This window comes from Bufo gargarizans, chromosome 6 (genome assembly GCF_014858855.1).
Source record: "Bufo gargarizans isolate SCDJY-AF-19 chromosome 6, ASM1485885v1, whole genome shotgun sequence".
Lineage (NCBI taxonomy): Eukaryota > Metazoa > Chordata > Amphibia > Anura > Bufonidae > Bufo > Bufo gargarizans.
In genome coordinates, this window is record NC_058085.1 from 144,016,973 (window position 1) to 144,089,061 (window position 72,089).

The window sequence follows — 72,089 nt, forward strand, 5'->3', positions numbered from 1 at the left end:
CCACTTCAACACTTTGGCCGGGGGCTTGGCGGAGCTGATTTCATAATAAGGATTTGGAGAAGGGGCAGAGGGATAGCACAGCAGGGAGAGGCTGGTGCTGCTACTCGGGGGGTCATACCATGGGGGAGTAATAAAGCCCACCATAATGCCCCCCTAGTAGAAATAATTCTCCTTATAATGTGACAGTGCAAAAAATGCCCCCTTGTAATGCCCCCAGGTGAGCTAATGTCCCCATAGTGCCCCCATAATGTGCCAGTATAAAATACCCCTATATAGTGCCCCCAGTAAATGCCCCCATAATGCTCCACACCCTCCTTCCTCCTAGTGCCCCCCATAATGTACTAGTATAAAATGCTCCAGTAGATGCCCTCAGTGTCCCCCAAAATACCCCTCCTTAGTGCCCCCGTAGATGACCCCACAATACTCCTCTCCCCCCCTTCCCCATAGTACCCACCATAATGTGTCCCAGTATAAAATTGTACTCTACAGAGTGCCCCATATAAAATACCCCTTCTTTGGTGCCTCAGTAGATGAACCTATAGTGCCCCCAATAATGTGCCAGTAATAACAGCCCCCCCATGTGCCAGTAATAACAGCCCCCCCATGTGCTAGTAATAACAGCCCCCCCATGTGCCAGTAATAACAGCCCCCCCATGTGCCAGTAATAACAGCCCCCCCATGTGCCAGTAATAACAGCCCCCCATGTGCCAGTAATAACAGCCCCCCATGTGCCAGTAATAACAGCCCCCCATGTGCCAGTAATAACAGCCCCCCATGTGCCAGTAATAACAGCCCCCCATGTGCCAGTAATAACAGCCCCCCATGTGCCAGTAATAACAGCCCCCCATGTGCCAGTATTAATAACAACCCCCTCCCACCTGCCTGTATTAATAACAGCCCCCCATGTGCCAGTAATAACAGCCCCCATGTGCCAGCAATAACAGCCCCCATGTGCCAACAATAACAGCCCTCCATGTGTAAAGTATTGTATATATTTAAAAAAAGTAAAAAAAAAAACACTTATACTTACCTCAATGTCAGCAATGTGATGCAGTGTCCCGCTCTATATGGCTTAGAGGAAGAAAAAGGGACACGCCTCTCCCTCCCCTGCCTCAGCACAGCCATCTGTATCGCTGTCCTGAGGACGGCAATACAGATGACTATGGAGATGAGGGCTTCCACAATGGAAGCGCTCATCTCCCTGTGCCCCGCCGCCAGATCAGGGGGGGGGGAGGCAATTGCCCCATTGCCCACCCCCCCTAGATCCGCCACTGGTTGTGCTATTTTGTCCAGTAAAATAACAAACACCTTGTCAGAAACCCAATTGACACCATTGCCATAGAACAAGAACAAGCTTTCCTATTGGTCTGTCCAATAGGCATGTGTGGCTAACACTAAAAAGACCCCAAACAAACTGTGCTCACACAGTGTCCCAGATCACTGCTGGAACCTAGCATTATAACGGCAGGGATTGGAAATAATAAAGTTTAAGAAAGTTTATTATAAAAAAAAATAAGTCAAATTTTTCCATAAAACACGATTTTTATTTTGTAAAAGCGGAAACACTGAATACCAAAAGCGAAGGTTCACATACTTTTTCCACTCACAGACATTTTTTTTATTTATTTGTTTGCTTTGGTTATTTTTATCTACTTTCAGGTGTGAAAATCTGATGTCATTTTAGGTCAAATGTATACAGAAATATACAAAATTCAAAAGGTTTCAAAAATTTTCAAGTACCATTTTATTTGGTATCACTGTAATTGTACTGGCCCATGGAACAAAAGTATCATTCTAGCCATGCCTCACGATAAATGTCGCAAATTTGAACAGCTTTTTTTTGCCATTACCACCTGAAGAAAAGTTAACAAAATATAATCAATAAGCTATGGTATCACTATAAAATACAATTTGTGAAACAAAAAACAAGCCCTCATATGGCTACATCGATAGAAAAATAAAGATATTTATGGCCTGAAAAATAAAGAGTAACACTTATTGGCTAATACAGTCCTGATCAAAAGTTTAAGACCACTTGAAAAATGGCAAAAAAATCATATTTTACATTGTTGGATCTTATCAAGGTTTCAAGTAGAGCTTCAACGTGCAACAAGAAGAAATGAGAGTGAGACAAAACATTTTTTGAGCATTCAATTAATTGAAAATAACGATTAAACTGAAACAGGCTGTTTTTCAGCTGGTCCAAATTTTAGGACCACATGCCTTTAAAAGCCCAAATCTGTGCAAAGATGTTGATTCATTGTCATTTTCTGCCAGGTGGTCACACATTGTGATGGCAAAGGCAAAAAACCTATCCCTTTTTTAACGTGGTCGGGTTGTTAAACTGCATAAGCAGGGTCTCTCACAGCACGCCATCGCTGCTGAGATGGGACGCAGTAAGAATGAGGGTTATGGAACAAAAAAGTCAAGTGGAAGACCCCAAAAAAATTCATCAGCACTGAGCTGGAGGATACAATTGGCTGTCCGTCAAGACACTGGACGATCCTCGAACCAAATTAAGGCCCTTACTGATGCTGACTGCAGCCCCATAACCATCAGACGGCATCTGAGACTGAAGGGCTTCAAAAACAAAAAACGTCTTCAAAGACCTCGTCTCCTTGAACGCCACAGAACTGCTCGTTTGGACTTTGTAAGAGAGCACCAAACATGGGACATTCAAAGGTGGAAGAAAGTTTTATTCTCTGAGAAAAAATGTAATCTTGATGGTCCTGATGGTTTCCAACTTTACTTGCGTGACAAGCAGACCCCACCTGAGATGTTTTCTACGCTCCACAGTGGAGGGGGAGCCATAATGGTCTGGGGTGCTTTTTCCTTCAGTGGAACAATGGAGCTTCAGGAAATGCAGGGGCATCAAACGGCCGCTGGCTATGTCCAGATGTTGCAGAGAGCGTTCCTCATGACTGAGGGCCCTCCTCTGTGTGGTAACGACTGGGTTTTTCAACAAGACAATGCTACAGTACACAATGCCCACAGGACAAGGGACTTCTTCCAGGAGAATAACATCACTCTTTTGGCCCATCCTGCGTGTTCCCCTGATCTAAATCCAATTGAGAACCTTTGGGGATGGATGGCAAGGGAAGTTTACAAAAATGGACAACAGTTCCAGACAGTAGATGGCCTTCGTGCGGCCGTCTTCACCACTTGGAGAAATGTTCCCACTCACCTCATGAAAATGCTTGCATCAAGCATGCCGAAACGAATTTTGGAAGTGATAAACAATAATGGCGGAGCTACTCATTACTGAGTTCATGTTTGGAAGTTGGAGTGTTTAGTTTTTTTTTTTTGGAGGTGTGGTCCTAAACTTTTGATCAGCTGAAAAACAGCCTGTTTCAGTTTATTCGTTGTTTTCATTAAATTGAATGCTCAAATTTTTTTTGGTCTCACTCCCATTTCTTCTTGTTGCATGTTGAAGCTCTACTTGGAACTTTGTTAAGATTCAGCCATGCTAAATATGATTTTTTTTGCCATTTTTTCAAGTGGTCTTAAACTTTTGATCAGAACTGTAATACTCCTCAATAATAGTGTTGAGCGGCATGTCCCATATTCGAATTCGCGAAATTTTGCGAATATTCGAAAGAATATTCGTAAAATATTCGCGAATATTCAAATTCGTTATTTCGCATATGCGATAATTCGAATTTTCGCATCGCATAATACATATTATGAGATGCAAAATTCGCATGTGCGCTAATGAAATCGCCTTACGAAGATTCGCAACTCAATTCAATCACTAATGTAAGAATGCAAAGCCCTTTGCCTCTGTTCTGGGACAAGTGCCGATATTCGCCTGTGCGCTAATAAAATTGCCTTACAAAGATTCGCGCCTCAATCACTTTCTAGGCAATGTGAGTAAGATCTGAGCTTTTGGACTTTTGGGAATTAATCGAGAAACAGTGGGGGGTGATGACAGTAGTTGACAGAGTACAAATCAATGTAATCTGTAAGGTGGAAACTAAAATAAAAAATACGAATATTCGTAAATCGAATTTTACGAAGTTCTACGTATTCGCGAATATGGTGCTATACTATATGAATGCACAGGCCTTTGCCTCTCTGTTCTGGGGACAAGTGTAGATATTCGCATTTGCGTTAATAAAATCGCCTCACGAAGATTCGCAGCTCAATTCAATCACTAATGTAAGAATGCAAAGCCCTTTGCCTCTGTTCTGGGACAAGTGTAGATATTCGCATGTGCGCTAATAAAATCGCCTTACGAATATTCGCGCCTCAATCACTTTCTAGGCACTGTGAGTAAGATCTGAGCTTTTGGACTTTTGGGAATCAATCGAGATACAGTGGGGGGTGATGACAGTAGTTGACAGAGTACAGATCAATGTCATCTGTAAGGTGGAAAGTAAAATAAAAAATACGAATATTCGTAAATCGAATTTTACGAAGTTCTACGTATTCGCGAATATGGTGCTATACTATATGAATGCACAGGCCTTTGCCTCTCTGTTCTGGGGACAAGTGTAGATATTCGCATTTGCGTTAATAAAATCGCCTCACGAAGATTCGCAGCTCAATTCAATCACTGATGTAAGAATGCAAAGCCCTTTGCCTCTGTTCTGGGACAAGTGTAGATATTCGCATGTGCGCTAATAAAATCGCCTTACGAAGATTCGCAACTCAATTCACTAATGTATGAATGCAAAGCCCTTTGCCTCTGTTCTGGGACGTGCCGATATTCGCATGTGCGCTAATAAAATCGCCTTACAAAGATTCGCGCCTCAATCACTTTCTAGGCAATGTGAGTAAGATCTGAGCTGTTGGACCTTTGGGAAACAATCAATTATATGTGTACTGTAATTTTGTAAAAAAAAAAAAAAACGAATATTCGTTTTTACGAATATATAGCACTATATTCGAAATATTCGCGAAATTGCGATATTCGCGAAAAAAATTCGCTTTTCGAATATTCGCGCTCAACACTACTCAATAATGCAAAGCAGAGTATTTTTACTCTGCTGGGGGAAAAATATGCAACCTTTGTACTAAAGCATCCCTGGAAATATTTTGAGAAACGTTTACAATCATGTGCATAAGTGTGTTTCATCATCATGTGGGTCAGATAACATTACAACCTTCTCTATATGTTCATGCAAATTTAAGAAAAATCTGTGTTTTACTGCTGAGTTCAACATATTGTCTCCCAAGACTTTACTGCAGAGTCTTGACACCGTCTCCTAGCATGTTTGTTACTAAAGATGAGTGAATTTTTAAAAAATTTGATTTGCCAGGTCACCAAATTTTGGGGGAAAAATTCTATTTGACCCGAATATATTTGCAGTGAATTACATTAAAAAAAAGTCTATTTCCTGGCTGCTGAGAGCCTTTATAGTGATGTAAAACACTGTGCCTTGCAGTAACATGCATAGGGAGTCTGCTTTGGTAGTGAAATAATACTGTCCGTATGACATGCAGATGACAGGCATCTCTCTTAGAATCACTGCACACTTCACTTATTTGGGCAGTCACGGGGCCAAAACTGACCAAATAACTTAAGTATGAACTCAGTCTTACAGGTTGATGTTAGCACCAAGAAGAAGTTCACTCCTTTTATACCGTCGCCAGATGATTCCACATCAATGTTAACAGAACCTGTTCTATTAACTGTGTATACAAATTTTTGCATGTCTTCTTTGTTTTGTACCCCCTCCTGCTTTTGGCTACCAAATCATAAGCCAATTCTGATGGGACCATACAGGCCTTACAGCTGCTACACAGACAGGATCCATTGTGCATCTCATTTTTCATTCCTTCTGACAGATCAGAAGAAAAGTCAAATAAATGATGTCAGCCAGGCCAAAAGCCAAAATAGTGGACCAGTCATGAAGTGGGGAAGGTGGGAACTGCATGAAACGTCCACAGAGTGGACCTATGACATAGTAGTGAGGTGGAAGAAGTATGAGGAGGCCATCGAGTGGCACAATTACAGAGTCTGCAGTTGGAAGCAGTTTGACGAGGCCACTGAGTGGCACAATGACAGAGTCTGGAGTTGGCAGCAGTATGAGGAGGCCACCGAGTGGCACAATAACAGAGTCTGGAGGTGGCGGCAGCATCAGGAGGTTATCATTTTTTTGTGTACTTTTTGTATATTTGTTGTTTCATAATATATATTTTCCTCACACTTTCAGATGCAGGCGACCTCACACGGCATAATTCGGTCCATACAGCAAAGAAGTTTTTCAGTCACCCATGAATATTACCGAAAAAAGTAGATTCCAGCAGTATGATGAGGCGACTGAGTGGCAAGGTGACATAGTTTGGGGGTGGTGGCAGCATCCGGAGACCACAGAGTGGTAAGGTGATATAGTGTGGATATAGCGGCAGCATCTGGAGACCACAGAGTGGCAACGTGACATAGTGTGGAGATGGCAGCAGCATGAAGAGACCACAGAGTGGTAAGGTGACAGTTTGGAGATAGCGGCAGCATCAGGAAGCCAAAGAGTGGCAAGGTGAAATAGTGTGGACATGGCGGCAGCAGCAGCAGGAGACCACAGAGTGGCAAGGTGACATAGTGTGGAGTTGGCAGCAGCATCCGGAGACCACAGAGTTGCAAGGTGAAAGTGTGGAGATTGCATCAGCATGAGGAGACCACAGAGTGGTAAGGCGACATAGTTTGGAGGTGGCAGCAGCATTAGGTAGCCAAAAAGTGGCAAGGAGATATATGTGGTATCCTGCTGCTGCTAGCATATCCACACAAGTGGCAAGGTGACATAGTGTGGATATGACAGCAGCATCATGAGTAGACCACAGATTGGCAAGGTGACATAGTTTGGAGGTGGCGGCAGCATCCAAAGACCACAGAGTAGCAAGGTGACATAGTGTGGAGATGGCAGCAGCATGAGGAGACCACAAAGTGGCAATGTGACATGGTTTGGAGGTGGCGGCAGCATCCGGAGACCACAGAGTGGCAAGGTGACATAGTTTGGATATGGCATCAGCAGCAGGATACCACAGAGTGGCAAGGTGACAGTGTGGATATGGCGTCAGCAGCAGGAGACCACAGAGTGGCAAGGTGACATAGAATAGTATTTCTAGCTTGTATGTCACACTAATAAATGCAGCATAAACTACAGATGTAGGATATTGCCCAATTAATATTTTTTTAAGCCCAGAATATTATTGCAGTATTTCAAGCTTGTATCTCACACTGACAGATGCAGCCAAGGCCACAAATTTAGTATTTGGCCCAAAATTGGTGTTTTTTTTAATATTAGAATAGAACACCAGTATCTAACGCGTGTATTTCACACTGACAGAAGCAGCTTAGACCGCAAATTTTGTATTTTGCCCAAAACGAATGTTTTTTTTAAACTCAGAATATTATTGCAGTATTTCTAGCTTGTATGTCACACTGACAATTGCTGCAAAGACCCCAGATGTAGGATATTTACAAAAATGGGTGTTTTTAAATTATTGAAGTATTTCAAGCTTGTCCTTCACACAAGAAATGGGTGCAAACACACTTGCAAAAAATGGGTGATTTTTTTAAACCCAGATTATTATTGCAGAATTTCAAGGTTGTATTTGAATTTCACAAATGCACATATACTGTGCTGGTGCACTGAGCTTGCAAAAAATTTTGCTGCCGCCGCCCACCTAACAGGCAGATATTTACGCTTTCACCAGAATTAACTGCAGAAACGCACTGAATATATTTTTCTTTTTTTACTGTAATACGCCCCTATAAGCTTTCACCAGAAATAACTGCAGAAGTGACCTGAGTATATATATTTCTTGTTGGAATGAAATACGGTAGGCCACTTTACGCTTTAACAAGAAAAAAATTAAATAATGAAGTGTGTATATATTTCTCTGGTAGTACTGACATACACCGCTATACGATTTCACCAGAAATAACTGCAGAAGTGAAATACGCAAATATTTTTCTTGTAGTACTGAATAAGATACTAAGACATAAGCCTCTAAAGGCTTTTCAACATAAGACTTGCAGCCCAATAACAAAAATCTTGAATGACAGAGCTGCCTAATGGCTATTTGGATCCCCAAATAATTGTTCCCAGCACTTGTAAATCTCTTTTCTATCAATGCCCCTAGCGCCTTCTAACGTCTCTCCCTGCACTAAGATGCTGTGAAATGATTCCTCCCTACTAGGGTTGAGCAAACCTGAACTGTAAAGTTCGCATTTGTACCAAACTTTAGGATTTTTGGACCCCGGACCCGAACTTTTCAGTAAAAGTTTGGGTTTGAGATCAGTGTTCGCTGATTTAATGGCGATTTTTAAAAGGATGTGGATCAGCCAATCAACAAGCGTTTTGCTCTTGTGACCTTAGAGGCCATCACAGCCATGCCTACTAATGGCATGGCTGTGATTGGCCAGTGCAGCATGTGACCCAGCCTCTATATAAGCTGGAGTCACGTAGCGCTGCATGTCACTCTGCTCTGATTAGTGTAGGGATAGGATGCTGCTGCTGTGATGGAGAGAATAGGAAAGAATCTCTAATCTGAAGTGCTTGTTAACACAGCGATCTACATAGATTTGGTTTTGTGGGTGCAGTGCACAATCTTTTTACCCTGTCCTGAGCCCAGTGACACAGAAAAATAATTTTTATCTGCCTGTTAGGTGGGCGGCGGCAGCAAAATTTTTTGCAAGCTCAGTGCACCAGCACAGTATATGTGCATTTGTGAAATTCAAATACAACCTTGAAATTCTGCAATAATAATCTGGGTTTAAAAAAATCACCCATTTTTTGCAAGTGTGTTTGCACCCATTTCTTGTGTGAAGGACAAGCTTGAAATACTTCAATAATTTAAAAACACCCATTTTTGTAAATATCCTACATCTGGGGTCTTTGCAGCAATTGTCAGTGTGACATACAAGCTAGAAATACTGCAATAATATTCTGAGTTTAAAAAAAACATTCGTTTTGGGCAAAATACAAAATTTGCGGTCTAAGCTGCTTCTGTCAGTGTGAAATACACGCGTTAGATACTGGTGTTCTATTCTAATATTAAAAAAAAACACCAATTTTGGGCCAAATACTAAATTTGTGGCCTTGGCTGCATCTGTCAGTGTGAGATACAAGCTTGAAATACTGCAATAATATTCTGGGCTTAAAAAAATATTAATTGGGCAATATCCTACATCTGTAGTTTATGCTGCATTTATTAGTGTGACATACAAGCTAGAAATACTATTCTGGGTTTAAAATAACACCCATTTTGGGTAAAATACTAAATTTGCGGCCTTGGCTGCATCTGTCAGTGTGAAATACACGAGTTAGATACTAGTGTTCTATTCTGTTATTAAAACACCCATTTTGGGAAAGATCCCAAATTTGAGGAGAATGAGGAGAGCGTTGAATAAGGAACGTGGCCTTGGTCGTGGTGCTGCTTGTGGAGCTTCTGTTGCAGGGAGAGGATGTGGTCGATCTGTGCCAGCTACACGCACAAGTGAAATACCTTCCTCAGGTGGGAGAAGGCGACAGAACCTTCAGCGTTATTTGGCCGGGCCTAATGCGGTCAGAACAAGTACAGGCGATAGTAGATTGGGTTGCTGACAGTGTCTGCAGTTCCTTCACATTGTCCCCCACCCAGTCTCCTGCCGAAAGATTAAAGTTAGCACCTGCAGCCGATGTCAATCAGTCTTTCACCTCACCCCCTTGCAAATCAGCCAAGCAGTCTGAGCACCAAGTCATGCAGCAGTCTCTTCTGCTATTTGATGACTCTGCTTGCAGGGTTTCCCAGGGCCATCCGCCTAGCCCTGCCCCAGAAGTAGTAGAGATTGAGCGCACTGATGTCCAACCACTTATGTTTCAAGATGAGTACATGGGAGGACCACCGCTGCACGACTCGGATGATGACGAAACACAGGTGCCAACTTCTGTGGCTTTCAAAAGTGTGCAGACCGACAAGGAGGGCAGGGGTGAAGATTGGGTGAAAAATGATGTGGAGGACGATGAGGTCCTCGACCCCACATTGAATCAAAGTCATGCGAGTGACCTGTGTAGTACAGACAATACAATCCCAAATGAACGCAGAGCGAAACCAACGCCCGGTGTTATCGCTGTCCTAAAACAATTACATTTACCAAACCAAAGCTAGACTCAGAACAGCGTAGTTTAAACAAGTACAAAAGCCTTTATTGGACATACATTTGTTAAAACATACATATCCATATATATGAATAAGCAGCACAAAGCTACACAGGATAACACTTACGGATCTGTTTGTAAGAAAAATAACGATGTATAATCCCAGACTGTGCAGAGTGTATTCCAACACAGCCCTCAATCAATACAATACAAAGTGCATAGTGCTAATTGTAAACAATGATCAAGGGAAAATACATAAATAAATACAGACCAAGTCCTCCCGGATCCCTACACGTGTTTCACGTTTTGCTTCCTCAGGGGATGTGTGGTACAGAGGAAGAGGTGGTGGTCGCACAGAGCCACCAACACAGCAGTAGAGGGAGCAGGGTGCAAAAGTGGAGCGGCCATCCCCTAGACAGTACGCCTGCTACTGCCCAACGCAGTAAGAAACTGAGCACACCAAAGCCAGCTCCAAGGGGTTCCCTGGCGTGGCAGTTCTTTAGACAATGTGCTGACGCAATGTGCTGACGACAAGACACGAGTGGTTTGCACGCTGTGCAATCAGAGCCTGAAGCGAGGCATAAAGGTTCTCAACCTGAGCACAACCTGCATGACCAGGCATCTAAGTGGAAAGCACGAGCTGCAGTGGAGTAGACACCTCAAAAACAAAGAAAGGTCTCTGGTTCCTCCTGCTTTCTCTTCTGCTGCAGTCTCGGCCTCTTCAGCCACCTCTGGAGTGTCAGTGCCACCTGCCACCCTGCAAACAGAGGATCTGCCAGCAACACCACCACCTGGGTCACCAAGCATCTCCACAATGTCCCACAGAAGCGTTCAGTTCTCCATCTCCCAAATACTGGAGCGGAAAAGGAAGTACCCACCTGCGATCCCTGGCCCTTAATGCCAGTATTTCAAAATTACTGTCCTTTGAAATGCTGTCATTCAGTCTGGTGAAGACGAAGAGTTTTAAAAGCCTTATGGCGGTGGCTGTCCCACAGTACGTCATGCCCAGCCGCCACTACTTTTCCAGGCGTGCCATCCCTTCCCTGCACAACCAAGTGGGGGACAAAATCAGGTGTGCACTGCGCAACGCCATCTGTGGCAAGGTCCATCTAACTATGGATACGTGGACCAGTAAGCACGGTCAGGGATGTTATATCTCCATAACAGCACACTGGGTAAATGCAGTGGCGGCTAAGCCTGAGGCGGACAGCAGTTTGGCGCATGTCCTTCCACCACCGAGGATTGCAGGGTGCTTCTCTTTGCCTCCAGTCAGCATAACACCTTCACCACCAACTTCAGCACAGCCAGGGGTAAACGACAGCAGGCAGTTTTAAAACTTATCTGTTTGGGGGACAAACCCCACACTGCGCAGGAGCTGTGGACAGGCCTTGAACAACAGACCGATGAGTGGTTGGTGCCAGTGAGCCTCAAGCCCGGCCTGGTGGTGTGCGATAATGTGCAAAATCTCGTAGCAGCTCTGGGACTAGCCGGTTTGACGCACATCCCTTGCCTGGTGCATGTGCTGAATTTTGTGGTTCAGAGGTTCCTTAAAAATACCCCAATATGTCAGAGCTGCTGCAGAAAGTGCGGGCCGTCTGGGCGCGCTTTCGCTGTTCTCACTCTGCTCGCCTGTCAGCACTGCAGCGTAACTTCGGCCTTCCCGCTCACCGCCTCATATGCGATGTGCCTACAAGGTGGAACTCCACCTTGCACATGCTGGCCAGACTGTGCAAGCAGCAGCAGCCGATAGTTCCTTCATGCAAGACCAGTGTTCCTTGTTGCGCTGTGTTGAGTACTCTACCAACATGGCCAGTGCCGATAACGTTGTTCTGCGCGTTACTATCACACTACTATGCCTCCTTGAAAAAACGTTTCTGGCGATAATGGAAGAGGATGTAGCACAAGAGAAGGAGGAAGAGGGATCATTTCATAGGGTTTCCGGCCAATCATTAACAAGTAGCTCCGAGGGTGGGTTGCTGCACCCACAAACGTACACAATTGTCCAGCCAGACCACAGTTCTCGAGAATGACGAGGTGGAGGATGAGGAGATGGAGGAGGCGGAACAGTGTTCACAGCAGGGTGGCACCCAAACCAGCTCATGGCCATCACTGGTGCATGGCTAGGGGGATACAGAGGACACAGACCATACACCTCCCACAGAGGACAGCTTGTTGTTGTCTCTGGGCAGCCTGGCACACATGAGCGATTACATACTGCAGTGTCTCCGCAACGACCGCCGAGTTGCCCACATTCTAACTTGTGCTGATTACTGGGTGGCTACGCTGCTGGATCCCCGTTACAAGGACAACGTACTGTCCTTAATTCTGTCCCTGGAGCGTGATTGTAAGATGCGCGAGTACAAGCGCACGCTGGTAGATGCGCTGCTGGTGGCATACCCACTTGACAGCGGGGGCACAGTGGTAGCACAAGGCGAAGGTAGAGGAGAAGGAAAAGGTGGCCAACGCAGCTCGGGCACCACCAGCACCTCAGAAGGCAGGGTTAGCATGGCCGAAATGTGGAAAAGCTTTGTCAGCACGCCACATCAACAAGCACCTCCAGCTGATATGGAACGTCTTAGCAGGAGACAGCATTTCAGCAATATGGTGGAGCAGGATGTGTGCACACGCCTACACGTACTGAATGACGGGTCTGCCCCCTTCAACTTCTGGGTCTCCAAATTGGGTACATGGCCTGAGCTTGCCCTTTACACCTTGGAGGTGCTGGCCTGCCCTACAGCCAGTGTATTGTCTGAATGTTTGTTTAACATGACTGGAGGGGGTTATCACAGGTTATATTTCCCAATGTTTTGGGGTGTACCCTAATAAAAAAAAAAAAATTTTAAACAAAAAAGTGTAGGCTACCTCCTCCGCTTCCACCTACACTGCCACATCCACTGCCTCCTTAACCTCCTACTCCATATGGACCTCGTCCTCCTAGATCAAGAGTATTATTTTTAATTTTTATGTATTTTATGTTATTTAAAGTCATTTCCCTATGCCATGCTCATAACCACATTTTGCTGCTATTTGCAGCCCTCTAGCTCTTTCCTTGCATTTTTAGAGCCATTTTAGTGCTCTAAAGTTCGGGCCCCCCATTTACTTCAATGGGGTTTGGGGTCAAGTTCGGGTCCCGAACTCAAACTTTTTTGTGAAGGTTAGCCGAACCCGTCGCACCCGAACATCCAGGTGTCCGCTCAACTCTACTCCCTTTCCTTTCCCTGCACTTATACATCGTTTTATCTGCCTTTTTTTCCACAATAGTTTTTCCAATAGCTGTCCCTAGCATCTTCACACGTCTGTCCTTGCACTCTTAACGCTGGAAAATGTCTGACAGTAAGATGGCCGACGTATTTATAGGGCTGTGACATCACAGGGCTGGCTGGCTACTGATTGGCTGCTAGTGTTGAGCGCGAATATTCCAAAAGCTAATTTGTTCGCAATAATCAGCACTTTGAGAATTCGTGAATATTTAGAATATAGTGCTATATATCCGTAATGATGAATATTCTTTTTTTTTTTTTTTTTTTCCTTTTTTCATCACAGTACATATCAGATGATCATCCCTCCCTTCTTCTAGCTTGTGGGCCAATGAGAAGACTTTGTCACAGCTTAGCAATATCCCTAGCAACCAATATAAATGTTGCCTACCCCATGCCGGTATTTCGCGCGCATTACGCGAATAATACAATGTTGATTTTCACAATCAAGAATATAATCTCAAATTCTCAAATTCACGAATACATGATGAATATTCTACAAAATATAGCAAATTTGAATATTGCCCCTGCTGCTCATCACTATTGGCTGCATGCAGGCATGTCAAACTAGATGATTCCGCATTCCCAGAGTTCCTTGCCCCAGCGCAAGGAAATTCGCATTCGTTGCCAATCAAATCTTTCCTGAAATTCTAAACGAATTCCACTTGGCAGCTTCGATTTGCTCATCTCTATTTGTTACTTATTTTTGTTCTGTACAAATGATTCTTGTTCCTTTGCTCATCACTCTTGAGGCCAAAGAGAAGCTCAAGCTATAAACCAGCTTAGAGATCTTCAGCTTACTGGTCCAAATCTCTCATATCATATTCTTTCCCTCAGGAAACCACAAAACAAACCAGCAGCAGCCAGCTGGAGGAAATGAATGGAGATGTCTCAAAGCTGTGTCTGCTTATAATTTTATAGTGGGTAATTTTGCTTTCACAGTGTTAGTTTTTATGGCTTTATACCATATATGATGGGCAAACAAAATATCAATTTCACTTAAGGTGGTTTATTTAAAGGGAACCTTTATGCGGCCCATACTAACAGCAGAATAAAGTAGACAGGTGAGTTGATTTCAGCGGTCTGTCAATTCTAAGTTAAAAGTAAGTGATTGCTGATAAAGAAGAGCAAATTTTTAAAAAATTCGATTCGCCGGTTCACCAAATTTTTCGGGGAAAATTTGGTTTGATCCGAATATATTGGCAGTGAATTACATTAAAAAATGGCTATTTCCTGGGTGCTGAGAGCCTTGCAGTAACACGCATAGGGAGTCCATATGACATGCAGATGACAGGCGTCACTCTTAGAATCACTGCACACTTCACTTATTTGGGCAGTCACGGGGCCAAAACTGACCAAATAAGTCAAGTATGAACACAGCCTTACAGAAAGCCAAGAAGAAGCGCACTCCTTTTACACTGTCATCAGCTGATTCCACATAGATGTAAACAGATCCTATTCTATTAAACACTTAAACAAGTAAAGCCCCACTGACAGAGTGGAGAGGGTGTCAGCAGTAAGTTTGCGTTGACGTCACTGATTATTTTGCCCTTCCTCTGATCCGTCAGAACAATAACCCCCCCCCAAAAAACGGATCCTGTCTGTTGCATTGCATTGTAGCATTTTCCTTCACTCAGTCCACATTTGGTCAGTAATCCATCAGTATTGCTAATGCCAAAAACAAACAGGAGTGGATCCAAAACAGAGATGACACGTGAACGGAATATTTGCATGTCTTCTGTGTTTTGTACCCACTCCTGCTTTTGGCTACCAAATCACAAGCCAATTCTGATGGGACCATGCAGGCCTTACAGCTGCTACACAGACAGGATCGTCTAACTTTTCCTTCCTTATGACAGATCAAGGGTCAAATAAAAGATGATGTCAGCCAAGCCAAAAAGGCAAAATAGTGGCCCAATCATGAAGTGGGGAGTTTGGGAACAGCATGAGAATTCCACAGAGTGGCCTTATGACAAAGTGCTGAGGTGGAAGCAGCATGAGGAGACCACAGAGTGGCACAATGACCAAGTGTGGAGGAGGTGGCACCATGAGGAGGCCACAGAGTGGCACAATGACCAAGTGTGGAGGCGGCAGCACCATGAGGAAGCACAAAATGGCATGATGATGAGAGATTGCAGAGGTGGCAGCAGCATGAGGAGGCTACAGAGTGGCACAATGAAAGAGTCTGGAGGTGGCAGTAGCATGAGGAGGTCACAGAGTGGCACGATTACAGAGTGTGGAGGTGGCAGAAGCAGCAGCATCAGGAGGAGGCCACAGGGTGGCACAATGACAGAGTCTGGAGGTGGCAGTAGCATGAGGAGGTCACAGAGTGGCACGATTACAGAGTGTGGAGGTGGCAGAAGCAGCAGCATCAGGAGGAGGCCACAGGGTGGCACAATGACAGAGTCTGGAGGTGGCGGCAGCATCAGGAGGCCACAGAAAGTCACAATGACAGAGTGCAGTGGTGCGGAAGCATCATCATCAAGAGGCCACAGAGTGTCATAATGACAGAGTCTGGAGATGGCAGCAGCATGAGGAGGCCACAGAGTGGAACGAAAACAGAGTGTGGAGGTGGCGGCAGCAGCAGCATCATCAAGAGGCCACACAGTGGCGCAATGACAGAGTCTGGAGATGGCAGCAGCATGAGGAGGCCACAGAGTGGAACGAAAACAGAGTGTGGAGGTGGCGGCAGCAGCAGCATCATCAAGAGGCCACACAGTGGCGCAATGACAGAGTCTGGAGGTGGCAGTAGCATGAGGAGGCCACAGAGTGGCATGATTACAGAGTGTGGAGGTGGTGGAAGCAGCAGCATCAGGAGGAGGCCACAGGGTGGCACAATGACAGAGTGTGGAGGTGGCAGCAGCATCAGGCGGCCACAGAGTGGTACGATTACAAAGTGTGGAGGTGGTGGAAGCAGCATTATCAGGAGGCTACAGACTGGCACAATTACAGAGTCTGGAGGTGGTGGCAGCATAAGGAGGCCACAGGGTGGCATGACGACAGATTGTGGAGGTGACAGCAGCATGAGAAGGCCACAGAGTGGCAAGACAACAGAGTGTGAAGCTGGCGGCAGCAGCAGCATCAAGAGGAGGCCACAGGGTGGCACAATCACATAGTGTGGAGGTGGCAGCAGCATCATCAGGCAGTCACAGGGTGGCACAATCAGAGTGTGGAGGTGGCAGCAGATTTGGGAGGAGGCCACAGAGTGGCATGAAGACAGCGTGTGGAGGTGGGTGGAAATAACAGTACCCACTGACGATGGTGGGTGTAAGAAAGAGCACTTGGCATCACCTTTATGCTGCCCACACTAACTTAAAGTTTTGTAGGAAGAGAAACCATTGGGTGACCCGGGCATTTCTGTCCTTGGCCTGGCTCATCCACTTGAGAAGGGAGTGGTCAGTCACCAGGCAGAATTTTCTCCCCAATAAACAATAGCGGAGAGATTCTAGTGCCCGCTTGTAGAGAGAGAGTGCCAGATTCTAGTGCACTCTCTCTCTACTATACTATAGTCTCGGCTGGGGTTAGCTTACGGCTGAGGAAGACAAGGGGACTTCCTGAGACAGTACAGCACCAAGGCCTACTTCAGAGGCATCGGTCTGTACTATAAACTCCCTTTTGAGGTCGGGCATCACCAAAATTGGGGACCCGCACAGGGCCGACTATAAAGCGGAGAAAGCCTATTCCGCCTGATCATCCTATCACAAATTTTCATCCCTGTCAAGGGCCCTGTCAAGGGCGTGGCTAGAGTAGCAAAGTGGGGTACAAACCTCATGTAATAGCCCACCATTCCCAGGAATTACTTTATTTGCCTAGTGCTGACAGGTCGGGGCCAATTCTTTATCGCCTCTATTTTGTTCACTTGGGGTTTAATGACTCTGCGCCCAATGACATACCCCAGGTACTTAGTCTCTTCTAACCCTATTGCACATTTTTTTGGGTTAGCGGTTAGGCCAGCTTTCCGAAGGGAGTACGATACTGCCTACACTTTGGGTAGGTGACTTTCCCAGTTGGTACTGTGGATGACCATATCGTCCAGGTAAGCCGAAGCGTACCGGCGATGTGGATAAAGCACAATGTCCATTAGTCGCTGAAAAGTGGCGGGGGCACCATGGAGACCAAGGGGTAAGGCCTTATATTGATACAGCCCATCAGGCGTGATGAAGGCATTCTCTTTGGCAACCTCCGTTGAGGGCACCTGCCAGTATCCTTTCATGAGGTCCAAAACAGATAAATACCGGACTTGTCCTAACCTCTCCATGAGCTCATAAGCATCAATTTTGGAAATCTTGTTATGTTTTTTTTTTAAAGTCGTTACAAAACAAAATGTCCCGTCCAGCTTGGGTATCAATGCTATAAGTCTGGCTCACTAACTTTTTGACTCCTCAATGACGTCTAGCTGCAACATTAGCTGCACTTCCTCCGATATGGCTTTTCTCTGAGCCTTGGGTACTCAGTATGGTTTAAATCGGACTTTCGCCTGAGGCTCAGTGACAATGTCATGCTGGATTATGGAAGTGAGTCCAGGGAGGTCCGAGAACACATCCTTGTTCCGACTAACAAACTCCCTGGCCGTCTGAGTCTGTTTAGAGGAGAGGCTGTTAGCAATTTTTACTGTGGCAGCCTTGTAGTTTACATCTCCAATTTTCTCGAGTATCTCGTAGGGCCCCTGCCACCTACCCAGGAACTTACTGTCCACGGTCGGCACCAGAACCAAAACCCGATTACCTGGGTTAAAGATCCATATGCTACCTAACAAGAGGCAACACTGTCTCTATCCGATCTTGCAATCTGGGTAACGTACTCAATGACACTTATGTGGCGTTGGTTGTTGTTACCATGGCTCTTTGGCCATCTCCAAGAGACCGCGAGGGTTGCAATACAGCAGTTCGAAAGGCGAGAACCCAGTAGAGGCACTGCAAACATGGGATAGGGCAGAAGGAGGTCCCAGTCCTTCCCATCTTTAGCCACCATCCTTTTAAACATATTTTTTAATGTTTGGTTAAACCTTTCTACCAGACTGTCCATTTGCAGATGGTAAACGGACGTCCGTAGCTGGAGTCTCGCATGGAGGCACAGTCATTAGTGGTGAAGTGGTACTGTTCCGCAGAGTGACTCACCTGTGCATGCTGCAGCTGAAACTCCACTATTGCCTGCTGCTGCTCGCACAGTCTGGCCAGCATGTGCAACGTGGAGTTCCATCTTGTGGGCACATCGCATATGAGGCGGTGAGCGGGAAGGCCGAAGTTACGCTGCAGCGCTGACAGGCGAGAAGCAGCAGGGTGAGGACGCCGAAAGCGTGCACAGATGGCCTGCACTTTATGCAGCAGCTGACATATCGGGGTAATTTTTAAGGAACCTCTGCACCACCAAATTCAGCACATGCGCCAGGAAAGGGATGTGCGTCAAACCGGCTAGTCCCAAAGCTACTACGAGATTTTGCCCATTATCGCAGACCACCAGGCTTACTGGCACCAACCACTCATCGGTCTGTTGTTCAAGGCACGTCCACAGCTCCTGCGCGGTGTGGGGTTTGTCCCCCAAACAGATCAGTTTTAAAACTTCCTGCTGTCGTTTACCCCTGGCTGTGCTGAAGTTGGTGGTGAAGGTGTTACGCTGACCGGATGAGGAGGCGGTATAGGATGAGGAAGCGGAGTAGGAGGAGGAAGCAACAGGAGGCAAACTGAAGCGCCCTGCAATCCTCAGTGGTGGAAGGACATGCACCAAACTGCTATCAGCCTCAGGCCCAGCTGCCACTGGATTTACCCAGTGTGCTGTTATGGAGATATAACGTCCCTGACTGTGCTTACTGGTCCACGTATCCGTAGTTAGGTGGACCTTGCCACAGATAGCGTTGCGCAGTACACACCTGATTTTGTCCCCCACTTGGTTGTGCAGGGAAGGGAAGGCACGCGTGGAAAAGTAGTGGCGGCTGGGCACAACGTACTGTGGAATAGCCACCGCCATAAGGCTTTTAAAACTCTCCATCTTTACCAGATGGAATGACAGCATTTCAAAGGACAGTAATTTTGAAATGCTGGCATTCAGGGCCAGGGATCGCGGGTGCATAGGGGGGTAATTCCGCTTCAGCTCCAGTGTTTGGTAGATGGAGAGCTGAAATCTTCCGTGGGACATTGTGGTGATGCTTGTTCTGGTCTCACCATTCGTAGAGCCGCATTAGGCCCGACCAAATACCGCTGAAGGTTCTGTCACCTACTCGCACCTGAGGAAGATATTTCACTTTTGCATGTAGCTGGTACAGATCGACCACGTCCTCTCCCTGCAACAGGAGTTCCACCAGCAGCACGATGACCGGGGCCACGTCCCTTTTTTGACATTCTCCTTAGATTTCTCAAATTTAGGATCTTGCCCAAAATGGGTGTTTTTTTTTATAACAGAATAGAACAACAGTATCTAAAGGGTGTATCTCACAATGACAGATGCAGCAAAGGCTTCAAAATTAAGATTTTTGCCCTAAATAGGTGTATTTTTAATAACAGAATAGAACAGCAGTATCTAACGCATGTATCTCACACTGACAGATGCAGCAAAGGCTGTAAATTAAGATTTTAGCCCAAAATGGGTGTTTTTTTTTTAAATAACAGAATAGAACACCAGTATCTAACGTGTGTATATCACAATTATAAATGCAGAAAGGGCTGCAATATTAACTCCTTAAGGACCAGGCAATTTTTTGCAATTTTGACCAGTGTCACTTCAGGTGGTGATAACTTTAAAACGCTTTGACTTATCCAGGCCATTCTGAGATTGTGTTTTCGTCACATATTGTACTTCATGACACTGGTAAAATGAAGTAAAAAAATGTATTCTACTTTTATAATACATAGTAATACCTCAAAAAATAGTTATTACTTTACATTTCCCATATGTCTACTTCATGTTTGGATAATTTTGGGAAAGTTGTAAGCCGTGTACCGGGGTGGGCTCCTCAGGATACAGCGAAGTCACAGACAAGGATAGTGACACTGACACCAGCTTAATATGCAAGAACAGAAACTTTACTTAGGCAAAAAGTAATAATGCAGGCATAACCAAAACAATACAAATACTCTCAGAAAACGCTATATCCAGGACTCACAGTCAATGTCCCTGCCCACTGGACAGGCCTAGCCGATGGACACAGCAGAGCCTGCAAGTCGTGCTGTGCCACTACAGAGGACTGACCTAGCCTATGGCGGACACAGCAGAGCCTGCAAGGTCAATACTGCACCGCAAAACAGTCCCAAACAACCTGGCAATAACACAACCCTAACTAGCTATCTAGTTTCAGGCCTAGGCTTAGTCTCTGTTTTTCACTGGTGTAAAGCATGGAGTAAACGGGTGTACTGACCTTCGTCCATTCTGGGCCCTAGGATGCCGCTTACCCAGGATGGCCACCAAGCTCTCAGCAACCGTGAGGCCTTGCTTGATGATGAGGCTTTCTGTCCACACACTGAAACTGGTCTTCCGGGGACAACCTCTCTTTCAAAGAGCTGGATTCAGTAAGGAGACGACAGCTACTCTCCTTCCTTTGAGTGTCCATTCACTGCCGGATATCTGCAAGTCAGGATGGAATCGGATTCAGTCCCTCACATCACAATCCTTCCACCATGTCAGATCAACACTTCCTGGTTCACTCACAAGCAGCATGAGTCATCACCTACTTTACATATGCAAATGCCAGAGTGTGCTGGTTGTAGCTGCAAAACAGTGGCCTCTAGTGCCCGGAATGCCAAATTACAGTTTAAGTACACTTTAAACTTAAACCTTATACAGGCAGAGCTTATTCACAATCTCACATGCCACCCCACTAGAAGTTGTTCCCCTTGGCAACTCTCCCCATACACACTCATCCTGGGCATAGCGCTGTGGAGGCACACCAGCATTGGGTCTCACTGAACTTCTCAGATTGGGGGTTTCAGAAACACTGGGGACATCATGCATATTTGACAGGAGAGGAGCTGTTGATTGCTCAGCATTGCATCTGGGTGGCAAACCTGCCACGGCCGGAACCTCTCTGGACACTTGGGTAGGGACGACCCACCATTCCTCCTCTTCCTCATCTAAGGGACTTTCCTCCATACCCTGAGTGTGAGGAGGCACCCCCTCTACGCACACCGGTTCATCAAAATTGCAATGTCTCAACATATTACGGTGTAAGTTCCGTGAGGGTCCCCCTGTCCCTACTAGCTCTACCTCATAGACCGGAATAGCGGGGTCTTCCCTTCTCTTCACTGTGTATGGAACTGCCTCCCACCATCCATCCAACTTCCCTGACGGCCGTTTGCCTTTGACCATCACCCGATCACCAGGAACATACCCATCTTTCTGCACTGGTCTTGGGTTAGGGTGTACCACCTGTCCCTGGTGCTCCCCCACAACCTTGTGTACCGCTCTCAGCCGGCAGTGGTGCTCCTGCACCAATGCGGTGGTACTTCTCAGTGGGGGCTCCATCGGGTTAGGCATGTGGAGATCTTCAATCTCCGGTCCGGCTCATCCAAACATGAGCATATGTGTAGAGTATCCGGTTGTACTATGTATTCTGTTGTTATAGGCCCACATCAACTCAGGTATGTGGGCCACTGGGCTTTCTGACTGTCTTCCAGAGTCTGCAGCATCTGAAGCAAGGTGCGATTGAAGTGTTTGCATGGCCTGTTTCCTTGTGGGTGATATGGAGTGGTTCGAGAGTGTTCAATTCCATACAGTTGGTACAGTTCATTCATTAGAGTACCCTGAAAGCATGCTCCCTGGTCAGAATGTATCCTCCGTGGACACCCGAACACCTGTATAAAGTGTACAGACAGCTTCGGTGGCCGACTCTGCGGTTTGGTCTCTGGTGAGCACAGCCACCGCATACTTGGTAAAGTGATCTTTCATGAGTAGACAGTACGAATGTCCCGAGGTAGAATATCCAATCTGTACATAATCGATCATCAGAAGTTCTAGGGGCGCTGAGGTGCGGATGGTCTGCGCAGGAGCCCACTGTTCAGTACTCTTACTCAACCCATAGGATTGACACTTTTGACATGCCGCGGCCACCATGTCGGCCAGATCTGGACAGTACACCAGCCGTTGGAGCCACTTGAACGTTTTGTCGCTCCTGAAATGAGCTCCTGTTTCATGAGCTTCTCTGGCGGCCTCCGGTCCCAACGACATGGGAATGACAATATGTTGCCGGTACTGCAGCTCTGACTGTAAGTATATGATCCGGCACAGGAGGCCCTGGGTAATTGTCAGCTTGTCCCACTGCCTTAACAACTTTTGACCCTCTGAGGTCAGGAGGGATCGTTCTTCTGGCCAAGGCCAGATCTTGCTCCGAACCCATTCTTTCACTTTCCACAAATCCTGGCAGCTATCCTGGACTCTCTTCCAATCAGTCAATGTTTTCCCCAGCATCAGCGTCATTCCAGACGCCACCCCACTTGAATATGCCACATCCGGGAACAGAGGTAAGTGACCAAGGTCAGGAGATTCAGTATCCTCTAACTCCTTATCGGCTCTCTGAGTCGACTGTCCTACTGCAACTCGAAAGAGTGCATCGGCGTTGCCGTTCTCCCTACCGGCCCGGTACTTGATGCAGTTTTGGTACTTAGAGAGACGGGCCAACCATCTTTGCTCGAGTGTGCCCAGCTTGGCATTCTCCAGGTGTGCCAATGGGTTGTTGTCTGTCATCACGGACACTTCTGGAACAGTCAGGTATTCTGCAAACCTTTCGGTCATGGCCCACACTAGTGCCAGTAGTTCCAGTGTAAAGGAGCTATAGATATCAGGGTTGCGTTCTGACTCTTAGAGACTAGTGATGTCCCAAACTATTCGCCGGGGAATAGTTGCCAGCGAACATAGCTTGTTCGCGTTCGCCGCTGCGGGATAACATATGCGATGTTCGGTCCGCCCCCTATACATCATCATTGAGTAAACTTTGACCCTCTACCTCACAGTCAGCAGGCACATTCCAGCCAATCAGCAGCAGACCCTCCCTCCTCCAGGACAGCATCCATTTTAGATTCATTCGGAATCTGCATTCACAGTGAGAGGAGGGAGAGAACTGCTGCTGCTGATTCAATAGGGAAAGCATTAGCTAGGGCATTGTTCTGTGTCCACAGTCTCATCTGCTGTAAGGACAAAATCCAGACAGCACCCCAAAAATCCCTTTTCAGCACTGGTACATCAGTCTGCTTTTTTTTTTTTATTCATATATACAGGGAGTGCAGAATTATTAGGCAAGTTGTATTTTTGAGGATTAATTTTATTATTGAACAACAACCATGTTCTCAATGAACCCCAAAAACTCATTAATATCAAAGCTGAATATTTTTGGAAGTAGTTTTTAGTTTGTTTTCAGTTTTAGCTATTTTAGGGGGATATCTGTGTGTGCAGGTGACTATTACTGTGCATAATTATTAGGCAACTTAACAAAAAACTAATATATACCCATTTCAATTATTTATTTTTACCAGTGAAACCAATATAACATCTCAACATTCACAAATATACATTTCTGACATTCAAAAACAAAACAAAAACAAATCAGTGACCAATATAGCCACCTTTCTTTGCAAGGACACTCAAAAGCCTGCCATCCATGGATTCTGTCAGTGTTTTGATCTGTTCACCATCAACATTGCGTGCAGCAGCAACCACAGCCTCCCAGACACTGTTCAGAGAGGTGTACTGTTTTCCCTCCTTGTAAATCTCACATTTGATGATGGACCACAGGTTCTCAATGGGGTTCAGATCAGGTGAACAAGGAGGCCATGTCATTAGATTTTCTTCTTTTATACCCTTTCTTGCCAACCACGCTGTGGAGTACTTGGACGCGTGTGATGGAGCATTGTCCTGCATGAAAATCATGTTTTTCTTGAAGGATGCAGACTTCTTCCTGTACCACTGCTTGAAGAAGGTGTCTTCCAGAAACTGGCAGTAGGACTGGGAGTTGAGCTTGACTCCATCCTCAACCCGAAAAGGCCCCACAAGCTCATCTTTGATGATACCAGCCCAAACCAGTACTCCACCTCCACCTTGTTGGCGTCTGAGTCGGACTGGAGCTCTCTGCCCTTTACCAATCCAGCCACGGGCCCATCCATCTGGCCCATCAAGACTCACTCTCATTTCATCAGTCCATAAAACCTTAGAAAAATCAGTCTTGAGATATTTCTTGGCCCAGTCTTGACGTTTCAGCTTGTGTGTCTTGTTCAGTGGTGGTCGTCTTTCAGCCTTTCTTACCTTGGCCATGTCTCTGAGTATTGCACACCTTGTGCTTTTGGGCACTCCAGTGATGTTGCAGCTCTGAAATATGGCCAAACTGGTGGCAAGTGGCATCTTGGCAGCTGCACGCTTGACTTTTCTCAGTTCATGGGCAGTTATTTTGCGCCTTGGTTTTTCCACACGCTTCTTGCGACCCTGTTGACTATTTTGAATGAAACGCTTGATTGTTCAATGATCACGCTTGAGAAGCTTTGCAATTTTAAGAGTGCTGCATCCCTCTGCAAGATATCTCACTATTTTTGACTTTTCAGAGCCTGTCAAGACCTTCTTTTGACCCATTTTGCCAAAGGAAAGAAAGTTGCCTAATAATTATGCACACCTGATATAGGGTGTTGATGTCATTAGACCACACCCCTTCTCATTACAGAGATGCACATCACCTAATATGCTTAATTGGTAGTAGGCTTTCGAGCCTATACAGCTTGGAGTAAGACAACATGCATAAAGAGGATGATGTGGTCAAAATACTCATTTGCCTAATAATTCTGCACTCCCTGTATACACTACGTGCAGAATTATTAGGCAAATGAGTATTTTGACCACATCATCCTTTTATGCATGTTGTCAAACATGAAGAATACACCTTCTTCAAGCAGTGGTACAGGAAGAAGTCTGCAAGGTAAGAAAAACATGATTTTCATGCAGGACAATGCTCCATCACACGCGTCCAAGTACTCCACAACGTGGCTGGCAAGAAAGGGTATAAAAGAAGAAAATCTAATGACATGGCCTCCTTGTTCACCTGATCTGAACCCCATTGAGAACCTGTGGTCCATCATCAAATGTGAGATTTACAAGGAGGGAAAACAGTACACCTCTCTGAACAGTGTCTGGGAGGCTGTGGTTGCTGCTGCACGCAATGTTGATGGTGAACAGATCAAAACACTGACAGAATCCATGGATGGCAGGCTTTTGAGTGTCCTTGCAAAGAAAGGTGGCTATATTGGTCACTGATTTGTTTTTGTTTTGTTTTTGAATGTCAGAAATGTATATTTGTGAATGTTGAGATGTTATATTGGTTTCACTGGTAAAAATAAATAATTGAAATGGGTATATATTTGTTTTTTGTTAAGTTGCCTAATAATTATGTACAGTAATAGTCACCTGCACACACAGATATCCCCCTAAAATAGCTAAAACTAAAAACAAACTAAAAACTACTTCCAAAAATCAGCTTTGATATTAATGAGTTTTTTGGGTTCATTGAGAACATGGTTGTTGTTCAATAATAAAATTTATCCTCAAAAATACAACTTGCCTAATAATTCTGCATTTCCTGTATATATATATATATATATATATATATATATATATATTGCAGTTGCCTGGCTGCCCGTGTGTGAGAGGCTGCAGGCTCAGTCATAGACAGCACTGTGTGCACAGTGCACACCATTCATACAGGGTGTGACAGAAAATACCTTGCAGATAAAAAAAAAAAAATCTATTTAATATTTTTCTGTAATCTAATCACATTTGCAAGCCCGTGTGTGTCAGGCGCCCACACATACTGTATTGTGTCCACTGGCTAGTGGCTGGCTAGGCCTGCACTCATACCGTTACAGGGTGTCATTCAGTCAAATACCTTGCAGAAAAAAAAAAATCTATTTAAAATGTAACTGTGATCTAATCACATTTGCAAGTCTGTGTGTGTCAGGCCCCCACACATACTGTATTGTGACCACTGGCTACTGGCTGGCTAGGCCTGCATTCATACCGTTACAGGGTGTCATTCACTCAAATACCTTGCAGAAAAAAAAATTATATTTAATTGTGATCTAATCACATTTTCAAGTCCGTGTGTGTCAGGCGCCCACACATACTGTATTGTGGCCATTGGCTAGTGGCTGGCTAGGCATGCACTCATACCGTTACAGGGTGTCATTCACTCAAATACCTTGCAGGAAAAAAAATCTATTTCAAATTTAACTGTGATCTAATCACATTTGCAAGCCCGTGTGTGTCAGGCGCCCACACATACTGTATTGTGGCCACTGGCTAGTGGCTGGCTAGGCCTGCATTCATACCGTTACAGGGTGTCATTCATTCAAATACCTTTCAGATAAAAAAAATATATTTTAAATTTAACTGTGATCTAATCACATTTGCAAGCCCGTGTGTGTCAGGCCCCCACACATACTGTATTGTGGCCACTGGCTAGGCCTGCACTCATACCGTTACAGGGTGTCATTCACCCAAATACCTTTCAGATAAAAAAAAATTATTTTAAATTTAACTGTGATCTAATCACATTTGCAAGCCCGTGTGTGTCAGGCCCTCACACATACTGTATTGTGTCCACTGGCTAGTGGCTGGCTAGGCCTGCACTCATACCGTTACAGGGTGTCATTCACCCAAATACCTTTCAGGAAAAAAAAAATATATTTTAAATTTAACAGTGATCTAATCACATTTGCAAGCCCGTGTGTGTCAGGCCCTCACACATACTGTATTGTGTCCAGTGGCTAGTGGGTGGCTAGGCCTGCACTCATACCGTTACAGGGTGTCATTCACCCAAATACCTTTCAGGGAAAAAAAAATATATTTTAAATTTAACTGTGATCTAATCACATTTGCAAGCCCGTGTGTGTCAGGCCCACACAGACTGTACTGTGCCCACTGCCCACCACTTATATAGCGTGGCACAGTACCTTGCACGCATAGTAACACTTATCTAATAAAAAATGACAGGCAGAGGCAGGCCACGCCGCAGGGGCCGTCGTGATCGTGGTGCTGTGATTTCCACTGGCCCTGGAATAATGCCCAGTGTTCAGAGGCCACGTACCCTGAACCCAAAAAATTCAGAGAAAATAGTTAACTGGCTTACACAGGACACCCAATCTTCAACAGCTTCTGCTAAGAACCTTGACGCACCATCCTCCTCCAGCTCAGCTTTGGTCACCACTCTCCCGCCCGCCACCACCACCACCACTAGCACCACAGCCACCACAGCCGCTTCACTTGATCCCTCAGAGGAGTTATTTACACATCAGTTGTATGAAATTAGTGATGCGCAACCATTATTGCCAGGGGATGTAGATAACAGGGATATGTCTCAGTCAGGCAGCATTACACACATGGACGTACAGTGTGATGATGATGTTGTACCCGCTGCTGCTTCCTTTGCTGAGGTGTCAGATACAAGTGAAGTGGTTGATGATGACGATGTGTCTGTGGATGCCACGTGGGTGCCTGCTTGAAGAGAAGAAGAAGAGGGGGAAAGTTCAGAAGGGGAGACAGAGAGAAGGAGGAGACGAGTTGGAAGCAGGGGGAGGTCGTCGCAAGGAGCTAGTGGCACAGTCAGACAGCATGTATAGGCACCCGGGGTCAGCCAGACAGCACGCCAATCAACGCATGCTGTTGCCACCACCAGACTGCCGTCTGGTGCTCAGCAGTGTGGCATTTTTTGTGTGTGTCTGCCTCTGATAACAGCAATGCCATTTGCAACCTGTGCCAAAAGAAACTGAGTCGTGGGAAATCCAACACCCACCTAGGTACACATGATCGCACATCACAAACGCCTATGGGATCAACACATGATGACGAGTAGAAGCAGCACACAAGCTCAAAGCCACCATCCTCCTCCTGGTCCAGCATCTTCAGCCATGTCAACCACTGCTGTCCTCCTTTACCCCTCTCAACCACCCGCCACTCCGCCTCTCACCTTGAGCAGTTCCATCTCATCTGCCCACAGTCAGGTGTCTGTAAAGGAAATGTTTGAGCGTAAGAAGCCAATGTCACAAAGTCACCCCCTTGCCCGGCGTCTGACAGCTGGCTTGATGGAACTCTTAGCCTGCCAGCTTTTACCATACCAGCTGGTGGAGTATGAGGCCTTCAAAAAATTTGTCGCTATTGGGACACCACAGTGGAAGGTACCCGGACAAATTTTTTTTTTCTAATAAGGCAATCCCAAACCTCTACTCAGTGATTGAGAAGGAAGTCATGGCATCTCTGGCATACAGTGTTGGGGCAAGGGTCCATCTGACCACTGATACCTGGTCTGCAAAGCACGGTCAGGGCAGGTATATCACCTACACTGCACATTGGGTCAACCTGCTGACGGCTGCCAAGCATGGAATGCGTGGCTCTGCAGCGGAGTTGGTGACACCGCCACGACTTGCAGGCAGGCCTACTGCCACCTCCTATACTCCTCCTACTCCATCCTCTTCCATAACCTCCTCGGCTGAGTCCTCTTCTGCTGCGGCGTCTGGCTGCCCAGGGGCTATTCCACATCCCGGATACGACAGTGTCACGCTGTCTTGGGGTTGACTTGCCTGAAAGCAGAGAGCCACACCGGACCAGCACTCCTGTCCGCCCTGAACGCACAGGTGGATCAGTGGCTGACCCCGCACCAACTGGAGGTCGGCAAAGTGGTGTGTGACAATGGAAGCAATTTGTTGGCGGCATTGAATTTGGGCAAGTTGTCACATGTGCCGTGCATGGCACACGTGTTTAATCTCATCGTACAACGCTTTGTGTCTAAGTACCCAGGCTTACAGGACGTCCTCAAGCAGGCCAGGAAGGTGTGTGGCCATTTCAGGCGTTCCTTCACGGCCATGGCACACTTTTAAGACATTCAGCGCCGAAACAACATGCCAGTGAGGCGCTTGATTTGCGTCAGTCCGACACGTTGGAATTCAACACTCCTAATGTTCGACCGTCTGCTCTAACAAGAAAAAGCCATCAACGAGTATTTGTATAACCGGGGTGCTAGGACAGCCTCTGAGGAGCTGGGATTTTTTTTGCCACGTTACTGGATGCTCATGCGCAATGCCTGTAGGTTCATGCGTCCTTTTGAGGAGGTGACAAACCTAGTCAGTCGCACCGAAGTCACTTTCAGCGACCTCATCCCATTTGTTTTCTTCCTGGAGCGTGCCCTGCGAAGAGTGCTGGATCAGGCTGTAGATGAGTGGGAAGAGGAAGAGTTGTGGTCACCATCACCACCAGAAACAGCCTTGTCATCATCGCTTGCCGGACTTGCGGCAACGCTGCAAGAGGAGTATGAGGAAGAGGAGTCAGAGGAGGAATGTGGCTTTGAGGAGGAGGAAGACCAACCACAGCAGGCATCCCAGGGTGCTCGTTGTTGTCACCTATCTGGGACCCGTGGTCTTGTACGTGGCTGGGGGGGAAGAACAGACCGTCAATGACATCAGTGAGGAACGGGAAATGAGTAGCTCGGCATCCAACCTTGTGCAAATGGGGTCTTTTATGCTGTCATGTCTGTTGAGGGACCCTCGTATAAAAAGGATGAAGGAGAATGACCTGTACTGGGTGGCCACGCTACAAGACCCCCTGTATATGCAGAAAGTGGCAGCAATGTTACCAAATTACCGGAAGTCAGAAAGGATGCAGCAGTTCAAAACCAAACTAAAAAATATGCTTTACACAGCTCATAAGGGGGATGTCACAGCACAACGGGAATCTAACTGGGAAGAGGTGAAAGTAATCCTCCTCCTACCACGACCACGGCGGCAAGGACAGGACGCTTTACAGATGTGTTGTTGATGGAGGACATGCAGAGCTTTTTCAGTCCTACACATTGCCACAGCCCTTCGGGATCCAGCCTTAGAGAACGACTTGTGGCAGGTGGCAGACTACCTCATCTTAACTGCAGATATCGACACTCTAAGGAGCGATGAACCCCTTGACTACTGGGTGTGCAGGCTTGACCTGTGGCCTGAGCTATCCCAATTTGCGATATAACTTCTGGCCTGCCCCGCTTCAAGTGCCCTGTCAGAAAGGACCTTCAGTCGCCTCGGTCAAAAAAGTGTTGATTACCTCACCTTCATTAAGATGAATGAGGCATGGATCCCGAAGGGACTGACAGTGGGGGGATACGTTTAACTAACAAAAGGCCTGATGACATGCCTTGGCCTCAAAATGGTCCCTACGCTGCTGTATTTAATGTCTGCATACCGGATGACTTTCGTGAATTCTCCGCCACCAACTAGGGTTAAAGCCACAATGTTTTAGTCACCTTTCTGCCTTGAAAATATCAATTTTCCCGGCTGCTGCTACTACTGCGGCTGCAACAATAACATTGTTTTTCAGGCATGTGTACATGCCAAATTTTTCTGGCCTCTGGTGCTGCACTGCAGGTGCAAAAACAAAACAAAGAAAAAGGCACATACAAGTGTCAATTCCCCTTTCGTGATCGTTACCTTGTAGTGGTGAAGGGGCTTACGTATCACAATGAAGCGATCATCACCTCTATGAGTGTGTTGGCAATGTTGCCACACCCCAGATGATAAAGCCGTTGCTTCATTATGATCAGACCAAAAGCGATCGGGACGGCTGGATGTTTTTTCATAGAAAAAACTTAATTTTTTATTTATTTTTCTAAGTTGTATGGGTGGGTTTTTAATACATAAAATAAAAAAAAATCATAATAAAGTCTCTTAATAGTTTATTAGAAAAAATGCAGACAATTTAAAAAATCCCCATCAATTCCAATACAAATCAAGTACAAAGCTCAGAACTAAATTATTCAAGGATGTCGTAATGGTTCGTTAATTCGACAATGGTTAATCATTTCGACACACGTCCCTGGATAGGGGACGTAACAGGGATTAAACTGATAGGAATAGTACTAGTTAAGACACCACTCATATAGGGTGTCACAGCACATTGCTCCGTGCACGCGCAGTGCCCCAACTTGGGAGTAAGAGGACCGACCAAGCTGCTTTTTCCATCTCCCGATTCCTAAAATCAATTCAGTTTGGTGTGTCAGAGTTTGATCTGTCACTGTGAAGGCAGTCGAAGGTACCCGGCCTAAATTTTTTTTTCACAAAAGGCAATCCCACCCTGATATGGGACGAAACAGGGATTAAACTGATGAGAATAGTACTACAGAAAATAGCCCTCATATCAGGTGGGACAGTAAATTGCACGGCACAGACGCAGTGACCGTGGATTCAAACAAAGGGGAGGGAGCCAGCGTTTTTTTAACCATCTCCCCATTCGAAAAATTAATTAAATTCACCTTTCGGGGACCCTTGGTGTTGTACGTGGCTGGGTGGAGGAAGAAACCTTCAATGACATCAACGGGACATGGCTAGCTTGGTATCCAACCTTGTGCAAATGGGAAGTTTGCGGTTGGGCAAATGGACTGTTTGCGGTTGTTTGCGGTGCATTAAAAGGGGAGTTTGGTCTGTCAATGTCTGTGAAGCGGTCGTAAACCTTACACTACCTGATCGATACAACATCATACCTGATCGTATACACACACTGGATGTTTTAAACCATGTCGTTTAAAAAACAAATTGGATTGTTAGGTGATTTATGCCCTTTATTGATAAAAATCCAACTCTGCGTCAACTATGTAATTTTCCATGGGAGTTTTGCCATGGATCCCCTCTCTGGCATGCCACAGTCCAGGTGTTAGTCCCCTTGAAACAACTTTTCCATCACTATTGTGGCCAGAAAGAGTCCCTGTGGGTTTTAAAATTCGCCTACCTATAGAAGTCAATGGCGGTTCGCCCGGTTCGCACGTTCGCGAACATTTGTAGAAATTCGCGTTCGCCGTTTCCATAGGCGATGACTCTCTCCCATCCATCCTGGACTTGGGACAATACGGCCCCCAGACCATGTAGGCTTCCATCAGAATACAGCAGGAATGGGGTATCAAACCGCGCGTAAGCCAGGATCGGGGCATTAGTCAGAGCCTCTGTCACCGATTCAAAGGCCTTTTGTTGCCGGGGCCCCCAGTTGACAGGGCGTTTCTTCGGGCCCCCAGCCGTGCCTCTTAGCAACTCGTTTAACGGGCCCACCAGATGAGCGAATTTGAGTATAAACCTCCTGTAGTAGCCGGCCAGTCCCACGAACGCCCGTACCTCCCATAGCGTACTTGGCTGGGGCCACTTCTGAACAGCCTCCACCTTGCTGGGGGCCGGTTTTACCCCCTCCTGGGTGACCACATGTCTTAAGTACTCTATCTGCTGTCGGAACAGCTGGCATTTTTTTGGCTTGATCTTGAGCCCATGGTCTCAGCTTCTGGAGGTGATCTTCAAAGGAAGCCCCAAACACTACTTTTTCATCCAGGTAAATCAATACTGATTCAAAGTTGAGGTCCCCCAGACAGTGTTCCATCAATCGCTGGAATGTCCCCGGAGCATTGGAGAGGCCGAAAGGCATCAGGTTGAACTTGTAGAGTCCCATAGGTGGAATAAAGACCGTCTTGGCTTTGTCCTTCTTGGCCAACGGCACCTGTCAGTACCCACTAGCCAGGTCAAGAGTTGAGAAGAACTTTGCTTGGCTTAGGGCTGATAATGACTCCTAAATCCGCGGAAGGGGGTAGGCATCCCGGACTGTTTGAGCATTCAGCTTCTGATAATCCACGTAGAACCGGAGACTCCCGTCTTTCTTCCGCACCAAGACTACCGGAGCAGCCCGCGGACTTTGACTCTCCTGGATCATCCGGTTCTCCAACATACTGGCCACCATATCTTTCACCTCCTGAAGATACATCTTAGGTGGGATCTGCCGGTAGCGTTCCCTGATCCGTGCAGCATCGCCGGTTGGGATTTCATGTTCGATGGCACTAGCACACCTAAAGTCCTCATCATGTCTTGAGAAGGCCTCCTGAAATTCCCAGAGGGTGTCTTCCAGCAGCTTTTGTTCCCATGGGGTCAGTGTCTTGCAGTCCACTCCCATACGGGCCATGATCACTCGACCATTCCCCTCTGCTGTCGGGGTTTCCCTTGAATGGATCTCCACAGCATAGGTCCAGGCTGATCTCCTATCCAGCTGCAGCGTGAAGTCCCTTCGTCGAGCGATACCTCCTTCGGACACATAAACTTTGGCAAGCAGGGTGTTTGTGGGGACGGTTAACTCGCAGCCCTCAACATTACAGCAGCATATAGGCACACAACCGTCCTTCACAATGGCGAGGGCCCGGACTACCAGTGGGCGAATCTGCGTTTCTTCTTGATAAGCGGGTTCAATTAGGACCTCCAGTCCATTCAATCGTTGTCCAGCCCCCACTGGCAGCATCAATATTTGCTCTTGTCGAGGTGGTATCTTCAGCGGGGTCCTCCGGAGCACCCTCACCTCTCCAATGGCCGGACCGGACAGGTTACTCTTTTGCAGGCTACAGCTCCTCACCATCTGTTGTAAGACCTTCTGGGTAGGACGGTGTGCGGTGGCCCATTGCCATTACTTCGGCCCTTCCTTGGCATAGAGTTGATGGTCTAGGTCTCTCAGTATATTCACGCCCAGGGTCACGTCCATTCCTTTCCGGGACGAATGGTCCACCAGCATGACCCCTTTCTTGCCGATGTCTTGCCCAAACAGTCGGACCCGCATCCAGACTATCCCTCGGACATCCATCTCTCTATTATCGGCAGCCATCAGCCTGATGACGCTCCCGTCCTCGGGCTCCATCATATGCCCGAAGTGCCTCTCGAAGAACTCCAGAGGCATTAGTGTATTCTCTGACCCTTTATCAACTAGGCAGCAGACCTTTCGGCCTTCCAACTCGGCTTCTAATACGGGGCTGCTGGTATACAAGTCACGTTCTTCACGCAGAGGGCTTAACTTCTGGTGCACCGCCGCAGGACGCCCAGCTACTGCAGCGGTCGGAAGTTTAACATCGGCTCAGATGCTACCTGTTCTGGACACTCTCTGGCCATATGGCCGTACTTTCGGCAAGCCCAACAGAGAGGCCCTCTTCTGGCTGGCTCCCTCACCGGGGTTGTTCTGGGTGGAGTTGCCCGAGGTGCGGCGACCGTTTTCCGGAAAACGGGATGGTTCTTCCTTCATCTGGGACACTTCCAGCCGAAGCTCTTTCAATTCCACCCGCAGGGCCTGGACCACATCCTTCAAGGACTCCGATTCTTCAGACCCCAGCTGTTCCCTTGTAACATGCGTACTATTCACCACTCTTGCTGCCGCAGGTATGGACTCTTCCTCTCTCTCTACGGCGGCTAAGTAGACACTGTAGAATGTTATATCAGCCATTGTTCGGGTCATCTCTTGTAATTTATCTTGTAAGCATTTATTGGAGAGCCCCACTATGAACTGATCTCGTAGGAGCCGGTCCACCTCCCGGAAGGCGCCCATAGCCTCAGGGTCTCGTCGTTGTATCTCATTCAGTGTCTCCTGTAGAGCATTGGAATATTGCATCAGGGTCTCGCCCTCTCGCTGGGGTTGGTTAAACAAGTGACTCCGTAACTGTACCACTTTGGCCCGCCCCCCATGGGCTCTCTATAGCAGGGAGAATATCTTCTCTAGGGTATCTCTAGGGACCAGTTCAGGTCTGAAGTCACTTTGTGACATTCTAGAAACTACACCCCTCAAGGTATTCAAAACTAATTTTACAAACTTTGTTAACCCTTTAGGTGTTGCACAAGAGTTATTGGCAAATGGAGATGAAATTTGCAAATTAAAATTTTTGGGCAAATTTTTCATTTTAATCCATTTTTTGCAGTAACAAAGCAAGGGTTAACAGCCAAACAAAATGCTATATTTATTGCCCCGATTTTGCAGTTTGCAGAAACACCCCATATTTGGCCGTAAACTACTGTACAGGCACACTGTAGGGCGTAGAGGGAAAGGTGCACTATGTGGTCTTTGGAAGGCAGATTTTGCTGGACTGGTTTATTTACACCATGTCCCATTCAAAGCCCCCCTGATGCCCTGATGCACCCCTAGAGTAGAAACTTCATAAAAGTGACCCCATTTTGGAAACTACGCGATAAGGTGGCAGTTTTTAACAATTGTTAGGGTACAAATTATAAAAAAAATTGAGGCAAAAATAGAAATTCTGAAATTTCATCTCCATTTGCCATAAACTGTTGAGGGTCACCTAAAGGGTTAATAAAGTTTGTAAAATCAGTTTTGAATACCTTAAGGGGTGTAGTTTCTTAGATGGGGTTGCTTTTATGGAGTTTCTACTCTAGGGGTGCATCAGGGGGGCTTCAAATGGGACATGGGGCCCCCAAAAAATGCCATCAAAATCTGCCTTCCAGAAACCATAAGGCCTTTTTCACAAGGGCGTTGCGGGAAAAGGTATGGGTGTGTTGCGGGAACATGCACGATTTTTCCGCGTGAGTGCAAAACATTGTAATGCCTTTTGCACTTGCGTGAGAAAAATTGGCATGTTTTGTACCCAAACGCTTAGGATTGATCTTGAGTCCATTAGAATTTTTTATTTTTTGTCAAAAGTTAGTGGAATATGAGACTTTGTAAGAAAAAAAAATCATCATTTTCCGCTAACTTGTGACAAAAAATAAAAAATTCTAGGAACTCGCCATGCCCCTCACAGAATACCTTGGGGTGTCTTCTTTCCAAAATGGGGTCACTTGTGGAGTAGTTATACTGCCCTGGCTTTTTAGGGATTCAAATGTGTGAGGAGTAGTTTGAAATCAAAATGTGTAAAAAAAGCCCTGTGAAATCCTAAAGGTGCTCTTTGGAATGCGGGCCCCTTTGCCCACCAAGGCTGTAAAAAAGTGTCACACATGTGGTATCGCCGTACTCAGGAGAAGTTGGGGAATGTGTTTTGGGGTGTCATTTTACATATACCCATGCTGGATGAGAGAAATATCTCGGCAAAAGACAACTTTTCCCATTTTTTTTATACAAAGTTGGCATTTGACCAAGATATTTATCTCACCCAGCATGGGTATATGTAAAAAGACACCCCAAAACACATTGCCCAACTTCTCCTGAGTACGGCGATACCACATGTGTGAGACTTTTTTGCAGCCTACATGCGCAAAGGGGCCCAAATTCCTTTCTCACGCTTTAGGGCCCCTCTAAAATGCCAGGGCAGTATAAATACTGTGACCCCATTTTGGAAAGAAGACACCCCAAGGTATTCAATGAGGGGCATGGCGAGTTCATAGAAGATTTTTTTGGGGGGCACAAGTTAGCGGAAATTTATATATTTTTTTTTCTCACAAAGTCTCCCTTTCCGCTAACTTGGGACAAAAAGTTAAATCTTTCATGGACTCAATATGCCCCTCAGCGAATACCTTGGGGTGTCTTCTTTCCGAAATGGGGTCACATGTGGGGTATTTATACTGCCCTGGCATTTTAGGGGCCCTAAAGCGTGAGAAGAAGTCTGGAATATAAATGTCTAAAAAATGTTACGCATTTGGATTCCGGGAGGGGTATGGTGAGTTCATGTGAGATCTTATTTTTTGACACAAGTTAGTGGAATATGAGACTTTGTTAGAAAAAAATAAATAAAATAATTTCCGCTAAGTTGTGCCAAAAAAATGTCTAAATGGAGCCTTACAGTGGGGTGATCAATGACAGGGGGGTGATCAGGGAGTCTATATGGGATGATCACCCTCCTGTAAGGCTCCATTCAGAGGTTCGTATGTGTTTTACGGATCCACGCATCCATGGATCGGATCCGCAAAACACATACGGACGTCTGAATGGAGCCTTACAGGAGGGTGATCAATGACAGGGGGGTGATCAATGACAGGGGGTAATCAGGGAGTCTATATGGGGTGATCACCCCCCCTGTCATTGATCACCCCCCTGTAAGGCTCCATTCAGACATCCGTATGTGTTTTGCGGATCCGATCCATGGATGCGTGGATCCGTAAAACACATACGGACCTCTGAATGGAGCCTTACAGGGGGGTGATCAATGACAGGGGGGTGATCAGGGAGTGTATATGGTGTGATCACCCCCCTGTCATTGATCACTCCCCTGTAAGGCTCCATTCAGACGTCCTTATGTGTTTTGCGGATCCGATCCATGGATGCGTGGATCCGTAAAACACATACGGACCTCTGAATGGAGCCTTACAGGGAGGTGATCATCCCATATAGACTCCCTGATCACCCCCCTGTAATGCTCCATTCAGATGTCCGTATGTGTTTTGCGGATCCGATCCATTGATGCGTGGATCCGTAAAACACATACGGACCTCTGAATGGAGCCTTACAGGGGGGTGATAATCCCATATAGACTCCCTGATCACCCCCCTGTAAGGCTCCATTCAGATGTCCGTATGTGTTTTGCGGATCCGATCCATGGATGCGTGGATCCGTAAAACACATACGGACGTCTGAATGGGGCCTTACAGGGGGGTGATCAATGACAGGGGGGTGATCAGGGAGTCTATATGGGGTGATTCACTCCGGTCATCACATGATCCATCACCATGGTAAAAGATCATGTGACGGACCATGTGATGACCGGATTGACGTCACCACATGTCCTTTTCCTGCACACAGCAAAAAGAAGACAGAAAAGAAGCCGGGCTGCGTGATCAAGTGGATTAAGGTGAGTTTAATTATTTATTTATTTTTTTAACCCCTCCAGCGCTATTGTACTATGCATTCTGTATTCAGAATGCTATTATTTTCCCTTATAACCATGTTATAAGGGAAAATAATAATGATCGGGTCTCTATCCCGATCGTCTCCTAGCAACCAGGCGTGAAAATCGCACACCGCATCTGCACTTGCTTGCAGATGCTTGCGATTTTCACGCAGCCCCATTCACTTCTATAGGGCCTGCGTTGCGTGGAAAACAATATAGACAATATAGAGCATGCTGCGATTTTCACGCAATGCACAAGTGATGCGTGAAAATCACCGATCGTGTGCATAGCCCCATAGAAATGAATGGGTCCTTAATCAGTGTGGGTGCAATGCATTCAACTCACGCATCGCATCCGCGCGGAATACTCGCCCGTGTGAAAGGGGCCTAAGGCGTTTCTTTCCTTCTGCGCCCTGCCGTTTGGTCATACAGCAGTTTACAACCACATATGGGGTGTTTCTGTAAACTGCAGAATCAGGGTAATAAATATTACGTTTTGTTTGGCTGTTAACCCTTGCTTTGTTACTGGAAAAAAACTGATTAAAATGGAAAATTTGCCAAAAAATTGCTGTTTTAGTTTAATTTTTTTGACTGTGTTAATCTGAGGGGTTAGGTCATGGGGTATTTTTATAGAGTAGATTCATACAGACATGACAATACCTAATATGTCTACTTTTTTCAATTTATTTATGTCTTACACTATATTATCTTTTGATAAACAAAAAAAAAAAAAAACATTTTAGTATCTCCATAGTCTAAGAGTAGGGATGAGCGAACCCGAACTGTATAGTTCGGGTTCGTACCGAATTTTGGGGTGTCCGTGACACGGACCCGAACCCGGACATTTTCGTAAAAGTCCGGGTTCGGGTTCGGTGTTCGTCGCTTTCTTGGCGCTTTTTGAAAGGCTGCAAAGCAGCCAATCAACAAGCGTCATACTACTTGCCCCAAGAGGCCGTCACAGCCATGCCTACTATTGGCATGGCTGTGATTGGCCAGAGCACCATGTGACCCAGCCTCTATTTAAGCTGGAGTCACGTAGCGCCGCACGTCACTCTGCTCTGATCAGCATAGGGAGAGGTTGCAGCCGCGACGTTAGGGCGAGATTAGGCAGTGATTAACTCCTCCAAAGGACTTCATTCAGAGATCGATCTGCAGCTGTGGATGATTGAACTGCTGCTATTAAATTGCTCACTGTTTTTAGGCTGCCTAGAGTGTTTTTCAGTCACTTTTTTCTGGGGTGATCAGCGGCCAGCAAGTGCATTTAACCCTCAATGGTGTGGTAGTTTTTTGGCTAAATCCTACATCAGGGTGAAGCTGTCACACCAAGTGCATTTAACCAGCAATAGTCTGGTTATTTTTTGCCCATGTACTACATCAGGGGCAAGCTGAGCCTGTCACCAAGTGCATTTAACCCTCAGTAGTGTGGTTGGTCAAGCTGTCACACCAAGTGCATTTAACCATCAATAGTGTGGTTATTTTTTGGCCAGTAAACGTATACCTGTCACCCAGCGCCTAAATACTAGGCCTCAAGTTTATATCCAGCAAAATCTGTCGTTACTGCTGTGGCTGGTCAAGTTATTTAGTGTCCGTCAAAGCACAGTTTTTGTTCTGGGTTGAAATACAATTCCCAATTTAGCAATTTCCTAATTTTGTGGTTTCTGCTGTATCAGGCCTACTTTAAATTTATCCCTAAAAGGGTATATCAGATTCAAGGTGCACATAGGGTCATTCTGAATAACTTCCCACACACGCTACTGTGCATTTCCAAGTCTAATTCTGTCAGTAAACCTATACCTGTCACCCAGCGCCTAAATACTAGGCCTCAAATTTATATCCAGCTAAATCTGTCGTTACTGCTGTACTGTTGTGGCTGGTCAAGTTATTTAGTGTCTGTCAAAGCACAGTTTTTGTTCTGGGTTGAAATACAATTCCCAATTTAACAATTTCCTAATTTAGTGGTTTCTGCTGTATCAGAGCTATTTTAAATCTATCCCTAAAAGGGTATATAAGATTCAAGGTGCACATAGGGTCATTCTGAATAACTTCACACACATGCTACTGTGCATTTCCAAGTCTAATTCTGTCAGTAAACCTATACCTGTCACCCAGCGCCTAAATAATAGGCCTCAAATTTATAGTCAGCTAAATCTGTCATTACTGGTGTGGCTGGTCAAGTTATTTAGTGTCCGTCAAAGCACAGTTTTTGTACTGGGTTGAAATACAATTCCCAATTTAGCAATTTCCTAATTTAGTGGTTTCTGCTCTATCAGGCCTATTTTAAATTTATCCCTAAAAGGGTATATCAGATTCAAGGTGCACATAGGGTCATTCTGAATAACTTCCCACACACGCTACTGTGCATTTCCAAGTCTAATTCTGTCAGTAAACCTATACCTGTCACCCAGCGCCTAAATACTAGGCCTCAAATTTATATCCAGCTAAATCTGTCGTTACTGCTGTACTGTTGTGGCTGGTCAAGTTATTTAGTGTCCGTCAAAGCACAGTTTTTGTTCTGGGTTGAAATACAATTCCCAATTTAGCAATTTCCTAATTTAGTGGTTTCTGCTGTATCAGAGCTATTTTAAATCTATCCCTAAAAGGGTATATAAGATTCAAGGTGCACATAGGGTCATTCTGAATAACTTCACACACATGCTACTGTGCATTTCCAAGTCTAATTCTGTCAGTAAACCTATACCTGTCACCCAGCGCCTAAATAATAGGCCTCAAATTTATAGTCAGCTAAATCTGTCATTACTGGTGTGGCTGGTCAAGTTATTTAGTGTCCGTCAAAGCACAGTTTTTGTACTGGGTTGAAATACAATTCCCAATTTAGCAATTTCCTAATTTAGTGGTTTCTGCTCTATCAGGCCTATTTTAAACTTATCCCTAAAAGGGTATATCAGATTCAAGGTGCACATAGGGTCATTCTGAACAACTTCACACACACGCTACTGTGCATTTCCAAGTCTAATTCTGTCAGAAAACCTATACCTGTCACCCAGCGCCTAAATACTAGGCCTCAAATTTATATCCAGCTAAATCTGTCGTTACTGCTGTGGCTGGTCAAGTTATTTAGTGTCCGTCAAAGCACATTTTTTGTTCTGGGTTGAAATACAATTCCCAATTTAGCAATTTCCTAATTTAGTGGTTTCTGCTGTATCAGAGCTATTTTAAATCTATCTCTAAAAGGGTATATCAGATTCAAGGTGCACATAGGGTCATTCTGAATAACTTAACACACACGCTACTGTGCATTTCCAAGTCGAATTCTGTCAGTAAACCTATACCTGTCACCGAGCTCCTAAATACTAGGCCTCAAATTTATATTCAGCTAAATCTGTGGTTACTGCTGTGCCTGTATTAGTGTAATATGGTACCTAAATAGATAGCCAGATAGTGTTAGGTGTCTGTAACAAAAGGCCTGAATTTGAATTCAATACATTGGGCCAAATAATATTTTTGTTGTTGTGGTGAACGATAACAATAAGAAAAACATCTAGTAAGGGACCCGGACGTGGACATGGTCGTGGTGGTGTTAGTGGACCCTCTGGTGCTGGGAGAGGACGTGGCCGTTCTGCCACATCCACACGTCCTAGTGTACCAACTACCTCAGGTCCCAGTAGCCGCCAGAATTTACAGCGATATTTGGTGGGGCCCAATGCCGTTCTAAGGATGGTAAGGCCTGAGCAGGTACAGGCATTAGTCAATTGGGTGGCCGACAGTGGATCCAGCACGTTCACATTATCCCCCACCCAGTCTTCTGCAGAAAGCGCACAGATGGCGCCTGAAAACCAAGCCCATCAGTCTGTCACATCACCCCCATGCATACCAGGGAAACTGTCTGAGCCTCAAGTTATACAGCAGTCTCTTATGCTGTTTGAAGACTCTGCTGGCAGGGTTTCCCAAGGGCATCCACCTAGCCCTTCCCCAGCGGTGGAAGACATAGAATGCACTAACGCACAACCACTTATGTTTCCTGATGATGAGGACATGGGAATACCACCTCAGCACGTCTCTGATGATGACGAAACACAGGTGCCAACTGCTGCGTCTTTCTGCAGTGTGCAGACTGAACAGGAGGTCAGGGAGGAAGACTGGGTGGAAGACGATGCAGGGGACGATGAGGTCCTAGACCCCACATGGAATGAAGGTCGTGCCACTGACTTTCACAGTTCGGAGGGAGAGGCAGTGGTGAGACCGAGCCAACAGCGTAGCAAAAGAGGGAGCAGTGGGCAAAAGCAGAACACCTGCCGCCAAGAGACTCCGCCTGCTACTGACCGCCGCCATCTGGGACCGAGCACCCCAAAGGCAGCTTCAAGGAGTTCCCTGGCATGGCACTTCTTCAAACAATGTGCTGACGACAAGTCCGAGTGGTTTGCACGCTGTGCCATCAGAGCCTGAAGCGAGGCATTAACGTTCTGAACCTTAGCACAACCTGCATGACCAGGCACCTGCATGCAAAGCATGAACTGCAGTGGAGTAAACACCTTAAAACCAAGGAAGTCACTCAGGCTCCCCCTGCTACCTCTTCTGCTGCTGCCGCCTCGGCCTCTTCTGCTGCTGCCGCCTCGGCCTCTTCCTCCGCCTCTGGAGGAACGTTGGCACCTGCCGCCCAGCAAACAGGGGATGTACCACCAACACCACCACCTCCGTCACCAAGCATCTTAACCATGTCAAACGGCAGCGTTCAGCTCTCCATCTCACAAACATTTGAGAGAAAGTGTAAATTCCCACCTAGCCACCCTCGATCCCTGGCCCTGAATGCCAGCATTTCTAAACTACTGGCCTATGAAATGCTGTCATTTAGGCTGGTGGACACAGACAGCTTCAAACAGCTCATGTCGCTTGCTGTCCCACAGTATGTTGTTCCCAGCCGCCACTACTTCTCCAAGAGAGCCGTGCCTTCCCTGCACAACCAAGTATCCGATAAAATCAAGTGTGCACTGCGCAACGCCATCTGTGGCAAGGTCCACCTAACCACAGATACGTGGACCAGTAAGCACTGCCAGGGACGCTATATCTCCCTAACTGCACACTGGGTAAATGTAGTGGCAGCTGGGCCCCAGGCGGAGAGCTGTTTGGCGCACGTCCTTCCGCCGCCAAGGATCGCAGGGCAACATTCTTTGCCTCCTGTTGCCACCTCCTCCTTCTCGGCTTCCTCCTCCTCTTCTTCCACCTGCTCATCCAGTCAGCCACACACCTTCACCACCAACTTCAGCACAGCCCGGGGTAAATGTCAGCAGGCCATTCTGAAACTCATATGTTTGGGGGACAGGCCCCACACCGCACAGGAGTTGTGGCGTGGTATAGAACAACAGACCGACGAGTGGTTGCTGCCGGTGAGCCTCAAGCCCGGCCTGGTGGTGTGCGATAATGGGCGAAATCTCGTTGCAGCTCTGGGACTAGTCGGTTTGACGCACATCCCTTGCCTGGCGCATGTGCTGAATTTGGTGGTGCAGAAGTTCATTCACAACTACCCCGACATGTCAGAGCTGCTGCATAAAGTGCGGGCCGTCTGTTTGCGCTTCCGGAGTTCACATCCTGCCGCTGCTCGCCTGTCTGCGCTACAGTGTAACTTCGGCCTTACCCCTCACCGCCTCATATGCGACGTGCCCACCAGGTGGAACTCCACCTTGCACATGCTGAGCAGACTGTGCGAGCAGCAGCAGGCCATAGTGGAGTTTCAGCTGCAGCACGCACGGGTCAGTCGCACTGCAGAACAGCACCACTTCACCACCAATGACTGGGCTTCCGTGCGAGACCTGTGTGCCCTGTTGCGCTGTTTCGAGTACTCCACCAACATGGCCAGTGACGATGACGCCGTTATCAGCGTTACAATACCACTTCTATGTCTCCTTGAGAAAACACTTAGGGTGATGATGGAAGAGGAGGTGGCCCAGGAGGAGGAGGAAGAGGGGTCATTTTTAGCACTTTCAGGCCAGTCTCTTCGAAGTGACTCAGAGGGAGGTTTTTTGCAACAGCAGAGGCCAGGTACAAATGTGGCCAGCCAGGGCCCACTACTGGAGGACGAGGAGGACGAGGATGAGGAGGAGGTGGAGGAGGATGAGGATGAAGCATGGTCACAGCGGGGTGGCACCCAACGCAGCTCGGGCCCATCACTGGTGCGTGGCTGGGGGGAAAGGCAGGACGATGACGATACGCCTCCCACAGAGGACAGCTTGTCCTTACACCTGGGCAGCCTGGCACACATGAGCGACTACATGCTGCAGTTCCTGCGCAACGACAGCAGAATTGCCCACATTTTAACTAGTGTTGACCACGAATATTCGAATTTTTATCGCGAATATAGGTACTTCGAAAATTCGCGAATAGTTATATATATATTCGTAATTTCGAATATTAGAATTTTTTAGATTTTTTTTTTTTTTTTTTTTTTTAATCAGTACACATGATCCCTTCCTGCTTCTAGCTTGTGGGCCAATAAGAAGGCTGCAATATACTTGACTTTAGGAGTAGTAGTGTTTACGAATTTTGCTCTATATTCATTTTTTCGAATATTCGCTATATTGCTATATATTCTTGTTTTAGAATATTACGAATATTCGAAAAAACGAAGTTATAGCAATATAGCGAATATTCGAAAAAAATGAATATAGAGCAATTTAGCTAATATAGTGCTATAATCAGTTTTTTTATAGTTCTAATTTTTTTCCAATCTGAACTTCAGATGAGATAAAAATTACAACTATTAGAGAAAGAAGATTATAGCACTATATTAGCTAAATTGCTCTATATTCGTTTTTTTCGAATATTCGCTATATTGCTATTTATTCTTGTCTTAGAATATTACAAATATTTGAAAAAACGAAGTTATAGCAATATAGCAAATATTCGAAAAAAAATGAATATAGAGCAATTTAGCTAATATACAGGGAGTGCAGAATTATTAGGCAAATGAGTATTTTGACCACATCATCCTCTTTATGCATGTTGTCTTACTCCAAGCTGTATAGGCTCGAAAGCCTACTACCAATTAAGCATATTAGGTGATGTGCATCTCTGTAATGAGAAGGGGTGTGGTCTAATGACATCAACACCCTATATCAGGTGTGCATAATTATTAGGCAACTTTCTTTCCTTTGGCAAAATGGGTCAAAAGAAGGTCTTGACAGGCTCTGAAAAGTCAAAAATAGTGAGATATCTTGCAGAGGGATGCAGCACTCTTAAAATTGCAAAGCTACTCAAGCGTCATCATCGAACAATCAAGCGTTTCATTCAAAATAGTCAACAGGGTCGCAAGAAGCGTGTGGAAAAACCAAGGTGCAAAATAACTGCCCATGAACTGAGAAAAGTCAAGCGTGCAGCTGCCAAGATGCCACTTGCCACCAGTTTGGCCATATTTCAGAGCTGCAACATCACTGGAGTGCCCAAAAGCACAAGGTGTGCAATACTCAGAGACATGGCCAAGGTAAGAAAGGCTGAAAGACGACCACCACTGAACAAGACACACAAGCTGAAACGTCAAGACTGGGCCAAGAAATATCTCAAGACTGATTTTTCTAAGGTTTTATGGACTGATGAAATGAGAGTGAGTCTTGATGGGCCAGATGGATGGGCCCGTGGCTGGATTGGTAAAGGGCAGAGAGCTCCAGTCCGACTCAGACGCCAGCAAGGTGGAGGTGGAGTACTGGTTTGGGCTGGTATCATCAAAGATGAGCTTGTGGGGCCTTTTCGGGTTGAGGATGGAGTCAAGCTCAACTCCCAGTCCTACTGCCAGTTTCTGGAAGACACCTTCTTCAAGCAGTGGTACAGGAAGAAGTCTGCATCCTTCAAGAAAAACATGATTTTCATGCAGGACAATGCTCCATCACACGCGTCCAAGTACTTTACAGCGTGGCTGGCAAGAAAGGGTATAAAAGAAGAAAATCTAATGACATGGCCTCCTTGTTCACCTGATCTGAACCCCATTGAGAACCTGTGGTCCATCATCAAATGTGAGATTTACAAGGAGGGAAAACAGTACACCTCTCTGAACAGTGTCTGGGAGGCTGTGGTTGCTGCTGCACGCAATGTTGATGGTGAACAGATCAAAACACTGACAGAATCCATGGATGGCAGGCTTTTGAGTGTCCTTGCAAAGAAAGGTGGCTATATTGGTCACTGATTTGTTTTTGTTTTGTTTTTGAATGTCAGAAATGTATATTTGTGAATGTTGAGATGTTATATTGGTTTCACTGGTAAAAATAAATAATTGAAATGGGTATATATTTGTTTTTTGTTAAGTTGCCTAATAATTATGCACAGTAATAGTCACCTGCACACACAGATATCCCCCTAAAATAGCTAAAACTAAAAACAAACTAAAAACTACTTCCAAAAATATTCAGCTTTGATATTAATTAGTTTTGGTTGTTGTTCAATAATAAAATTAATCCTCAAAAATACAACTTGCCTAATAATTCTGCACTCCCTGTAGTGCTATAATTTTCTTTGTCTAATAGTTGTAATTTTTTTCCCATCTGAAGTTCAGATTGGAAAAAAATTACAACTATAAAAAAAAAGATTATAGCACTATATTAGCTAAATTGCTCTATATTCGTTTTTTTTTTTCGAATATTCGCTATATTGCTATATATTCTTGTTTTAGAATATTACGAATATTCGAAAAATAAGTTATAGCAATATAGCAAATATAAAAAAAAATCGAATATAGAGCAATTTAGCTAATATAGTGCTATAATCTTCTTTGTCTATTAGTTGTAAGTTGAAAAATTTGCAATAAAAAATTCAAATCAGAAAATTCGCATATTACACAATCATTACCTTGCCGATTTTTTTAGAAAAAAAAATCGTGAATTTTTGAATATTCAACGAATATTCTAAAAAATATTTGCGAAATATCGCAAATTCGAATATGACCCCAGCCGCTCATCACTAATTTTAACGTGTGCGGACTACTGGGTTGCCACCCTGCTGGATCCACAGTACAAAGACAATGTGCCCACCTTACTTTCTGCACTGGAGCGTGATAGGAAGATGCGCGAGTACAAGCGCACGTTGGTAGACGCGCTACTGAGAGCATTCCCAAATGTCACATTGGAACAAGTGGAAGCCCAAGGCTAAGGCAGAGGAGGAGCAAGAGGCAGCTAACTGCACCACCACCTGATACGCAACGTGTTAGCAGGAGGCAACATTTCACTAACATGGTGGAACAGTACGTGTGCACACCCCTCCACGTACTGACTGATGGTTCGGCCCCATTCAACTACTGGGTCTCTAAATTGTCCACGTGGCCAGAGCTAGCCCTTTATGCCTTGGAGGTGCTGGCCTGCCCGGCGGCCAGCGTTTTGTCTGAACGTGTATTCAGCACGGCAGGGGGCGTCATTACAGACAAACGCAGCCGCCTGTCTACAGCCAATGTGGACAAGCTGACGTTCATAAAAATGAACAAGGCATGGATCCCACAGGACCTGTCCATCCCTTGTGCAGATTAGACATTAACTACCTCCCCTTAACCATATATTATTGTACTCCAGGGCACTTCCTCATTCAATCCTATTTTTATTTTCATTTTACCATTATATTGCGAGGCTACCCAAAGTTGAATGAACCTCTCCTCTGTCTGGGTGCCGGGGCCTAAATATATGCCAATGGACTGTTGCAGTGGTGGCTGACGTGAAGCCTGATTCTCTGCTATGACATGCAGACTAATTCTCTGCTGACATGAAGCCAGATTCTCTGTTACGGGACCTCTCTCCTCTGCCTGGGTGCTGGGCCTAAATATATGACAATGGACTGTTGCAGTGGTGGCTGACGTGAAGCCTGATTCTCTGCTATGACATGCAGACTGATTCTCTGCTGACATGAAGCCAGATTCTCTGTTACGGGACCTCTCTCGTCTGCCTGGGTGCTGGGCCTAAATATCTGACAATGGACTGTTGCACTGGTGGCTGACGTGAAGCCTGATTCTCTGCTATGACATGCAGACTGCTTCTCTGCTGACATGAAGCCAGATTCTCTGTTACGGGACCTCTCTCCTCTGCCTGGGTGCTGGGCCTAAATATATGACAATGGACTGTTGCAGTGGTGGCTGACGTGAAGCCTGATTCTCTGCTGACATGAAGCCAGATTCTCTGTTACGGGACCTCTCTCCTCTGCCTGGGTGCTGGGCCTAAATATATGCCAATGGAGTGTTGCAGTGGTGGCTGACGTGAAGCCTGATTCTCTGCTATGACATTCAGACTGATTCTCTGCTGACATGAAGCCAGATTCTCTGTTACGGGACCTCTCTCCTCTGCCTGGGTGCTGGGCCTAAATATATGCCAATGGACTGTTGCAGTGGTGGCTGACGTGAAGCCTGATTCTCTGCTATGACATGCAGACTAATTCTCTGCTGACATGAAGCCAGATTCTCTGTTACGGGACCTCTCTCCTCTGCCTGGGTGCTGGGCCTAAATATATGACAATGGACTGTTGCAGTGGTGGCTGACGTGAAGCCTGATTCTCTGCTATGACATGCAGACTGATTCTCTGCTGACATGAAGCCAGATTCTCTGTTACGGGACCTCTCTCCTCTGCCTGGGTGCCTGGGCCTAAATATCTGAGAATGGACTGTTCCAGTGGTGGGTGACGTGAAGCTAGATTCTCTGCTATGGGACCTCTCTCCAATTGATATTGGTTAATTTTTATTTATTTTATTTTTATTCATTTCCCTATCCACATTTGTTTGCAGGGGATTTACCTGTATGTTGCTGCCTTTTGCAGCCCTCTAGCCCTTTCCTGGGCTGTTTTACAGCCTTTTTAGTGCCGAAAAGTTCGGGTCCCCATTGACCTCAATGGGGTTCGGGTTCGGGACAAAGTTCGGATCGGGTTCGGATCCCGAACCCGAACATTTCCGGGAAGTTCGGCCGAACTTCTCGAACCCGAACATCCAGGTGTCCGCTCAACTCTATCTAAGAGTCATTTTTTTTTTCCCGTTTTTAGCCGATTATCTTATGTAGGGGCTTTTTTTTTTGTGGGATGAGAGGACATTTTTATTGGCACTATTTTGGGGGGGCATATGACTTTTTGATCGCTTGCTATAACCATTTTTGTGATTTAAGGTGACAAAAAAAACTTTTGACCGTGTTCATCTGAGGGGTTAGGTCATGGGGTATTTTTATAGAGCAGATTCTTACGGGCGTGACTATATTGTTTTTATTTATTTTAGTTTTACTAAATAATATTTTTGCAAATTTTTATTTTTTATTTTAGTGTCTTAAGTCTGAGAACCTTAGTTTTTTTATCCGCTTGTCAGTGGCTAATTTGGGGAAGGGGAACATAAATTTAGTACTCCATGGAGGTGTAGTACTCCCTGAAGCAACCAATAATGCAGAGGCCCAGATGATCGGGCACATGTCACACTGAGTTGTGGTGTCCTTCCGTATCCCCCTCCTGTGACACACGCTGCACCTTTTTTGGGTCCGTCCCTTCTTTCCACTATGGGGGACTACACCTGGAAAGTGTTGCTCAGGGACGAGGCGGTTGCCTCCAGTTCCCGAAGTACTCCGGCCTGCTCTTTTTGGTCAGAAAAGATCAGGTCCTTGAGGACTGCCTCATAGAACTGAAGGAATGTCCCTGTGTTGCCAGCCCTCCAGGACAGCACAAAAGAGTTGTACAAGGCAACCTGCACCAAGTAGACAGCAACTTTTTTGTACCATGCCTGAGTTTTGCTTGAGGAACGTTGCCGCAGTACCTCACACAGGGACAGGGGTGATGCCGTTACCGTGAATTGTGGACAGTTCAAGGACACCCCTCTTGTCCTTATATCTGACCAGCAACAGGTTTCCACTGGTATGGGCACGGGTCGCACCCCTGGGGATAGTTACCTGGAGGGGGTGGGTAGGGAGGCCGCGTTGATTTTTCCGCACAGTCCCACAAGCGGACATGGATCTGGCGGCGAGGGACTGGAACAAGGGGATACTAGTATAAAAGTTATCCACGTACAGGTGGTAACCCTTATCTAGTAGTGGGTGCATAAGGTCCCACACAAGTTTTCCGCTAACACCCCAGAGTGGGGGGACATTCTGGGGGTTGAATACGGGAATCTCGTCACTCGTACACACAAAACTTGTAAGTGTACCGTGAGGTACTCTCCCAAAGTTTGTACAGCCTTACGCCATACCTCACCCGCTTAGAGGGAACATACTGGTGGAAAATGAGTCTCCCCTTGAAAGCAATTAGAGACTCATCAACCGTGACCTCCCTTCCAGGTTCATAGGCCTGTACAAATTTGGCCCCAAAGTTATAGATGACAGGACTGATTTTGTACAAGCAGTCATAGGCAGGATCACCTTGGGGGGGACATGCTGCATTATCTGCATAATGCAGGCATTTCCGGATAGCCTCAAACCGGGAGCGTGTCATGGCCATACTGTAAAGTGGGGTCTGGTAGAGGACGTCCCCACTCTAGTAATGCCTGACACTAGGTTTCTTGACTAGGCCCAAGTGCAGCACGAGACCCCAAAATGTCCTCATCTCGGTTGCACTGACCGGAGTCTGGCCACCGGGCCTAGCCAAAAAGGAGCCTGGGTGCTGAGCAACAAACTGTTGGGCGTACAGGTTTGTTGGTCACTGAAAAAAAGACTAAAGTAGTCATATTCAGTGAAGCCCACTGTGGAAATCTGGATTCCTGGTTGGCCTACAAAATCAGGAATCACTGGCTCAAAATGCTCTGGGGTATACCAGACAAGTTCACCGGTAGGGGGCTCCGGTGGACTTAACTGGTGGGCTGGAAAACTAGTAAGAGCCTCAGAGCTGTTCGTACTAGTGTGGGCCACAGGGTCCCTAGCAATGCGGTCCCCTTGCTCCGCCTGGTGGCGTCTCCACCGCCTTGGGGGCTCATCATCATCGCTAGATGATGAGGAGGAGGACGCTGATGACAAAAGGAAAGTGTGGTCATCCTCGTCCTCACTGGGGCTCATGGACTTGGAGGAAAGCTGGTTGTATGCCTGCTCAGCCGAGAACATCCGGCGGGCCATAGGGGAGTGTGTATGTGCGTGCATGATAAACTTTATTTGGTGTGCGTGTGGGCGCACGGGTGTTCGCAAACTTACCCTAAACCTAACAGACAAAACAAAAACTAAATTAAAAAAAGGCCAAAAAATTTGAAAAAAATAAAAATAAAAAATTCAAACTCGCTAATCAACCATCCGAAGTTGATCAGCAGTGGGGAGTGCGATGCGCTTATAGTGGCCAGATGCTAAGAGTGCCGGCCACAGTCAGTGTACGCAGAAAAAGTTGTGGGGGGGAGGAGGGGCAGGGGCGCAAGCTGCAGCACTCCTGGGGAGTCTGGGGTTACACAGCTGTGCTGTGGACCCCAGACACCCGATTTAGGGTGATGCAACAAAAAAAATGTGTTTTGTTTTTCTATCTAACTTTCCCTGAATATCCCTGCCTAACCTTTCCCTAAATACCTTGGTGGTGCTGGGGCACAGATGGGGGTGCTAGCTGATGATCCCTGAACAGATCGGGGTGCTGGCTCTGGAGATCGATGTGCAGCGAAAAGGAGGAGGAAAGGAGCGCTGCTGCAATTTGAAATGCCCGCCAACCCAGCCGACCGATGAGAGGCGATCCTGAGAGGTGATGTCACACAAAAAAACACCCAAAAAGGGTGTTTTTTTAATAACAGAATATGACAGCAGTGTATAACGCTTGAATTTCACAGGTACAGATGCAGCAAGGGCTGTAAAATTTAATATTTTGCCCAAAAAGAGTGTTTTTTAAAACCCAGAAAATTATTGCTGTATTTCTAGCTTAAATTGCACACTGACTAATGCTGCAAAGGCCACAGATGTAGGGTCTTGCCAAAAATGGGTCATTTTTTTAACCCAGAATATAATTGTAATAGTTCAAGCTTCTATTTGACTGTCACAAATGCACATACAGTATGCTGTGCTGTTGCACAGAACTTGCATAAAATGGCCACTGCCACCGCGTACCTAACTAACAGACGGATAAAAGTTATTTTTCTGGGTCACTGGGCTCAGGGCAGGGTAAAAAGATTGTGCACTGCACCCACAAAGCTAAATCTAGGTAGATCGCTGAGTTAACAAGCACTTCAGATGAAAGATTCTGTCCTATTCTCTCCCTCACAGCAGCAGCATCCTATCACTACACTAATCAGAGCAGAGTGACGTGCAACGCTACGTGACTCCAGCTTATATAGAGGCTGGGTTATATGCTGCACTGGCCAATCACAGCCATGTCATTAGTAGGCATGGCTGTGATGGCTTCTAAAGGCACACGAGTTAAACGCTTGTTAATTGGCTGCTCTGCAGCATTTCAAAAAGCGCCATTAACTCGCCGAACACCGAACCCAAACTTTTACTGAAATGTTCGGGTTCGGGGTCTAAAAATCCTAAAGTTCGCTACGAACCCGAACTTTACAGTTCGGGTTCGCTCAGCCCTAGTAGTAATCCAGACACAAGACTGCCAGATCCCAACACAGAGACGTGGCTTCTAAGCCCAGCTGCCTATTTAAAATCTGGTCCGGTATTTGACCTCATCTGGCTGTAAATCAGCCCAGCAACACAAGCTGGGAGGAAAAAAACTGTTTTCCTAGACCAAACCTCTTTGTGTCACAGGCCCTAATTTTTTTCAACTTTTACACAACATAAAAGGCTTAAAAACAGATGCAACAATGAACGGCAAATATATATTTATTTCGACAATAATACATGGCAAACTGGGCTTTAGAATATATCACTGCACCGCAGAACGGCAATTAGGCCCTAATTTTTTTCTACTTTTATACAACACCACGGGCGTTGCTAGGTTAAAACCTTCGGGCCTGGGCCCCTGATGTTTTCTCTCAGCCCCCGAATGTAGAGGTCCTTCTAAAAAAATTAGCATATTGTGATAAAGTTCATTATTTTCTGTAATGTACTGATAAACATTAGACTTTCATATATTTTAGATTCATTACACACCAACTGAAGTAGTTCAAGCCTTTTATTGTTTTAATATTGATGATTTTGGCATACAGCTCATGAAAACCCAAAATTCCTATCTAAAAAAATTTGCATATCATGAAAAGGTTCTCTAAACGAGCTATTAACCTAATCATCTGAATCAACTAATTAACTCTAAACACCTGCAAAAGATTCCTGAGGCTTTTAAAAACTCCCAGCCTGGTTCATTACTCAAAACCGCAATCATGGGTAAGACTGCCGACCTGACTGCTGTCCAGAAGGCCATCATTGACACCCTGCTAAGCAAGAGGGTAAGACACAGAAAGAAATTTCTGAATGAATAGGCTGTTCCCAGAGTGCTGTATCAAGGCACCTCAGTGGGAAGTCTGTGGGAAGGAAAAAGTGTGGCAGAAAACGCTGCACAATGAGAAGAGGTGACCGGACCCTGAGGAAGATTGTGGAGAAGGACCGATTCCAGACCTTGGGGGACCTGCGGAAGCAGTGGACTGAGTCTGGAGTAGAAACATCCAGAGCCACCGTGTACAGGCATGTGCAGGAAATGGGCTACAGGTGCCGCATTCCCCAGGTCAAGCCACTTTTGAACCAGAAACAGCGGCAGAAGCGCTTGACCTGGGCTACAGAGAAGCAGCACTGGACTGTTGCTCAGTGGTCCAAAGTACTTTTTTCGGATGAAAGCAAATTTTGCATGTCATTCGGAAATCAAGGTGCCAGAGTCTGGAGGAAGACTGGGGAGAGGGAAATGCCAAAATGCCTGAAGTCCAGTGTCAAGTACCCACAGTCAGTGATGGTCTGGGGTGCCATGTCAGCTGCTGGTGTTGGTCCACTGTGTTTTATCAAGAGCAGGGTCAATGCAGCTAGCTATCAGGAGATTTTGGAGCACTTCATGCTTCCATCTGCTGAAAAGCTTTATGGAGATGAAGATTTCATTTTTCAGCACGACCTGGCACCTGCTCACAGTGCCAAAACCACTGGTAAATGGTTTACTGACCATGGTATTACTGTGCTCAATTGACCTGCCAACTCTCCTGACCTGAACCCCATAGAGAATCTGTGGGCTATTGGGAAGAGAAAGTTCAGAGACGCAAGACCCAACACTCTGGATGAGCTTAAGGCCGCTATCGAAGCATCCTGGGCCTTCATAACACCTCAGCAGTGCCACAGGCTGATTGCCTCCATGCCACGCCGCATTGAAGCAGTCATTTCTGCAAAAGGATTCCCGACCAAGTATTGAGTGCATAACTGAGCATAATTATTTGAAGGTTGACTTTTTTTGTATTAAAAACACTTTTCTTTTATTGGTCGGATGAAATATGCTAATTTTTTTAGATAGGAAATTTGGTTTTTCATGAGCTGTATGCCAAAATCATCAATATTAAAACAATAAAATGCTTGAACTACTTCAGTTGGTGTGTAATGAATCTAAAATATATGAAAGTCTAATGTTTATCAGTACATTACAGAAAATAATGAACTTTATCACAATATGCTAATTTTTTTAGAAGGACCTGTACTGCCTGCCAGATAGCTACAACTGTATTGCCATCCTCAGGATGACAATACAATTGAATCTAATGCCCTGCAAAAGATGAAGGACCTGCAATGACATCTAGATCATGTGACCAGTTCTATATGCAGTAGCTGAAAATCATGTGACCAGTGCAGGCGAGGATGGCTCAGCAATAATAAGAAGTCCTGGGAAGAAGCTGAGGTGAGGTCTGCTACATGAGGAGAGGTAAGAGAAAGGGTATATTATATTAGTGACAGACAGATCAATATTGTGAGTTGTAGTTATTTAATTGGGACTGTATGTTAGGGCTGAAGGGAGGGAAGTTATTTACATAGGACTGAAAGTTGAGGGGGTGATATTATTTACATGGGAATGCATGTTGGAGGTGGCTGGGGCAGGGTGATGTTATTTACATGTAACTATATGTTGAAGGTTGCTGTGGGAGGGAGTGATATTATTTACATGGGACTGAATGTTGAGGGGTAATGTTATTTACATGGGACTGTATGTTGGAGGTGGCTGGGAAGGGGGTGATTTTATTTACATGTTGAAGGTGCACAGGGGGGAGTGATGTTATTTACATGGGACTGAATATTGAGGGGGTGATATTTACATAGGACTGTATGTTGAAGGTGGCTGGGGAGGGGGTAATGTTCTTTACATGGGACTGAATGTTGAAGGCTGCTGGGAAGGGGGTTATTTATGTGGGACTGTATATTGGAGGGGGCAGGAGAGATGGTGTGATGTTATTTACATGTGAGTATTTTTTAGGGGGCTGTAGATAGAGAGGGATGTTATTTACATGGGACTGTATATTGGAGGAGGCTGGAGAGATAGTGTGATGGTATTTACATGGGACTCTATGGCGAAGGGAGGGAAATAATGTTATTTACATGGAACTGTATGGTGGAGGGCCTGAGGAATTATAATTTCTGAGGACACTAAACGGAGTAATATAACTACAGGGGGCACTGCAGGGGCTATTATAAATACTGGGAGTGCTTCAGGGCGAGCATTATAACAGTAGGCGGCGATATAAATACTGGGGGCACTGTAGTACCATTATAACAATATGGGGTGATATAAATACTGATGCACTTCAGGGTGAGCATTTCAAAAGTAGGGGGCATTTTAAATCCAGTAGACATTAGGTGTTCTTATTACTACTGGGGCCTCTGTAGGATGAACTTATAGATCTGCATTATTTCTATTAACAGCATTATGGGGGGCCTTATTACTACTGAGGGGTCTATAGAGATCTTTATTTCTACTGGGGGAACAATAGGGGGGCCTTATTACCACTGAGGGATCTGTAGAGAGCTTTATTACCACTGGGGGAACAATAGGGGGGCCTTATTTTTACTGAGGGCTCAGTAAGGGCATAATTAATACTAGAGGGCTCTTCTACTAATAGAGGCACTCTTGGGGAGCATTATCACTGTTGGGGCACTGTAGGGGGCAGTATTTCTAATTAGGGCATTCTAGAAGGGGATGACTATTGGTAGGACTATGATGAGCACTATTATTATGGGGAAGATTATCTGTATGGCACTAATTTTCCTTCAGGATAGTATTTCGGGGTATTGGGAGGCACAGCAAGCAGCGGGATAACACTTTTGGGACTCCAGGTTGGGGGATGATGATGGAAAAGTATGGAAGCTAAGATTTCTGTGTTTCACACCCTGCAGAGACGAGGCAGCTGAGAGAAGTTGTCCAGACCAAATGGAGAAGATCATGACAGAGAAGCTCTACATCAGAGGAGACGTCACCTGGGAGGCCCTGGATGTGAGAGGTATGTGCTGCTGTATAGCAAGTACAGCAAAATGTCTTCAGTGCTAGTGTTTGGGAGGAGAGGAGGGGGCGGTTGGTCGACTTAGAGAATTGGGCCATATGAATTAGGGCTTGGGCCCCGGATCTTTGGAGACCCTAGCAATATCTCTGCACAACACAAAAGGCTTTAAAACAGATAAGTGCAATGCTGAACGGCGAATGTATTTTTATTTCGCCAACAATACATGGCAAACTGGGTTTTAGAATATATTACTGCACCACAGAACTGCAATTAGGCCCTAATTTTTTTCTACGTTTACACAAAAGGCTTTTCAGCAGTTAAGTCTGGCTATGAGCTGGGCGCTGCGATTGGCCAGCGCTACAGCATAGGAGAAGGAGACCGCGGCAGGTTCCCCTGGGTGGAGCCTAACTAGGAACATACCGGAGGCTATAATCGGAGAACGGAGCGGTGCCCGGGGATAACAGCAAGTGCAGGGGGATCCCTGGGCGCCGCTCTACACTTTGTGCGAGAGGATACCCCTGAACAGTTTAAGATGAAGCCATGAACAAGGCATTGCTGTTTTCCTAAGAAGACCTATTGGTAGCAAAAGGGAGGGTAGGAGTAAAAAAAGGAGATCATAGAAAGTTCACCTTCTCCTTTAAATATAGCCGTACGGCAGATGCCAGTCAGAGGGCTATATTTAATAATTGTGACATTCTTAAAAAAGATAGCAATTAAAATGAGTATACTAAAGCTAGAGCGAAAAGTCGATATGTGGAGGAAAGATCTAATACCTGGTTGAAAGATATGCTACCCATAGGTAATTGCAGATGCGGTAACTGTGCGTTTTGTAAGTACAACCCCCAGTGCAAATATCTGATCTTTGAAAGAATATATCACAAGGTTACTAGTCTTATAACTTCTAAGAGTAGTTATGTAGTGTATTTGATAATGTGCCATTGTGGCCGTTTTTATGTAGGCAAAACAATCAGAAACCTATGCAAAAGTTTCAGGGAAACTGAAGACGGTGGGTCCGGTGACGGAATTATGCTTCCTGGGGATTGTGATAGACACGGAGCAGATGGAGTGTAGGCTTCCGGAGGACAAGTTACGGGATTTACGGCAGGAAATTGATAGGGCCATTGTGCGGGATAAGATTAGGTTGAGGGATTTACAGTCGTTGTTGGGGAAGCTTAATTTTGCATGTCAGATTATGCCGATGGGTAGGATTTTCTGTAGGAGGTTGGCTGCTGCTACATCTGGTGTGTCTGCGCCTTATCATTTTGTTAGGTTGCGGAAGGAGTTAAAAGGGGATTTGAGGGTTTGGGCAGAGTTTTTGGGGCAATATAATGGGCGGACATTGGTTATGGGGGAGGTTTGTGACATCGCGGATTTTGAGTTGTATACAGATGCGGCCGGGGGAGTTGGTTTTGGCGCGTATTGTCAGGGGCAATGGTGTGCGGGCGGGTGGCCGGAGTCTTGGGTGGTGCGGGGTTGGGTGAAGAATGTTGCTTTGTTAGAGTTGTTTCCCATTGTCATGGCGGTTGTGTTGTGGGGGGGACAGTTTGAAAATAAGAAGGTGCGTTTTCATTGCGATAACTTGGGGGTAGTTCAGGCTATCAACAGTTTGTCTGCATCTTCTCCTCCAGTGGTGCGGTTTTTGCAGTTTTTGGTATTGCGGTGCTTGTCATTGAATGTGTGGTTGGTGGCGGAGCATGTCGCTGGTGTGTCTAATTCTGTGGCGGATTCTCTTTCTCGTTCACAGTGGGAGCGGTTCCAGCTTCTAGCGCCAGAAGCGGAGTTGGAGGGTCTGGAGTGTCCGTTATGGCTGTGGGGGATCTTGGAGGAGAGGTGATGGGGTTGCTTAGGGATTCGCTGAGCCCGGGTACGTGGAGGGAGTATGGTAAGGCGTGGGACATCTGGGAGGAGTGGATCGGTGGCTGGGGAGCCGGTGGGGAGGATGGGTGTGTTAAGATGGTGATGTTGTTGGGGCATTTGAAAAGTGAGGGTTGGTCGGTGTCTAGGGTGAATCGTTTTGTTGCAGGGGTGGCGTTTGGTTTCAGGCTGCGGGGAGTGGTGGATTTGACAAAGGGGTTCTTAGTGCGACAGGTTTTAAGAGGTTGGCGTAGGGGGGCGGGTAAAGTGGCTGATTGGAGGAGGCCGGTGTCTTTTGATTTGTTGATGCAGTTGGGCGAGAAACCTAGCGTGGTCTGTAGTTCTGGATGGGAGTTGGGGTTGTTTAAGGCGGCGTTTGCTTTAGCGTTTTTTGGGGCGTTCAGGTTGGGGGAATTGGTGAGCGGTAGTGTCAACCGGGCGGGGGGGTTGGCGAGCGAGGATGTGGAGTGGGGCGAGGACCAGGTGGTGGTTCGGATTCGTAGGTCAAAGACTGACCAGGAAGGCAGAGGGCAGCGGTTTACGTTGTTTCCTGTTCCGGGGTGTGGCATGTGCCCGGTTAGGTGTGTGGGGAGTTATCGTTTGGGTGTTGTGCGGGATTCATTGCCATTTTTCCGCCATGAGGATGGTTCTTTTTTGTCCAGATTTCAATTCGTGGCTGTTTTTCGGAAATGTTTGAGGGCATTGGGGGTTCGGGAGACAGAGTATTCCGGACACTCATTTAGGATTGGCGCTGCGACTGAGGCGGCTAGATTGGGGGTCAGTGATGAGGTCATTATGAGGATCGGCGTTGGGAGTCGGTGCGATTTAGGTCTTATGTTAGGCTGGGTTTTTTGTAGTTGGGGCGCAGTGGGTATGGGTTTGTGTTAATTGTGTTTTTGTTTGTTTGCAGGTTTGCCGGCGGCTTTGGTGTGGATTTTAGGACATTCCTACGTTTTTTTGGGGGCGCTCAGGGCGGATGTGAGGCCGAATGGTCGGCAGCTGGGGTTGAGTGCTGAGGTTGCTACGGTGAGGTGGTTAGGGGTTAGAGGGATGCTTTGGGGGGGGTGTTGCGGGAGGTACAGAGGTTTGCGCGGTTGGATCGGGCCCCGGATGTGTTGGTGCTCCATGTTGGGGGAAATGACTTGGGGAGGCGCCCATTTCGGGAATTGATACGGGATGTGAAATTTGGCTTGTTGAGGATCTGGGCGTTGTTCCCTGGGGTGGTTACGGTTTGGTCGGACATTGTGCCGCGTAAGTCGTGGAAGGAGGCACGGTCCGTGGAGAGCATTAATAAGGCCCGGATTAAGGTGAATAGGGCGGTGGGCCGATTTATGGCAAGGAATGGGGCTGTGGCGGTGCGGCATGAGGAGTTGGAGAAGGGAGTTGGTGCATTTTGGAGAATGGATGGGGTGCATCTGAACGCGGTGGGGACGGATTTGTGGTCGTTGGGGATACAGAATGGAGTGGAAATAGCGTTGCAGATGTGGAGGGACGCGCAGGTTTGAGGAAGTCAATCTGCGCGTTCTTGAAGGCGGGGGAGGTCCTTGAAGTGGAAAAAGATGGTGGTATCTGAGGATGGGAGGGCCCCGCGGGAGGGGCTGGACTCTCATGGAAGAGCTGGGATTAACGAACTAGGCGTCCATCAGTTGCTGCCTCCGAGCTGGGTTCAACGGCTGGGGGCAAGATGGAGTCGCAGGGTTTATCCCGGTGTTTATGGGGCTATTGGGACTTCTAGGACCTCCCTCGTCATTGGTTAATTTATGTTAATTTATGTTTATTATGTTATGTATTTATTTAATAAACGGCTGCTGTGGCCGATTAAATCCAAGCAGTAGTGTTGTGTGGTTATTTATGGGAAGGGAGAAAAGAGGCAGGTAAAGTAAGAGTTGAAGGGACCGAACAATTAGCCAATTCCCTCTTCATGTGTAACCTATGAAAACTGTGGAAAATGCACATTGTTTAAGAACTACCATTCTATGCATGCTTAGAACTGTGACTAATGTACTTGAACTCGATTCTTCAGTAAAGAACCGTTCTGCTGTTAACCTGATGTGATTATTGCCTGCACTATCACACTGCTTTGCATCTTTGCAATTCATATCCATCAAGAGGGCATCTCCAAACCACCATCAGGCAGGGGAAACTACACAGCTATGGTGTGCCCCAAAGAGAAGAAAGGTGTATCCTTCCATCACTGCAGGGCCCATGGATGCGTCAGAGTGAGTAAGCATCACAACCACCATTCTTGCTGTCACTCCTATCCTCTCCTCTTCCGTTCTACTTGGCTCTCTGCACCATTAATATCAGATATGAAGCCACTCTATAGAATCACATGTAATGGGTCTCAAAAACAGTTATGATGAGACTATTTGTGTAATTTTAGCATATATCAGTTATGATTTAAATGGTAATTCCCATCTTTTAAAATAATGACATATTGCTTTGAAGGGGGCCACATTTTTGGCTTAACAGTGCATCCTAACCATATAATGTACAATCAATTTACCACAATTATAGCAAATATATATTGCTAGCCTTTGAATCCAGAGGGAAAAAAAACTGCAGTCTGGTTTGAAGTTGTTTGGGAGCAGCACCTATACAAGCAGACTAAAATCTAAAGTTTGTGAGCATTTGCATATTTGATTTCAAGTGTGTCTTTGTATTAAATGTGTGACTTAAGATTAAGTGAACTTAGATTCAGAGATTTTAGGAGGGGACTACAGTAAGTTGCTTTTCATTGCACTGAATTATCGTAATTTTTTCTTTATCTTTTATTGCGTGATCTCCATTAGTACGTGTTCAATTAATGACAGCGCAGTCCAGTGCACATCTTATCAAATTTATGCAGTCCTGGTGCAGCCATTTGAGGGTGCATATCTTTGTTGAAAATGTTAACAAATTGCCTGTTTGGAATCGGAGGATAAGGAAAGTGAGGTAGCTAGTAGTGATGAGCTGCAGGGGTATTATTCGATTTTGCGATATTTTGTGAATATATAGACGAATATACGTCATAAATTCGCTAATTCCCTATCTTTGTACCATAAAATTCACGTAATTCGCATGCGCCAGGGGCGTGGCCTAATTCTGGAACTGTTTTCAAACTACCCGAAGTTTGACAAGATTGGAAAATATGGTGGGAAGCAATTTTCACGATAGTGAGGAAGAACTCCTGATCACTGTGAGAAACTTGACATTACAGCAGTGTATTTGATGACATTTCACATGCATGTCAGAACAATAGCTTTATATGCAGATAGTGTTATAAAATATTTGTGATTGCGAAAATCGCCACTTATGATCCGATTTGTTTTTTTGCAATACATATAACTTCACTTTTTATCAGGTCTAAGTAGATATTACTTGATTGGTGCACTAAGTATTGTTGTGACAGCGCTATGTCAGTAGCATGTATGTATGGACAGCAGAGAAATATCTCACATGCACACTGCACATCCATTTTCCTGCAGCACACTATATACCCCCCACACACGCACACATACAAAGTCTATAGATTAGAGTTTGTGTCTTGTTGGTCAGGACTCAGGAGAAGCTTTCTTTGTCTTACCGCCAGTATTTGCTGGTTCATTTAGAGCAGGGGTGTCAAACTCAAATGCATCGGGGGCCGCATCAGCAGTTTGGTCACCCTCAAAGGGCCGGTTGTATCTGTAGGACTATGCGTCCACTTACTGTATAATCGTATCTCTAATAGTTAATGGTTACCGTATGTATATAACCGCATAAGGAGCGCTGACAGTGGCGTTGCTAGGGCTGGTGTCACCTGGTGCAGTAGAAAATGGTGTCACCCCCCTAGTAGTTATTAACCCCTTTTAGCAGTCCCCTGCTGGGACTGCTGAAAGGGGTTAATTATAACTACTGTGGGAGCAAAAGAGGGAATAAATAACTACACTGAAGAGGGGACTGAAAGGGGTTAATAAATACTGTTAAGGAGGGACTGCTGAAAGAGATTAATAACTACTGTGAAGGAGCTTCACAGTAGTTATTAACCCCTTTCAGCAGTCCCCCTTCACAGTAGTTATTAACCCCTTTCAGCAGCCCCCTCTTCATAGTTATTTCCCCCTTTCAGCAGTCCCCCTTCACAGTAGTTATTAACCCCAGCAGTCCCCCCTTCACTGAAGGGGGACTGCTGAGTTTAATAAATACTGTGAAGACTGCTGAAAGGGGTTAACTACTGTGAAGGGGCTTCACAGTAGTTATTAACCCCTTTTTCAGCAGTCCCCCATTCACAGTATTTATTAACCCCTTTCAGTCCCCTCTTCAGTGTAGCTAATTATTCCCCCCTTTGCTCCCACAGTAGTTATAATTAACCCCTTTCAGCAGCGCCAGCCCAGTAGCCATTCACATACGGTCTTTCCCCCCTTTCAAGTTTCACAATCACCAGCCTTCACCTTTTTATTATCATTATCACTTACACCCGATACAGGAGCCGGGAGGATCAGCTGTGAGGGAGGCGGTACTTACATCTACAAGCGCTCGCCGAGAGGAGGCAGGAGGCAGGCCGGGAGGACAGGCGCTGGCAGTGTCAGTCATACAACATGCGCCCACTCCGCCTGCTTCATTCATAAAGTGGGCGGCGCAGGCGCGTGACGTATGACTCACGCTGCCAGCGCCCATCCTCCCAGCCTGCCTCCTCCCTCCTCTCGGCGAGCGCTTGTAGATGTAAGTACTGCCTCCCTCACAGCTGATCCTCCCGGCTCCTGTATCGGGTGTAAGTGATAATGATAATAAAAAGGTGAAGGCTGGCGGCCGGCGGCGGCTACGCGGGCCACATGACAAGGTCTGGCGGGCCTTGTGTTTGACACCCGTGATTTAGAGTTACCCAGGGTGCACAATGGGGAGGCAAACCAGCTGTACACCCCAAACCATACCGTCACTTCACTAGACAGGTACATCTCTGCTCAGCTGGCCAATATCCGATTGCTCAGACCCCACACACATAAAATCGCAATACAATCCGATCTTATAACTGTAACAGTAAATCTAATATTTCCCGTTCAAAGACTTAAATACTTTTTGATGTTTTGTTGAGGACATTATTTTCAATACTTGTATTAAAAATATTAAGGATTATATGCTTGCGTCTTTATCCTGCAGCTCATGTTGGAGCTGAGCTACGACCGCACCCTGGTCCACGCAGAGAAGCAGGCCATTGTGAGTGAGATCCGTTCCGAGCTGAAAAGGAAATTTAAGGGCAATCACCATCGTATGGCCGTATTAAAAAATGGTCCCATTTGAAGCGTTGGAACTCGGATTGGATCAGAGAGATCCGTGACAGAAAATACCCAGGTGCAATGCTTACATTACTTTTGTATCTATCTCCAACACTCTGTAATGTACACTGAACAAAAATATAAACGCAACACTTTCAATTTTGCATGAACTGAACCCAAAGATCTGAAGCATTTTCTATATACACAAAAGACCCATTACTCTCAAATATTGTTAACAAATCTGTCTAAATCTGTGTTAGTGATCCATCCCACCTCACAGGTGTGGCATATCAAGGTGCTGATTAGACAGCATGAATATTACACAGGTGTGCCTTAGGCTGGGTTCACACGGGCGTGATGGATTTGTTCAGAATGCGTCCCGGGTGCATTGCGGCAAACCTGCGCGAGTAGGTACGCAAGTGCAGTCAGTTTTGACTGCGATTGCGTTCAGTTTTTATCAAGCGAGTGCAATGCGCTTTGCACGTGTGTGATAAAAACCTGAACGTTGTACCCAGACCCGAACTTCCTTACTGAAGTTCAGGTTTGGGTTTGGTGGTGTGTAGATCTAATTATTTTCCCTTATAACATTGTTATAAGGGAAAATAATAGCATTCTTTAATACAGAATGCTTAGAAGAAGGTCAATTGAGGGTTAAAAAATAAAAAAAAATTAACTCACCTCCTCCAATTGATCGCGTATCGGCCGGTCTCATGTTCTTTCTTCAGGACCTGTCAAAGGACCTGCGGTGACGTCACTGAGATCATCACATGGTCCAATCACATGGTCAATCACCACGGTGATGGACCATGTGATTGGACCATGTGATGTGACGTCACCACAGGTCCTTGAGCCGGCAGCTCATGATTAAAGAAGTAAGAAGAGATCAGCAACTACGCGATCAAGAGGAGGAGGTGAGTTAATATATATTTTTTTTTAACCCTCAATTGACCTTCTACTAAGCATTCTGTATTAAAGAATGCTATTATTTTCCCTTATAACCATGTTATAAGGGAAAATAATACAGTGAATAGACTGTCATCTTAGCAACCATGCGTGAAAATCTTGCTTGCGGATGCTTGCGATTTACACTCAGCCCCATTCACTTCTATGGGGCCTGCGTTGGTGATAAACGCACTATATAGAGCATGCTGCGATTTTCACGCAACGCATAAGTGATGCGTGAAAATCACCGCTCATGTGCACAGCCCCATAGAAATGAATGGGTCAGGATTCAGTGTGGGTGCAATGCATTCACCTCACGCATTGCACCCGCGCGGAAATCTCGCCCCGTGTGAACTCAGCCTTAGACTGTCCACAATAAAAAGCCACTCTGAAATGTGCACAGTTTTGCCTTACTGAGCGGGGGTCAGAAAACCAGTCAGTATCTGGTGTGGCCACCATTTGCCTCACGCAGTGCAACACATCTCATTGCATAGAGTTGATCAGGTTGTTAATTGTGGACTGTGGAATGTTGGTCCACTACTCTTCAATAGCTGTGCGAAGTTGCAGAATATTGGCAGGTACTGGAACACGCTGTTGTATACTCCGATCCAGAGCATCCCAAACATGATCAATGGGTGAAATGTCCGGTGAGTATGCTGGCCTAACTGGGATGTTTTTAGCTTCCAGGAATTGTGTACAGATCCTTGCAATATGGGGTCGTGCATTATCATGCTGCAACATGAGGTGCAGGACGTAGATGAATGGCACAACAATGGGCCTCAGGATCTCGTCACGGTATATCTGTGCATTCAAAATTCCATCAATAAAAAGTACCATAAGTCCATAACATACGCCTGCCCATATCATAACCCCACCGCCACCATGGGCCATTCAATCCACAACCTTGATGTCAGCAAACCGCTCACCCACATTGTCTGCCATCTGCCCTGAACAGTGAAAAATGGGACTCATCCGTGAACAGAACGCCTCTCCAATGTCCCAGACGCCATAGAATGTGAGCATTTTCCCACTCAAGCCGGCTACGACGGCAAACTGCAGTCAGGTCCAGACCCCGATTGAGGACGACTAGCATGCAGATGAGCTTCCCTGAGACAGTTTCTGACAGTTTGTGCAGAAATTCTTTGGTTATGCAAACAGATTGTTGCTGTAGCTGTCCGGGTGGCTGGTCTCAAATGATCATGGAGGTGAATATGCTGGATGTGGACGTCCTGGGCTGGTGTGGTCTGCGGTTGTGAGGCCGGTTGGATGTACTGGCAAATTCTCTGAAACGCCTTTGGAGACGGCTTATGGTAGAGAAATGAACATTCATTGTATGGGCAACATCTCTGGTAGACATTCCAACAGTCAGCATGCCAATTGCACGCTCCCTCAAATGTTGCGAATAGTGATGATTATCGAGAATGCTCGGTTGAACACCCGTTCGGCCCGAGCATCTTGGTGCTCGGCACATGGCGGTACTGTGCCGAGTACCGCATGTGCTCGAGCGTCATGCTCGAGTCTCCTCCCCCACATTTGCAAATAAACGTGCAGGTAAGTACTGCCCTCACTGTAATGCCTGTAGCCATGTTGGCTACTGGCATTACAGTGATTGGCTGGCCGGAACGCATCATCGCGTGATATATAGCACCCGATGACGCATGTTCGGCTCATTCGTAGTCAGGGAGAGCTGAGCATAGGAAGGGACAGAGAGTGTAGGGAGTGTAATAGGAAGATTTTTATACAAAAAAACTTTTTAGAGACCCAAAAGTCCTTTTAAGGACTATTGTATGTGTGACAGCAGCAATATATATTTTTAGCACATCCTGCGCTAAATACTGTGCAATGGGCCGCTGCGGACAGTTAAATTATTTGCGCTACATCTCCTGTGTAAAGTGTGCGCATCCCTAAAATATCAGTGCCATCCAGTGTACTTTTTCCGTCTACGGTGTCCGCTGCAGACAGTTACATTATCTGCGCCACATCTCCCGTTTAACGTGTGTGCAGCACTAAAATATCAGTGACATCCAGTGTACTTTTTCCGTAGATGGTGTCCGCTGCAGACAGTTAAATTATCCGCGCCACATCTCCTGTGTAAAATGTGTGCATCCAAAAAATCTGTGACATCCAGTGTACTTTTCCAATAGATGGTGTCTGCTGCGGACAGTGAGATTAGCTGCGCCGCATCTCCAGTGTAAAGTGTGCGCATCCCTAAAATATCAGTCACGTCCAGTGCACTTTTTTCATAGACGTCTGCTTCTGACAGTGACCATACCAGGGCCACATCTGCAGTGTATCATGTGCGCTTCAAATTTTTTTATCTGTGACATACATTGTAATTTTTCCATAGACTGTGTCTGCTTCTAACAGTGACCATACCAGGGCCACATCTGTAGTGTAACATGTGAGCTTCAAAAAAAATTCTGTGACATACAGTGTACTTTGTCAGCTTTGAAACCATACTCCCCCCGGAACCCAAAGACTTTAGTTTCCCAGAAGAAGCAGCTTGGCAGGTCATGGGAATAATGCCGCCAGATCGCCAATTGTCATCGTTTATGGTTGGAACTACGACGGTATCTGATCGTCTTTGAACCTCCGACTTTCGTTTTTGATTAATAAAAACATTCTTGGCAAATGCTTTCACTTTAGTTTGTCTTGCGTCAGTCCAAGAATTTCACCTCTAGCGGCGCAATACGGATGCCCCCGGCCGTCCCTCTTAATCATGGCCCCATTTCTGAAAAACAACAGAATAGAACCGGAGTCCTATTCCATTATTCCTAGCTGAAGTATTCAGGCGACCCAGCCTGTTTTGAACACTGTACATTTTTTTCAATGGCCAGCTAAGCAGCAGGCACTCTCCCATAATTTTTTAAATGGTCAGCTCAGCAGCAGGCCCTTAACCATAATATATTAGAGGGTCAGCTCAGCAGCAGGCCCTCACATATAATTTTTTAGAGCAGGCATCCTCAAACTGCGGCCCTCCAGCTGTTGTAAAACTACAACTCCCACAATGCCCTGCTGTAGGCTGATACCTGTAAGCTGTTTGGGCATGCTGGGAGTTGTAGATTTGCAACAGCTGGAGGGCCTCAGTTGGAGGATGCCTGTGTTAGAGGGTCAGCACACCTGCAGGCCTTCACCTACAATCTTTTACAGGGTCAGCTCACCTCTGCAGGTCCTCACCTAATTATACCTAATAGGTAATTTGCGGCCATGCTGCCTTGCTTGGATGTGGTAGCCATAACTGTTTCTCAGACTCCCTCTCGGGAATCGAACACTGATTTCCCGCCTACCTGTGGTCACCATGGTTGACGCTGAAAATAACATCCAAAGTTGATAGGGCAGACATCCGAATGTCCCCAGGTTATCTAGAGGTTATCACCAAAGCGATAGTAGGCCCTCGCCCATAATGTTTTAGATGATCAGATCAGCAGGCGCTTGCTCCAAATGTTTTTGAGGGTTACCAGCAGGCCATCAATTTTAATTTGAGTGTGCACAGGAGATGCCCTCGCAATCTGACAGATTTGGAGTGTTTTTACAAAGAAGAGTGGGCAAATCTTGTCAAGTCAAAATGTGCCATGCTGATAGACTCATATCCAAAAAGACTGAGTGCTGTAATAAAATCAAAAGGTGCTTTAACAAAGTATTATTTTACGGGTGTGCACACTTATGCAACCATATTTTATTTTTATATATTTTTTTCCCTCTACCTAAAATATTTCAGTTTGTTTTTCAATTGAGTTGTACAGTTTATAGGTCACATTAAAAGGTGGAAAAAGTTCTGAAATGATTTATCTTTGTCTCATTTTTTTTTTACATCACAGAAACCTGACATTTTAACAGGGGTGTGTAGACTTTTGATATCCACTGTATACATAAACTGCAATCATCATTCTGTATTCCAGTAAAAGACCCCGTACATCACCACATTGGTCCATATACGTCAGATCTGGACGTGACTTAAATCCCAGTGACGTAAATGTACTGCATGGTGATCGGGCAGGTGCAGGAGCTGAACCCGCCAGATCCGGGGCATGACCTAACCTCAGGTGAACACCGTCAATTAAAAAAAAAAAAAAACTGTGCTAAATAAACAATTTTTGGGGCACATTACATCACTAAAAGTACAATACCAAGCGATCAAAAAGGCGTATGACCCCCAAAATACTATCAGTCTAACTGTCCCCTCATCACACAAAAAATAAGCCCCTACCTAAGACAATCGCCTAAAAAATAAAACAAATTTGGCTCTCAGAATATGGAGACACTAAAACACAATTTATTTTTGGTTCCAAAATGCTATTAATGTACTAAATACTAAAATCCCCCCAAAAAGTATACATATTAGGTATTGCTACATGAGTAATAACCAGCTGTATAAAAATATCACATGACCTAACCCCTCAGGTGAACACCGTAAAAAAAAATATTAAAACGGTGTCAAAAAAGATTTTTTTTTCCTTACAACACAAAAAGCGTAATTCCAAGTGATAAAATTTTTGGTAAATTTGGTATTTTTTTAAATATAAAATGTAATTTTGAGAATGAATTTTACCACTGTCATGAAATACTATATGTGACGAGAAAACTATTTCAGAATGGCCTAGATAAGTAAAAGCGTTTTAAAGTTACTACCACCTAAAGTGATGCATGGCAGATTTGCTAAAAATGGCCTGGCCAGAGTGGTGAAAAATGGCCCGATCATTAAGGAGTGAATTTACATGAGTTCTGATTATTGTGTCTAAATTCTGAACATTGTGTGATTACAGGGGTTCCACTTCCCTCAGTCCATCACAGGGCGTTGACGGACGAGATGGAGGTGGTGGCGGTGTCCGGCGAGGAGAAGGAGGAGGGAGACCATGCCGGACCCTCCAAGCAAGAGCCTGAGGCACCACCAACACCACCTGAAGTGGGTGAGGAGGTGGAGGTTGCAGAGTCTGGTACCTCCCAGAAGCCAGATTCCATACACCTGGTTCCTGATGATGATGAGGAGGAGGAAGTTGTCACCAGCCCCCGCCAGGAGGGTAAATATGTTCACACAGCAAAATCATTCAGTATCCATGCATCTTAATCTGCATTGCACGCATGCAGGACATGTAGAGGCATCTGCAGGACATGCGGAGGCAGCTGCGCAAGATGTAGGTGCTGCATGCAAAAAAATGAAGACCTCCATGAAGTGTTGAAAAAGTTGCCTTAGAAGCCTGTTTGTAAATAAATATTGTTTTCCTGTTATAACTAGAGTTGAGCAGACACCTGGAAGTTCGGGTTCGACGGATTCGGCCGAACTTCACAAAAAAGTTTGAGTTCGGGACCCGAACTTGAACCCGAACCCCATTGAAGTCAATGGGGACCCGAACTTTTGAGCACTAAAATGGCTGTAAAAATGTCATGGAAATGGCTAGAGGGCTGCAAATACCAGCAAAATGTGGTTAAGAGCATGGCACTTGCTCTGCAAACAAAAGTGGATAGGGAAATGACTTTAAATAACATAATATATGTAAAAAATAAAAAAAAATCGTGATCTAGGAGAACGAGGTTCATATGGAGTAGGAGGTTGAGGAGGCGGTGGATGTGGCGGTGTAGGTAGAAGCGGCGGTGGAGGAGGAGGAGGTAGCCTACACATTGTTTTGGTTTTAAATTTATTTTAATTTTTTTAAATTAGGGGACACCCCAAAACATTGGGAAATATAACCTGTGATAACCCCCTCCAGTTGTGCTAAACACACATTCAGACAATGCACTGGCTGCAGGGCAGGCCAGCACCTCCAAGGCGTAAAGGGCAAGCTCAGGCCATGTGCTCAATTTGGAGACCCAGAAGTTGCAGGGGGCAGAACCATCAGTCAGTTCGTGTAGGAGTGTGCAAACATACTGCCCCACTATGTCGCACGTCACCGTGATGTTCACGATTTAATTGGATATCTGCTCTATCAACATTCGATGTTCTTTTCTGAGCCTACCATGTTGATCACGGTTATCGGCGAATCAGGGTTCCACCCCGGAGAAGGAGCATGAGAAAGGGAGACCTCATCCAAGGGAGGTCAATGGCTGCAATGGGATGAAGAGGAAATGTAGGAGAAGCTATTAAAATGGAAGAATTTTGAGGAAATTAGGGGGCGTGTGGCAATTACCCACTCCCGATTAGGGGAGGTAGTGACAATGAATAACAATACAGGACTCTTAAGATGCCCTGTTATTGGAATGATTAATAAAAACTTATAGCGAATGTCACTGTGGTATTTTGTATTTGGAAACGTTAGCCAGGAAAGGCCCTGCTGCTTTGTTGGCTCTAGCTAACTTCTGCCTGATCACACATCCCTGTGACGTCCACCATTCATTTGCATATCTTCTCTATCAACTTTTGATGTTCTTTTCTGAGCTTACCATGTTGATCACGGTTATCGGCGAATCAGGGTTCCGTGCCGGAGAGGGAGCGTGAGAAAGAGAGACCACATCCAAGGGAGATAAATGGATAAATGTGGGAAAAGCTGTTAAAGCGCAAATGTAGGACAAATTATTGAAGCGCAATTGTGGGACAAATTATTGAAGTGCAATTGTGGAACAAATTAGTCGGACGAGGTAGCCAACACTGTTTTTTGGTTTTAATTTTTTTTTCTTTTTTAATTAGGTACACTCCAAAAGAGTGTGAAATATCCAAAATACAAGAATAAGCAATTGCGCTATAGTATAACAATAGCTGGTTAAGGCCGGCATACATGTCTATTCTGCAGAAGGTACGGACAAGTCATGTTGGATCCATGCCTGGTTCATTTTAATGAACGTGAGCTTGTCCACATTGGCTGTGGACAGGCTGCTGCGCTTGTCTGTGATGACGCCCCCTGCCGTGCTAAACACACGTTCAGATAATTCACTGGCTGCAGGGCAGGCCAGCACCTCCAAGGCGTAAAGGGCAAGCTCAGTCCATGTCCCCAATTTGGAGACCCAGAAGTTGAAGGGGGCAGACCCGTCATTCAGTACGTGTAGGCGTGTGCACACATACTGCTCCACCATGTTGGTGAAATGCTGCCTCCTACTAAGACGTTCCAAATCAGCTGGTGGTGCTGGTTGTTGTGGCGTGCTGACAAAGCTTTTCCACATTTCAGCCATACTAACCCTGCCTTCTGAGATGCTAGCGGTGCCCCAGCTGCGTTGACAACCTTTTTCCTCATCCTCTGCCTTTGCCTTGTGCTTCCACTGTGCCCACGCTGTCAGGTGGGAATGCCACCAGCAGCGTGTCTACCAGCGTGCACTTGCACTCGAGCATCTTCCGATCACGCTCCAGTGAGGGAAATAAGGACAGTACGTTGTCCTTGTAAAGGGGATCCAGAAGCGTGGCCACCCAGTAATCAGCACAAGTTAGAATGTGGGAAACTCGGCAGTCGTTGCAGAGACACTGCAGTATGTAATCGCTCATGTGTGTCAGGCTGCCCAGAAGAAATGAAAAGCTGTCCTCTGTGGGAGGTGTATCGTCTGTGTCCTCTGTATCCCCCCAGCCACACACTAGTGATGGCCATAAGCTGGTTTGGGTGCCACCCTGCTGTGAACATGGTTCCTCCTCCTCAATCTCCTCATCCTCCACCTTGTCATCCTCCAGAACTGTGCCCTGGCTGGCCAATAGTGTACCTGGCGTTTGTGGGTGCAGGAACCCACCCTCTGAGCCACTTGTGAATGACTGGCCGGAAACCCTACGAAATGATCCCTATTCCTCCTCCTGTGCCACATCCTCTTCCATCATCGCCAGCAGTGTTTTTTCAAGGAGGCATAGAAGTGGCATAGTAATGTTGAGAACGGCATTATCGACACTGGCCATGTTGGTGGAGTACTTGAAACAGTGCAACAAGGAACAAAGGTCTCGCATGGAGGCCCATTCATTGGTGGTAAAGTGGTGCTGTCCCGCAGAGCGACTCACCCGTGCGTGCTGCAGATGAAACTCCACTATCGCTTGCTGCTGCTCGCACA